Source organism: Dermacentor andersoni, chromosome 9, assembly GCF_023375885.2.
Source record: "Dermacentor andersoni chromosome 9, qqDerAnde1_hic_scaffold, whole genome shotgun sequence".
Taxonomy (NCBI): Eukaryota; Metazoa; Arthropoda; class Arachnida; order Ixodida; family Ixodidae; genus Dermacentor; species Dermacentor andersoni.
In genome coordinates, this window is record NC_092822.1 from 33,888,743 (window position 1) to 33,954,279 (window position 65,537).

General features: G+C 46.9%; 1 protein-coding gene across 1 annotated transcript; it reads right to left on the reverse strand.

Annotated features, from left to right (window-relative positions):
* Positions 1–15,713: 15,713 nt before the first annotated feature.
* LOC126527523 (uncharacterized) lies at positions 15,714–46,091 on the reverse strand. Its single transcript, XM_055068791.2, has 9 exons — positions 45,849–46,091; positions 43,848–44,038; positions 34,802–35,051; positions 31,289–31,462; positions 29,013–29,356; positions 26,801–26,992; positions 18,128–18,341; positions 17,121–17,396; positions 15,714–15,963 (listed from the first exon to the last, which is right to left on the reverse strand). Exons 1-9 carry the CDS (start codon positions 46,089–46,091, stop codon positions 15,730–15,732), a joined length of 2,118 nt encoding a protein of 705 aa, XP_054924766.2. The 3' UTR covers positions 15,714–15,729.
* Positions 46,092–65,537: the final 19,446 nt, after the last annotated feature.

A 65,537-nucleotide genomic window follows, 5' to 3' on the forward strand; every position in this document is an offset into this window, starting at 1 on the left:
GACGCCCATCTCAATTTTCCGCATCGCTGCTTTTGCGAGTCCTTTTTCTCCACTCTGTGTACAGTTCCTGTCTGCTCGCTAACTTTTTTCTAGTCACGTGATACTCCTCCTTATCTTATGCCATACGTATACGCTTCCTTTGTATCTCGAATTCTCATGAGCAAAATTAAGGGGAACCAGCCTAGGCCCCCTACAGTTGTGATTTCGTTTTTTTTTTTTTACATTCATGGCAACAAAGATGTCGACTTTGTTTCCATGTCAGGTTGTTCCTCATCCAGATCAAGGATGTTCTTGAAGAAGGCTGCTTGAAGATGTTCCCCAAGCCGCAAACCAGAATTTACGTAAGTTTTCCGTCAGTAGATGTCCTATAATGTTCTGAAAAATTCTGGAGGGTTTCCTACTTACTATACAGACGCTCCTGCATACTTAGGCATTAAATTTAATGAGCATTGGCATGGTGAAAAAAATATGGAAACAGCTATGCCACTTGCAGAGGCTCCTTGTGCTTCTCTCTGTAGCGATGTTTGGCCGTTCTCCTCTGTGCGCTGCGGTAGTCTTCACGCAAACTTGTTTTTCGGCCCCCATGGTCCCGATGCTTGAGCTGCGGGAAGTACGTCTAACACCTTTGCACTTTGCATCGCCTTCTCATTTTGTTATTCGTATATAACCACTCCCACACCAGCGATAGCCTTGACTGAGCTGCAGTATCTAAAAACAGACAAACAAACAAACAAACAAACAAACAAACAAACAAACAAACAAACAAAACAAATAAAGTCAGTTTTTTTTATTTGCCCCTTGCAAGCGTGCATTGCCACCTATAGCATGTATATGGGGAAAAGACAACCTCTCAGCTCAAGGAATGTTTAAATCTCATTCGCGCAAAAGCTACAAAAACAATGAACACTAGCACACTGCTGTTGTGATTAGTGCGTTTACCGTGAGTGGTTTCATTGTGTCCGCATCGTTCTGCGCCGTTCGGCAGAAACTGAATAACAATATGCCGAAACTTAATTTTTTTTTATCGGTGCAGTATGACTGATAATTGAAGTGCGACTGTGCTTAATCTTGTGAGCATGGCCCCCCGTAAATAGGTGACCGGCTACTGCTGATCATTTTTCTGGTTGAACTTGGTAAAAATGTGACAGGAAGAATTTGAAGCGTTAGAGCAATTACTCGAAAATGGCACAGCAGACTCTGATAAGTGAATGCCGACATGATACGTCAGGGACGAAAGTGGAGTCAGAATAAGAAACAGGCTTGTGTTATGGGTAATGAAAATTATTAACCAAGAAAGCAAAGGAAACCAAAGTGTATCTCTAAAGGCACATTGGACCAGCATAGTGTACACAGTCGTTTTTTCCTTCTAGAGTTGGGAATGAAAGGATATATGTGGAAATGCGCCACATGAATTCCGAACACACAAAGAACACAGTTCGAAATTTCATACTTAGCAAAACTAAAATATTCAAATATTTGTCTAAATAGCGCTTAATCATTTTCAAAATTATAGAGGTAACACAGGAAGCTGATTTTCTGACATCATTAAAGGGTCGCATAGAGGCTTTTTGCAGCACTTCTAGACATAAAACGCGTTTCTCGAGGAAAGCTTTCAGAGAAGTGTTTTGCGCCAGCATACTGTAACAAAGCTGAAGTGCGCGTTCTTGGAGGAACATTACGCCTTCTCTCAAGCCGCAGCGTTCCCCCTCAACTTCTACAGCGTACGGCCATCGGTCCATCAACGCCTAATTTACTTTTTTTTCTTCAATGCCAGTGCCATCGCTCGAAACACTATGATCACTCGCTCCGCAATGGGAGCCGTTGGTGCCCCTTAGTTCAGTGAGTTGCCGCGATGCGACGCTACCCGAATGGCACCAGATGACACGACTCAATTAGGCACGACTTATTTAGCTGCGCCTGCTTGCGTAGCGCGGGCGTCTGAGCGCTCACCGCTGCCGTTCCCGATGAGAAGTGGTAGACGCTCCGCCCCTTCGTCTCTCGGGCGTCAGGTTATCACGCGTCTCTCAGTCTTCTTCCGACTTCCGCTTTAAAGCGCCACCCCGATGGTACTCTCGCCCCCCCTCCGACCGTAAAGCAGGCGCGAACGCTAACCGACGGGGGAGAGTAGGAAAGGACGGTAGGAGAGGGTGGTGAACCGTCGGATCGGCCACGTCTGGCTGGCACTGAAAAAAGAAAATAGAGGAGGCGCTGGCTCCGTCGTGCCTTCAACAGAATGAGTTCCCGCGTCTCCTTCCTGCGCAGTTTTTCGCGCAGCCAACTCTCGCGACACATGTCGCACGTCGGATGAAAACGCGATGACACAACGCGCAATGTTCGTTGGATTGTGCTACACTAAGCGAACAACGGGCGAGCGCAGAGTTGAATTCGCGGCGTTTCTGCGTGTGTATATCCAATGTACAAACTATAAAGTAGCTCTTGGCGATTTTATCATAGACAAGCATACCTACGTAAAGAGCGGCTGCTCGAGCCCTTTCGCAGTCGACCAAGCAAGAGTCTCACCGCAAGCCAAGCGGCGTAGCTACGCGCGCTTCCAGTTCACCTCAAAGGTAGACAGCGTATCATTCATCCACCGGGTTGCGTCCACGAATCCCGTTTCCACAGAGACGGTGACGCTGCACTGGTCCCGTGCATCACTGGATACGCCCACCACACCCCGCTTTTCAACGCGTCGCTTCGCTTTAGCGGTAAGTTGTTTCCTTTTCCCTGTAGAAGTAATTTTGCTGTTTCTTGCGTTCAGAACATTGTTAGCAAGACGTTTTGTTACGCTGGCTGAGCGCATTTTGCACGCGTGGCATAGGATGCGAGCCGTGGCGGCTGTTTGTCGTGGAGCCACCCTTTTGTATTTTGCACCCGTCTTTTCTGGAAGAGCTTCTGCATTACTTGCAACGCGTAGTTTTCCAAAAATAACTCTCAACTCCTTGAGTTTAAAGCCTCGAAGTTGTTATATCTTACTCACCCCTGTCATCACACGAAAGTTTTATTTGGCGCGCCTCTAGCGTTGTAGTGTCCATTGGGGATCGCATGGTGCCGGTTTTACTTGCACCAGCAGGCTAGAGCGCGCTAGCTCAGGTCGACCTCCCTGCCCTCTTTCTCTCTCTCTCTCTTATTGACGGGTTGCTTATCATAGCTCAAACATTCTTGTTTTCGCCTGCGTCTTCGGTCTGTGTCTGTCTGTGTCTGTGCCTTTATCAAGTGTGTGACCTAGCATTCTTTCTATGCCATTCCCTACGTGAATAGGAAAAATAAACTTTTTTGTATGGAACCACTGCTCCTTATTGTGTGCAAGTGAAAGAGGAAAACGGCTCAGCAACGGCAAAAAAAAAAAAAATACAATGCAGAACAGCTCTGGTCTTATCGTTTCTTTAATCTACATTAGCCAATTCAGCCTTGCTTAGCTTCTTCCAGAGTTTTGGCGAGTTTTCCACTAAATATGTGTGCCATGTGCGAGTTTATTGCGTCTGCATCTACGGCATGCTTACAAAATGAAATATTAAAGCTCATGCGCTTTTCTAAAGTCGACGTAGTTAAATGTTTTACCAGCCAAAGAGAAACCAGAGTCGAAAGCATTGCCATCGAAACCGAAATCAAAATAAAGCTAAACCGCGCGTCTAAAATGTCTGAATAGAAGATTAACGGTCTGACCGGCCGCTAGGGGCGCTGGCGGCAGTGCAGTAGCTCGGCCGCTGGGCCCTACGGGAATGTGCGCTCTTTACCTATACGTTTCTCTATCATGTTATTTCTGTTTGACGATACCCTGATAACCTGTAAACAGCCAATATGTACGTTTATGGTGCTCTCTATATTACGCTCCGAACTTTTCTTTTGTAGCATGCAACAGGAACTATAAGCTATTTCACGAACCTGTGAATATGGTGAAATTGGCAATTTATAAGGTTTTTTATACTATGGAATCTGAAAAAAAAAATATACGAAAACGAAACGTAAACTGACATTGGTAATCGAGCTCCCTCCTGAGTGAAAATCAGACATGGTATGTACCGCTAATGTCTTATTTTCTCTATTGTCCTTGTAACTGCCCAAAGAATTACACAATGTTAAGATGTATCAGCCTTCTTGTGGCTGACACGTGATTTTGCTCGTCGTTCTAACACCAAACGCATTCTCCATGAAATTTTCTGGTACAGAAGGAGCATTATTATCGGCATGACGCTACACAAAAGCCGAGCTTTTTTTTCATGCCCTTTATTTTAGGCACGCATAAATACTTATGGCGGCACTCTGGCGAACGTTCTGTCATGTTATACGGCATATTCAGTCTACGTTTCCGCGCGTTTTTTTTTTTTATTTTCAGGTTCTCGGCTTCCTACGATATCTTCTCTTGCCGTTGTAGGCAAATCGTATACCAAACCAAAAAAATTGGCTCCCTGACAAATGCGCAACCTTCGGTTCCTGCTAAAAGGGCCCTTCATTTCAAAGCTGCGCGTAATCACCATGTTGACCAAGAAGGCTGGTGTTGACATTGACGTGGAGCGCTCGCGTCTTCAAAATTATGCTGTAGCTGCAGCTTACTCCTTACAGTGTTGCAGTGTTGCACAGCGTGGGTACCATTCACGATCCTGTCGCCAAAGAAGGCATCGCTGTGCTCCCGTGGCTGCGCCTATTTCCATTGAGTAAGCCTCGGTTGCTTGGCTGCCGTCACCAAGGCTGTAGCAGACAATCCGCAATCTCAGGCGGAAGTGGGCTGTTGGTTTGAAGAAACGTCTGCATTCATTGCATTTGTGTATTTATCTTTAAGGGTACGCAAATCACTATGCATACGTATGCTAATTAATAAGCCTAACGAAGCGGCATGTTTCGAGCATTCTCAGATGACGTTGCTTGGGCGGCCGATCGGATAGCTCGCCGGAGTGACGTCACTCACCGACGCTACGTAGCTTGGGAAGAGCGTATGAAAACGCAGGAGTGCGGCGCTGCTGATGTCTATAGCGATGTGATTTTAAAAAAAACCTTATAATATATTGCACTTGACACGTGAAGTGCCTAAATCTGTTCCATAATGATCAGCTGTACCTACCTTACCGACGCAGCATATGGTAATACAGAATCGTCCGAATTTTTTCAGGGCCCCTTAATGTATGACAATAAGTAAAACAGGAATACATGGAAATAACAGCCACTAGCAGGGTGCTTTTTAATGAAAGTATAGTGCAAATAATGACGACATGGACAAATAGGACAATTTTGTCCAATTCAATTGGCGCAACCACTTTTAAATAAAGAGACTATGTAACCATTGTTATTTAAATATAGGTAGTACTGACCACTACAGTTAACGCAACACTAGGACTTGTTATGTTTCCATGTGAACCATGGCTTATTCTGAGTACGGGTCATTTATAGGCCCTTTCACTGTTTACAAACATGGGCCCTGGACGGCTTCCGGTTTTGATCACTGACGTAGTCCTCGAAATCTAGCGAGCAAGAAAAGCATTAGCCGCTATATCGAGTAGCAGGAGTGCGTTGAAATCTAAGTCCGCACATTTTCAACACTTTTCCTCTGTACATAACGACAATTTTACAAGGTCGCCGTAAGTTATACGAGAAACTTTATGTATTATTCTTAAAGCGCAATGCGCACGTCTTTTATCCCAAAACTTAAAAAAAATAGACATTCCGCACACCGGAAGAACTTAAAAACACGCCTTTGATGAAGCCCGTGACCGGAAGTTTCTTGGGGCATCTCTCCCGCTGCTGTTATCGCGCGAGTGAAACCGCGCAGACCCTTTTTTTATGTTTACAAACATATTTCTCAATGTACTTCCGATTATGCAATCTGGAGGTTCTGGAACAATACGAGTTACGATAACTTAAAGCTGTGTAGAACTCTACAGCTGGCACTAGCATTGCTGCAGAGTTAAAGAATGTTCGTAGAGTGAATTTTACTGCTAATTACAGTAAGAAAGCTGTCATGCATTAGCTCGACACACGGAACACATGTTTATGTTGGAACACATCAATAGATTGTGCCTATATTGTATTATAGGACAAAAGACTTAGATTTGCTTGGATAACTTAAGTGTCAAAAATACCTGACCGGAAGTTTAGAACGCTCTGCTGCCTCAGTGCGGACAAAAACAGCGTAATGTAGAACCAGTTTTCTACTGCTAACGGAGCCAGACATGCGCTGCAATGCTGCGTGTTTTCTACCTTAATTGTTCTCGGCAGTTTTCCTGGGTACTTCAGTCAATGTTTCCTTCAGACTTCGCTAGAACGTTCTGAAATGTTAATGTGCAGAAACCAGTAATAGAGAGCACTGTTCGCAGCGCGTGCCTTTTATGTCATCGTATTCAGCAAAATCAACACAGTCAGATAGAACTGAATTCTCGGCTTCCAGTTCTACAATGCTATTCCGGTAGTGCTGCGATTATAGAGACCGATGTTCGTCGATCCAGAAAATCCCTATTTTATCGCGATAGCGATATTACGGATCCTCGATGCGCATGCATACCCGCGTTGCCGCTGGCGGTGCGTTGGCGTTACGTGCAACGAAATTGCGGACGAAACTGCTCGATTTGCGCGCGATGAAGACCTGTTTTTGTCAATTCTGCCTCCAAGGATAGACTCCGCAAAATACTTCGTGCATTTGGAAGCCAGTGCTCACCACGTGACCTCAATGTGCTACGCTTCAGACATACCAAACTTCATTCCTGGAACCCTACGTTCCGTATTCCACTACCATCAGCACTGTCTCAAAGAGGCTTGACCATGTTAGATAACTATAGCAGTGCTTGGCGTTTGGCGATTCCGGTCGGCATAGTAGCGGCGGACACCGCAGCCCGAGACCACTGCGGTGAAGAGGACCCTACTGGTCACGTTCTGCGCCCAATGCCTGTGGTTTTGTGTGTGGATACGATCGCTAAACGCTACTTTCAACAAGGTGTATTGCGGAATAGATAATTATTCAATATTATAAGTGACTTATCACGGCATTAATAGAACACGGAAAACCTTAGTGCGTTTTTTCGCGATCCACCGGTCTCTGCGAACGCCTATACAGTGCTTCCTGTTTTCTTAGATCACTTGTTGCTTTGTTATATTCCAGCAGCAATTATACGAATGGTCGAAGCACATTCATCACCGTGGACGTCGCCGCCGTAGTGCTGTCCTGCTTGTAGCTGCGCAATTGCTGATCGCGCGGGTGGAGGTTTAGCGCACGTTTAGGGGCTCTAAGGGGACGGGGAGTGCGCTTCGCTGCAAAAACGACTTAGAAAAGTAAACGTACCGACAGCGCTCCTCGCAGTCGGCTCGCTAACTGGGCCACAGAACCGGTTTCTGCCTTCCGCTGCTGGCAACCGCATTGTGCTCCCGTACAATGGAAGCGTAGTAACTAGCGGACTTTTCGACGGGGGCGAAATGCCAAAACACCCGTGTACTTAGATTTAGGTGCACGTTAAAGAACCCCAGGTGGTCGAAATTTCCGGAGTCCTCCACTACGGCGTGCCTCATAATCAGAAAGTGGTTTTGGCACGTAAAACCCCATAATTTTTTTTAACTAGCGGACAGCTTATTCTGGCGAGAGAAAGAGAGAGGTAGGAAAGGAAAGGGAGAAGGGAGGACGAGAAGGGAGGAAGAGAAGAGAGGAAGGAAAGGCAAGGGAGGTTCGCTACTTGCTTCTGTTTTCCCGCCTCAGGTTCACCGCACTTTGTCGAGTTTGATAGCGTACACGTGGGGATGCGGTTTGTGGAGTGGCACTGAAAGTAAATCCAAGCGGGAAGGTGCGTCACGTCGCCAACTATTCCGGCTAGCCAGCGCAAATGCAAGAGCTTGCACTTAGGCTAATTCCGGTAGCGTTTGCTAGCGGAATTAGCCTTGTTCAAAGCCCGAATTGCCTACGTGACAATGTAAGGAGAGCCGATTCTCGTCTCTCCTTACTTTCCGCGCTTTTTAGCACAGAACAAACGACCAATGCAGCTGAAATAGTCCTGCCCACTTGGATATAATATAAGAATGAAGGCATCCCCCGCCGCTGTGACATCGTTACTAGAGGGTACGAACTTACCCTTATGCATAATTACCGTTCACAAAACGCGATGTTACTGGGCTCATAAACGCGAGCATCCGGGTTGGTGGCACCATCTTGTGTCACTCAGCTTAACCACGAGGACACCTATAGCTATTATTGCTGTAACTATCCATGTTATTGATCTGCTGGCCTGTACCGACGCAATCTGTAAGATGCAGTCCCTATCGTTTCCCATGACTTCAATGAGAACACCCATGTAATGGAAACCTTTCAAGCGTTTTTGGAGAAAAGTGTTCGAAACTGTCGATACGCGCTTCTACATTTACTGTAACTCGCTCTTTTCGTAGAGAGATTGGTATACGGACGCCGAAGGACAAAAGCGCGAGGAAGGAATAGGATGGAATGAACAGATGACTATCGGTGAACGTATAGGCATTCGCGCTGTATTAGGAACGCTGGGCATATTCAGCTACTGCTGTCAGCACACCGAAAAAAAGAATTACGGCAGAACTCATCTCACGATGGCTATCGATGGTAGTGCGATATCATTCGAGCAATGTAGTGACACTATTTCTGATGTTACATTTCTTTAGCACCTTTAGTGGTCACTTTGAATCTTCCGTTGCTTCGGCTATGTGCGACATACTCCGGTATCGTACCACTTTGATATGGCACTCGCTTGCCAAGGTTGCTGATGCCATGAAATCGGGCGCTGCCGTTACACGAAAGCGGTAATGATTATTTGCTTCGAAGATTGTTTACTGCTGAGGCCGAGTGTGTAGTTAGATAAAAGGCTTACTCTGTGTGTCAATTACTTGGAGGTGTTCATATAATTCGCAGGGCGGCGACGCATTCTCGAAGTTACAATGGAAAACATTTTATAGGAAAGCTGTCCGAGGACGGTGTTTGCTTTAGATAACATAAAGGCACAAGTCGTAACACTTCGGCTCCACTGACAGTGCACCTTCCCAGTCCGTTACCCTCGAAATGGTGAACACATTGTACTATTATTTATCAATTCTGAAATAAAGGTGGGCGAAACTGCGCAGCGCACTGCAATGAACCGGTTCCCTTGAACGGTTCGCCGGCTCGCGACCCCCCCCTCTCTCTCTGCCTCGGGTACCTTTCGTTTTTTTCTTCTTGAGCGCACGCGCGTTACCGAAGATCATGTCATCATGCTTCCGGATAAAAAAGAAAAAAAAACGAAGTGTTATTACAAAAGAACACACCATTGACATCGTTTTATTGACGTGTTAGCGGTGCAGGCTCAGAAAATGCTCAGAAGTTACAGACATGAGTGACGTTTTCATGAGTACACTAATTAGCACAAACGAAGACCGGGACGTAAACTGTATGTTCACCTGTTGTCTTTTAAGACACGGAAAACTTCGTCTATGAAGTGTTCTCACGCCAACGCGCATTGCGCAGTCAGTTGCGCAGTCAGTTGGGAGAGTCGTGAGACGTGGTTCGAACAGCCGAAGGCAACCAACGGCGCCATCCTTTGCGAATTCAGGCTTCTTTACTTCTCCCTTCGTTTGCACCAGGTGCCACACTATAGGAGGCACACTAAACCAAAGTAACTGCCACGCACACCGCATGCAGCAAGCGTACAGTGAACTAGAATACTTTCAAGTGGCCCGACCGCCTCCCCTGGAGAGGGCCTGAAGCGGCAGAAAGATGCGGCGGCGCTGTAGTGGACCGCACTTGAAAGTACGTGCGCTTTGGGGCTGTCGCGCTGCCAGGCTAGCAAGGGTCAAATATTTCGCTTCCGGTTTCCGCTCTCTGCAGCATCGGTATGAATGTGGAAAGATTCATATAGTGTCGCTTGCGTGCGTTGTAGTTGTGGAATAGTCTGTCCGGAGACATAGCCGCAATACTTCACATCTCGTGATGGTGTTCGTTGCAGTTTGCCATGGCTTACTATTGCACTGTTTTTTTTTCATGAACGTGCAAAACGTAAAAGGAGTATTTGCAAACGCTTATCGTGATTTCCGCGAGCGGCTGAGCTGGATAGCAGGCTGCAATATATACACTACGTATGATACATCTCTTCCCTCTGACGGTGCACTTCCCACAAATTACGCGCCTTAATTAAGCTTGTCTCGTCGCTTTCAGGATGCTTTAATGACGACATAAAAATTATTTTCTGTCTATGCTCAACGAGAAATCGCCTACCCCGAGATAGGAATGCATAAAAAAGGAAGTTTGCCACAGATAAAATGCAATGACAATTAACGTTGATTGCTTCCTTAATATGCTTTGTCGCGACATTAGAAGCTTGTTTTTGACGACTCATATTAGCTCCTGTCTCTGTATCAAACTTTAGAAATCGCTGCGGCATTTACACTGAGTGATACCAATGTTCTAATTTTTTTCTTTTTGCGCCGGATTTGGAATGTCGCGCGCTGGAATATGCTGCGTTGTATTGAATGGATGTATTAGGTTTCTTGGTGACATTTGATTATTTTTTATTACCATTCAATACATTCGTTTTTAACTTTTGCATCCCAAGGAATTTGGAATGGATTTACCACTGCTATCTTGTTATGCACGGACGGCTGGCAGAGTTACGAAGAATAAACAGCCAAGTTGTCGTGTAGCACACCAGTTCACATTTATTTACACAATATGATCGCTTTTCAGTTAACTACTGTTGAACGGCTTGGTATCATTAGACAGTTTTAGTTACACGTACGTAGAAGCTTTGCGTACGTAGAGCTTCTACGTGTCAGCAGTGCGCATGCGTACAGCGTAGCGGGCGCGCGCGCGTCTCACGGACGTACGTGAGATTCAATTCTTTGCGTGCGTTTCTTGCGCACGTGGACAGCTTCACGCGGGAGTTCCGCGAGATCACGAACAAGCTATAGCGGGCCGCGCGCGCGCTGACGGCTTGCATCGAAACGCGGCGACAGGATTGAATTGGCTACCGCCGTGTTCACATTTCCCGATAGATGTAGCTACGGGGTCCCTCTTGGCGTGCGTAGCGTACGTGTAGCTAAAAGCGTTTCAGATGGCGTGCACGTAAGGCACGTAGGCTTTTCACGTTTACGTACGTGAAGCCTCTACGTACGTGTAGCTAAAACTGTCTATTATACCCCACATCTTAGCGCGATGCTGTTTGCGTTTGTCCGCTAGGCATGCCGGCATTGCGCGGTGGGGACGAGTTCGTTTGCGCTCCGACGCTGGCCGCCCGCGCGGTGAGGCAGTGGGCACGGACGCCCCATTTGGTGATCGCTGTCTGAAGGTACGCTGGACGGAATTTCTCGCGCCTGCGGCCCTGTTGCTGAGTCAGTAGGGGCCGTAGTAGGCGACCGACCTGCTCTCCTGGTGCGGTATCTTCGCTCTTCGCAGGCATTTCGTATGCTGTTGTCCGCAACATTTCAGGGGCATTTTTGAGTTGTCCGGTTTGAGTGAAACAAACGCAAAGCGCCTTATCAGTCGAGGTCGAACGCCACTGCCTGATGTCACGCCGTGAGGATTATATTTGCTCTGCGTTTCGCCCACGTTAGGTAAGGTTAGCTTAGGCATAGGTTACTTTAGGTTACGTTGGCGTAAAAGGCGTTCGGGTGGCGGAGGCGTGCTCTCACAGCGGTTACGCCGTGCGGATCTTTGTTTTTGCGTATGTGCCATGTCATGCTAGGTTAAGGTTACGTTAGGTTAGGTTAGCGTAAAAGGCGTGGCGCGGCGTGTCCTCACAGCGGTTACGCCGTGAGGATTGTCTTTTCGTCTCGGCCCCGTTTGCTTAAGTTAACGTCAGGTTAGGTTAGCCTAAGAGGCATTAGGGTAGCACGACGTATTGTCATAGCGGGTGCAAGGACGTTGGGCGTCACCGGATGCCTTTCAGCTTATTTTGCATTTCAGCTCTACTTGCGTTCAAACGCGGTTGCTAAGGCGCTCAGGCGTCTAGATTTTCAATATATGCGGCCCGGCCTCTTCTAGGGTCCCTACGATTCCCATGGAAGCATCTGTCGTGTTGTTTCCTAGGTACATCACCCTAAGGCGCTCGAAAGCTATGGTCCGGCACGACTGACTTAGCACGAGGGCCGCAGGTGCGAGACAGTCGGTCCGACACAGTGGTCGCCAAATGGGCCGTCAGTGCTCGCTGCTTCACCTATTTCACCGCGCCGGTAGCCAGCGTCCGAGAGTAAACAAACTCGACTCCTTTCCGCAATACCGGCAGGCCTAGGAACAAACGCCTGCAAGACGCGCTAAAAAAAGCTTCTCCGTAGTACCGAGGCAGTCATATATTCAAGGAGCAAAAGACCCCACTTTTTCTCTCTCGCGCCCGCTCTTTCTCGCGCCTGCGCACAATCGTCGGCTGATCCTTCAAATGAGCGTCTCGTCTGAGCGCCTTGTCTCTTCTCAGAGCCGGATCTTCTGCTAGGTGCAACTTCTGCGCCCTCTTTTAGCGGTTCGAGAAAGCAACTGCCCTCCCCCACTACCTCGCAAGAGTAGCAACCACTCCCTCGCCTTCACCTGCTGAAGGCAAGGTAGTGGTTGTGACTCTTGAGAGGAGGAGTGGGAGAGTAGTTGCTTTCTCGCACCGCTGACAGAGGGCACGAAAGTTGCACTCATCACAAGCCCCGGCTCTGACTGAACGGTTCGGCACGGCTGACTGAACGAGAAAGAACCTAAAGCCCCTTAAACTTCGTAATATAGTACCACGCTTTGAAGAATGCCACCTCCTTCTCGCGCGCTCTGGCCGAGGCCGCCGCCGCGTCGCTATTGGCCTAATAGCATCACGTGGTTCCTCGTGCCTTGCTTCAGCGCCATTTTTGCTCGAGAAGCTTCTACGGAGTGGCGAGGAGCGCATGTTGGCGCCGTCGCTACGCTCGAGCAATGTAGGTGGTGCCACGGTCGAGGAGGGAGCGTGAGAGAGAGGTGAAACGAGGAGGAGTGAAGGCGGAGGAGAATCGCTACTTTACGAAGTTTAAGGGGTTTTAACACAACCGGCTTCCGCTCTCCAAAGGAACCACCGCTCACATTTACTGAACCGCGGCTAACTTCTGCGCCGTGGTTCAAAAGGTACTGCTCGCTCCTGAGCGACTCTTCTCTTTTCTGAAGTAGTAGTTAAAGCTTATCTCATCCGCGCATAGCCGCAGGGCTGCCTGTTATCTTTTTTTTTCTTGTGAGCATAGCAAACAGTATTAAATGCATAAGCATTTCTATGCCTACCCAAGATACCAGTTTATCTGTCACGTAAGACGAATCCCCATAAAAAAATATGGCGGATACCGCGCAATGTGGAAATCGGTGTTGAGCTAAGTTTTGTATGCTAAACTGCCTTGCGTGCGCCACCGCTGTTTGTCTGCGTAGCCCACAGAACACAGAGGGAGACGTGCTTGCTAGAGGCGTTATTATGCGGCGTTCATATTTTTCTCAATGTTGGGCATTATGATTGCCCCACTTGACACATCGCATCGTGGTAGAAGTGGTAAACTTTGACTTATAGGGCTGTACTTAATTCCATTATTATAAACTTGTGTAACTAGACTGTACAGTATACATACATTCGCGGTACGCACCACGTTTCGATGCGTAGCGAAGGCGCTCCTGTTCCGCGCGACGCTTTTTTCGGCCCTGGGTGTCCTGAACACTGAGTGCACACTTGGGAGCCATTTTGCTGGCGCGCGTTTACGTGCTCCTACGGCATACGCGACCAGATGCCAGCTCCAGGCACTCTCCGCAGGCTATGGACGTTTGTAATGTTTGCACTATCACAGCCCAGCACGCGACCTCCACCACCCAGCAGCCGCTGTTTTGTCGCATAGGAAAGCAAGCACAGCGCGAGCCATACGCACAATCTACGCATTCCAACCCGCTAATGCGCGGGCCGGGATGCCCGGAGGCGAGTGCCATCTGGCGTTGTTTAAAGAAATCCAGCGGCACGCATGGCAAGACCATCACAGCAGCGCCCAGAAAGTCGGGAAGAGAGGCGAAAAAAGCTTCGCTTTAAAAATCTCATATTTGGAACAACCATATTGTCTGTGTGCAGTTGCCAAGAGAGGCTGACAGTGTGGACAACGCTGGTGGCGCCATCTCACGTTTACGTCGACTAAAGCTAAGAGTATATTTCTATGTTCTCTCTGATGATGATGAGTTGATGCACACGCATTCTGCCTATCAGCAAGTGCAAAGACGTTGATAGGAAAATGGCAGCACATGATGCATTCGTTTTAGAGCGCAGCTCTTTGGCGTCCGTTCCTGGGTTTCGTGTCGTCGTCGGCGTTGTCGTCGGCCTCGTAACCAGCTCCGCCCCCCTTTCATCCCCCCAGCGCTAGCAGCGACCGACTGATACCGCTGGATGCCGCTGACGCCGCTAGAGAGTCAAGATAACGTGACTGCATAGAACACCGTCGCCGCCATGCAGAAAGAGGAGGAAAGGGTCCCCCCCCCCCTGTTCTTGTGTGGCGGATAGGGTGCTCTTCAGTTGCCGACGCGCCGGTTATTTCACGTAGGCCCCGGCACGTCGACGAATACGTGACCACCTTCCCACGGCTAGACCTGGTTCTTAGCGCTGCGGAAGCGAGGGTATCATATTGTTTGTGTCGGCATCGGCGGCGTTGTCCCTGAAACCAACTCCGCAGCTGGGGTTGACTCACTATCGGCGTCAGCGGCATCAGTCAGTCGCTGCTATCTCTTCCCTCCTCCCTTTATCGTGTTGTCCGCTTGCTGCGCGCGCTTCTGCCCCCATCGTTTGCCGCTGGGTGTACACGCCGCCCCCCTCCCCCCTCTTCCTGCGAGTCTCCGGTTGTCAAAGCGCCGGCTCGAACTTAATTCCTTTCTTCGCTCCTCCTCCAATGCAACCCCTGTGCGGTGGCAATCAGAGAGCCAGATCGGTGGCGGCGGATGTGTATATGTGCACCGCCCGAGCCGAAATTGCCGCTGCCGTTCGCCCTGTGCGGTGGCAATCAGAGAGCCAGATCGGTGGCGGCGGATCTGTATATGTGCACCGCCCGAGCCGAAATTGCCGCTGCCGTTCGCCACTGCGAAATTATCTTGCTGGTAGTAGCTGCCTACTTCGCCCCTACCGCACTCACGAAAGACGTCGTGCACTTCCTGCAACTCGCATTAACCGTCCATCGATCCACACCGATGTTAGTAGTGGGGGACTTTAATGTTGACATAAAGACAAACAGCAATTTCCTAACACTTATGCGGGAGAACATCCCGTTCCTCTCGCTCGTAACGCGTCCCACGGCTGTAACAACCTCGCGAGGCACTTGTATAGATCTCGTCTTTGAGAATCAAGCATTGGTGTACCAAGTCGAACATATATCAGTCTATTTCTCCGACCACAAAGCTTCCTTCATGACTGTCAAGAACTGTTAGTGGAGTCTTTGTTAAAGGAATACGTGTGAAAAATAAAAAAAAAATTCTGTGATAGCGCATACATGTGTTGCTCGATTTCTTTGCCTCAATCTATCGAGAAGGTGAAACAGCTTATTTGCTGCGCTCAAATTTCGCATTAGGAAGTAACGTAATCGTCGGTAATTTTTTTTTTTCCTTTTCCACTTCTGTTAGGAGGAGGACATCTTGCTGAAGAGAGCGACAAACGATGGCGGGAACAGGGCTGCTGCTTCCGTCAACCATTCCTGTGTTCTGTTATTTCGTCAACTGTAATGCGATTACCGACAGACTCAAGCTGTTTTCCTTTTACCACTCCGAGCTGATAACCCTGTACGAAGAAACCACCACTGAGCCGACATGCCACCTTCCTTTCTTTACTCGCCCTTTCTCGTTCGGTTCGAGTAGAGGCAGTGCTTCGGAGGGTTCATGCGAGACCCGCGCCAACAGCCGAAGGCTCTTGCGAAGTTCGGCGAGCTCTTCGCGATGAGGTTGCAGCGGTAGGGGGCGCTCGAGTCCCCCTTGGCGCACATTCCCGCGCAGGCCGACACGAAGAAGAGCATGTCCTCGCTGAGGAACTCCAGCCCGGGAAGTACAAGCGGCTGGCCCACCTGCACGGGAGAAAGCAACATTAAGTAAAAACTTTCTAGGTACTATTTCTAGGTAGCATTTGTTTCACTACGGAATTACATAGAGAACAGAGCGGTTAACAAGAAAATTTGTGGTGGTAGCCTAAGGGGCTATACGTATAAACCAATTCGTCAAATATGTGTCACTTGCGTGGAAGGCGACAGCCTCCCCCAGCCATCACTGGGTGAGAGAGGTGGTGAAAGTGGAGGACGACGGTCCTTGCCGAGCATTCCATCACGGCACCCAAACTTTCAGACACCCGAAAGTTCTTGCCTGACAGCGCCGGTGTCTTGAAAAGCTATAATACCTATTGTATGACTACGAACGCAAGTTGCAACTTGATTAAGTGAGGCTACGTGCCCTTTACAATGGCGCCTCTCTATCGCCGGTCAGAGTTTGGTTACTACCGACCGTGAAAAGGAGCGCAAAAACCAAAGGTATTTCTCCCTAACAAAACGCAAAGACAACAGACCCAACTCACTTCATCTCATCTACGCGAAGGGAGGCTTTCTGCAAACGGTTCAATTAAAGTTGATGCAAATAGACACCGAGTGGATGCTTGCACATTATGTGCAAATAGAACATTCAAACGTAGTCAGTATATATATATATATATACACATCAGTGGTGAGAACATTGCGCCGCTATGCTGGAAGACACGAAGTTCGATCCCAGTATCGGTCACTTATGCTTATATGTTCATAGCATTATAGGTCGACAACTTCCCCCGCTTTGGCGGTTATCGAATAGAAGATTCGAGATGTGCTCAGCACACCCGATTGCGCCACAAAATTCCAAAGCAGATACAGGTTGCGGAAATGTCCCTTTGAAAAATGAGTGCACAAGGTCGCCTGTGATGAATACCCGCGATGCATGTCGAGACATCACTATGTCTGTATGCTATCGTATACTTAGAAAGTGAGCGATGCCGATTTCTGTCCTATACAGCCAAACCTCGTTATAACAAAACGGGATATAACGAAATAATGGGTAAATATAAAACAACTTTCCCCAAAATCCTCATAGACATTCATGCTGTAGCGCATGATAAACTGTATATAACGAAGTCGTTATGGCTCCCTCCTCAACTTCGTTATAGCGAGGTTCTCTAAATTTTTTTTTTTCTGTGCCTGCCTACCTCAAGGTGTCGGTCGACGAACGCCGCCACCACTTCGGTGGCCAGAACCAGGCGAGCCCAGTCGCTGTTGTCCTCGTCTTCCGTCGCGATCGCGACTCGAGGCTCAAGCGTCTGCAGGCACTCCAGCCACGAGTTGTCCAGCGACGCTCCGCGGAGAAGAGCTGCGACCAGCTCGAGCGCGAACCCGCCGTAGTTGAGCGACGGGGGCGCGTCGGTGCCGAAACGCGGAGGGAGGAGCCAGGTCAGAGGAACGCGCGCCTTGCCCGTCGCGGTCACCTGCGGGAACGCGGCGTGCGAAACAGGAGACGTGCGTGCTGTCGGCCACCAACCTGTGTGGAATCGTGGCTTGCGTGCCGACAACGCGTGATGCGGTGTGAAAAATATCCTCGTCCACCAGTGAACAACTACTGCTACTGCTCCTACTGCTACTACTACAGTAGCAACCTGCTATAGTGCTACAGAAAGTACTACTGCTACTACTACTATTACTACTACTACATTAACCACTACTACTACAGTAGCAACCTGCACTGTAAGTAATACTCATAACTAGAACGTCAACAACTACAGCTACTGCAAGTACTTCTACTACGAGAACTACTGCTACATAGCAACCTGCGCTGCTATTATTACAACTAATACTAATATAACCAGACCTTCTACAATAACTACAGCTTCTACAAGTACTACTACTACGAGAACTACTACTGCTACAGTAGCAACCTGGCCCTGCTATTACAAATAATACTGATATAACTAGAACTTCTACAACAACAGCTACTACAAGTACTATTACTACGAGAACTATTACTGCACTAGCAACCTGTACAACAATTACTACAACTGATACTAACATAACTATAATTTCTACAACACCAACTGTTGCTACTACAATAACTTATTATGCGGTGGCTGAGGACGTATAAGCGGCCAGGTTTATTGACGGGGCCCTGCCTGGCCATGGTTTAAGAACGAAGGGAGTTACGCGAAAGGCATGCTAAACTTGCCTCCACTTGTGGGCTCCTCAGGGGCGGAGAAGGGTAAAAGGAGCCGGAGTCCCCGTAAACCACGCTGAGGAGTTCCTTGCTGCGGATTTGAGAGAGCGCGGCCAAGTAGTCATCCAGGAAGGATCGCTGTCCGTAGTCCTCGTTCACTCGCAGATCGCCGTAAAAGGCGTCCAAGTCTCGCGTCGTGGGGAGGGGCATCGTGAATATGGCCGCCCTGGGTGCATACGTGGACAGCGATGAGCGGCTATTGTAAGTTCTGAAGCCCAGTGTTACTATGTTAGCATAGAATACGAGAGTCGGAAAGAAAAATATGCTAAAGAGTAGGCTGCGGACTTCCAGTTGGTTTATTGTTTTTGAAACGACCGCTTTCATACAATTTACGTTTGAGTGCTCAACAAAAACAGGTAACGAGAAACTAAAAAAAAAAAAAACGGAAATCCCTATGAAAAAGAAATCTATGCCAAAAAAATAAAAAAAAAGTAAATTTACGTTATTTGCTCATGCTGTGTTAATTTCCACGTTCTGTATTCCTTTCGTTAGGTTTCGATCATATCGCATTCAGTGCTCCCTTTTCTACATTTTTATTCGTTGTATTTTTCTGTAGCGTTAATTGTTTCTTAATGGTACGAAACCATCTGTTTCGACAAGAATAAGCCAGTTGTAATTCGGTGGCGTGTTTTACCACCTTTCCTTCTCTTGCGTTTGAGTTCTAAATTCCCGACTACTAGTTTGATTCGCTAAGAGGGTTACCATGCAGAACGGGACTACTATCCGTCAAATTTACTAGCTTTGGGACAGCCTAGTTACGAGGCCTTATTGGGTGATCTAATACACCATGACATTTTGGCCGGCTCATTTATCAATGCAGTAGTACCGCCAGAAATACTTTGCGTCGCGTGAACAGGTCTCTTGCACTGTTAGAGTACTACGCCCATGCTCGGTAATATTTCTGAAATGTATTAAAATGCCGTTTCTTCAATACATAAAAAAAATGTTGAAGGAAGCTTAAGATTCGCCTTGAAAAGAGTGGTATGCGATATCATTCAAAGATCCCTGACTGCTACTCAAGCTTTCCGGCAACTTCAGCTTACGTAATCGTAACGTTTACCGGAAAACGCTGCGGGTGATCGCTATGCGCGAAGGGGAGCTTTCTGGTAGAAAGGAGGAATCGTGCGTGGGTTGGTTCAGGAGGTAGTGCACAGGCGCGCAATAAAATTACATCATTTTCTGGTGTCTGTTACTGTTTCGCACTTTAGATATTTAGGCCTGAGGAAATTTAACATCAGATACATGCACGGTCGGTGTTTTAATTCATGACAGTTGTTTGGGCGCTGTCATTCTCAAAATTCCGCGGAATGACTATGTCAAGAATGTAAGGAGGTATAAGCAACTTTAGTGATAGAAGGGTGTGGCAATATAGACCATACATACCACATGTCATTATAGCAAGGCATGGCATATACATATACCTATATCTATACGGCAATTTCCATTCACGGGATGCCGGCGTCGATGACGACGCTGGATTTTCTGCGTCACGGGGTGCTTAACGCTGTCGCGTTAAAATGCTGACACCCTTTGGGGCGTACCTTTGTTTGCACAACGATATTCGTCGTGTACCTTGTGCGCTTTTCCTTTCTTTAAGGCTGCGTACCAGGTAGACTATAATTTACACCCTTCAAACTGAATAAAGGATGTAAATGGGTCTGCAACTCACACACTTACACCTAGAAAGGGTGTAAAGATGCGAGTTATATACACGCATGTGCACCCTCATTCACCATTTAAGGGCGTAAATTATTTCACAGTGTACTTCCGAATCACGAATGGCATGCCTGCTATCGGCGCTCCGCATCAATCCTTGCGGGAAAGTAGCAAGCGCAGTTTTTTCAAGAAACGAAAGGCAAGCGATGCTGTGGTGATTATTTTGTGGGGAAAATGTGTGCCCCAAAGGGTGTACATTTATTTTAGAGTTTGTAGAAACCCGCGCGAAGTTAAAAATCTTGCCTCATTCAGTTGGCTACTAGTCTCACGAGTAATCTGCACTTATTGTTTACGCCTTCTGGAGCATAACTTTCTGTACCCTTGCAATATAGTCTGGCATGAGTTAAGTTTAACATACTACGCTCCATACACCTTCCTGTCAGGAACAGTGCGTCATGACGAAGGCGCTCAGCAATCGAGGCAAACGCTAAATACGCAAATACTCTCAAAGTAACACATTACCTTCCTAGCATTTTTATGCCTGCATTTTTTTTACCGTTGAACCACAAACGCACGTGTTTTTTATCGCGCAAACACCAACTACCTCGTTGAGAAGATCGCCGCGGTTTGATTCCCCTATTATTGCGCGTGTTCAGAAAAGGGGTTTGACCAAGGCGGGGCGCGAAATTTAAAATAAATGTGAAAAAGAAGTGGAGGCAATTAAAACAGTTGTCGCGTTGTGCAGCATGGGTGAGCGAGAGCGCACGCGTGCGCGGCAGTTTCTTTTACACCAAGAATTCAGAAAAGGAGGTGGGAAAATTTATAGCCTTTAATTAACTCTGTGCATGTGCGCGTGCGTGCGTGTGTGCGTGCGTGCGTGCGTGCGTGCGTGTGCGCGCGCGTGTGCGTGTGTGTTACCTCACAGTTTTGGGTTTCGGCAGTGCCATTACTCAACGGATGTTTGTGAGCAGTCCGGCTGCTTCACAGGTAATGCAAACAAATTACAAAGCATTACTAAGAGCATATGTTTGTTCCCGAAAGGATTTAAAGCGGTGAGGCGGGATGGTTGGTGACTGGATCTGGTATTCGTGTTTGCAGCGCGGAATTGAAAAAAAAAGAAAGAAAAAAAAAGACTTACAGAGGAGGCAACAAGTAGACAGCCAGGACGAAAAAAACATACTGGACTGTTGTATACCCTTTGCTGGGGCATATCTCATCATCCATCTTGCTTGTGTTTCTTTCCTTGAAAACTCAGCGCGCGCAACGTTCCCGCCAAGAATGCCGTAGGTGATAAGCGTAAGTGCACAGCGCAAATGTTAAACGTGGACGAGACGAGTGACACGGACAAGCGCTGGACTGCGCTAGTCATTTTCACTAGTCTCGTTCACGTTTAACCTTTGTGCTGTGCACATACGCTTATGAATCACCAACTTGCCCGATGCGCAATCCTGCCACTAAGTCGCGCTGATAACGTGCATGTCGTTTGTGAGCGTTAACGAATAGCACACGAGGCAGATGTTTTTTCTTTGGAGACAAGACAAGTCCGAAAAGGTACAAGAGTGCGCAACTTCACAATGCACCTTGCCGTGAAAACGCTGTCCCTTAGAGCAAAGGTCTAGCGTTTCGACGTCTGGATACGATCAGTTTAAAACATTCATAGTGTCTTCGTTTCTTTCCAGCAAGCGCAGTGGTAAGTGCCATTAAGCTTATTTTCTTCCCTCTTCGTAACACCTTTCGTCAGCGTCGTTAAGGTTAGACTTGACCTTGATTACGTTAGGTTAGCCCTTGTGGGTTTGAACGCGTGGGTTAGCACTCGTGGCATCCTTCTGACCCGCTATGGCTGCTTGGTGGCAATGGCGTTGCGTTGGTAAGCACGAGGTCGCAGGATCGACTCCTACATGCGGTGGCTGCATTTAGATAGGGGGACGAAATTCGGAAACGCCCGTGTACCGTACTTCGGGTCCACCTGAAAGAATGTCAGGTGGTAGAAATTAATTCCGAGTCTCCCACTACGGCGTGCCTCATTATAAGATCGTGGTGAGTGTGGCACGGAGAACCCCTGAATTTGCGTTTTTCATTCTTCTTGTGCATCTGGGATGTAGGACCCATAGCTTCAGAGATGGATTATACGCCCCGGATGCACGCCCCAGATGACCCTGAAGCGACGTGGCGCAATGTTGTCGCGACGACGCTCCACCTTTTCTGCCATTTGAATCCGCAGTTTCGTCGTTACATAGCCCTATTGCTACCCAGAAAAAAAGAAACAAACTAAGGTTTATTCTTTATTTTTTTTAGACGTGCAGAAGAGGGTGAAAGCAGGCTCGAGTTATTGACCATTTCGCCTTCGGTCCGACAAACCGCGACATTGTGAGTATAGGCTTAGCGAAGTGAACGTCACTTTCATCTATCCGAAGTTAGCAGCATTGTGCCTTCAGTCATGGAACTTCCCACAAAAATATCGCTAGAGGGAAACACTGCCGCTAGTTTCTATTGGGGCTGCAAGTAAGTACTTTGGCTCAGCCTACATAGGCACGATGGTTAGCGCAACTACTTGCCTAAACTTCGTCCCTATGGCTTCCAACTGCTTTGCGACTTGGCCAACCAATTGTTTTCAGCAAAATGTAGCGTTATGAACTCTACTACACACAGTAATTATGCACTTACACGGAGCATTATTGCCCACTGCACTTAAAAAATGAAATAGATTGCTTCGAAATGTGGGCCAGCATAAAGGCAGGTAAAGCGTAGCATCAACAAAGCCACAAGAATGTCTGAAGCCATGAGCACGAATGTCGGACAAATCAGTGTGCTAACCAGAATACCCGGATTAGTTGAACGATCTCAGCGCGAGAGTTTCCTGTAGTAATTTTGGAGGAAACTATGCCTACAACAAAACGCCCTCGATGAAACCATCAGACCTTGAACTGATTCGCTGCATTTGCATGGCATGGTGTCCCTGGCGCTGCCGTTGACACAATCGATTGAAACATCAGTGCTTTACAGGACCGGTGCGCATGCGTGAATAATTACTGACAACCGTCAAAAAATGGCCCGCTGGGTTCAGAAGTACCTCAAGCGTATATATTTTAATTGCAGCCGTTGCCATGCGAACTATTCGAAGCGTAAGGTTTCCTGTTGGCGTCACAGCATTTGAAGTGGCACTCCGAAGTAACTGTCTGTCATCTACTTGACATATATTCCTTTGATGTGTTTAAATATCTTTCAACAAACACGCCCGTGTTTCACTTAGGCGTGCCATTGGGCTCCTACTTTGCGGCAACTTTCATACACCTACCAAAAAAGGGCGATGAAATCAGCATGCTTACTTATAGCATAAATGATGTGCACTGCATGCAGGACGAGGGCTATTACTTGCGAGTGCCACCACTCTGTCGCACGACTCATCAAACGGGGCGTCTTAACTATAATACACCAAGATTTAAAAACCACGCAAATGCCGCGTAGCTGGACAGAATCAAGGTAATGTTTGCCATCGCTTGGGGATGCCCAGATTATTTTTTTTATCTCCTACTTACACAACTATACTTAATAAATTAATCAATACATTTGTAGAATAATAATTAGTTGAAATTTGGAGAGCAGCATGAAAAACTCCCAGCACAGCTTTCTGTTGTTCTATACGTGCTACGTAAGTTTTTCCGAACATGAAAGAAGCCCGCGAATACACACAAAGTGCCTCGAAATGGAATGCAAGCAATAATCTATCTCCAAGCAACGGCAAACAGCATTGCCTTGGTTCTCTCCAGCTAAGCGGCTTTTGTAAATTTTAAATCTTGACTCATGATAGATGGGGCAACCTGTATAATAGATTGCATAGCCCGCCTAGCTCCTGCTTTTCCTACTAATCTCTTCTTCAAAACCGCCTAACCCCAATCTGCTGTCTAGTCAACACCACTCTATCCGTGTTTAGTTAGCATGAATCGCCTGAACTTAGTTACGACGCGAAAATGTTTGTCGTTTGCTTTCTTTTCCTTCTTTTTGCGTTTATAGGCTAACTTTAGCTGGTCGGTGCCTACTTATGGGAAGAAAACGTTATTGAAGGGGAGAGAACAAGACGACAGACATAATCTCGGAGTAGCAACCATAATGCTTATCAGTATAGTTAAAGGGCTGCTTAGTAAGGTGACGAGCGCGCGAACTCGCTGTCTTGTAGCCATTCATGCAGCGATGTGCGCGTGTGTAAAAACTTTCCAGACTTCGACAGCTGCACTATAGTGAAAGGCTATCGCGATCAAAGAATCGGGAACACGCGAGATATTTATCGAATGATTCGCTATTCACCCACCCGCCGTGGTTGCTCTGGCTATGGTGTTCGGCTGATCAGCCCAAGGTCGCGGGATCGAATCCCGGCCATGGCGGCCGCGTTTCGTTGGGGGCGAAATGCGAAAACACCCGTGTGTTTAGATTTAGGTGCACGTTAAAGAACGCCAGGTGGTCGCAATTTCCGGAGTCCTTCACTACGGTGTGCCTCATAATCAGAAAGTAGTTTTGGCGCGTAAAACCCCATCATTTAACTATATTCACGTGTAACATAAGAGCAGGCATTTGGGCTAGTTGTTGCACATACACGATGGAATCAGACAGAGCAGCTTTTTCGCACAGCCCGTATGGCACAGGGAGACACATCAGCGTGCGTGTGCGTGCGTGTGTATGTGTGTGTGTGTGTGTGTGTGCGCGCTTGTGTGCGTGCGTGGGTGCGCGTGCGTGCGTGCTTGTGTGTGTGTGTGCGTGTGCGTGTGTGTGTGCGCATGTGTGCGCTCGCTCGCTTGTGTGTCTTCCTGTCCTACAGTCTGAGCAAAAAGTTGCGCCGTTTCACTTCCATCGTCCGCGAGTACGGTGATGCCTGCGTGAGTGTGCCTTCTGTATCTTTCGCGCGGAAAAGAGTTGGCATGCGTTGACTGTGAATTGTGAACGTGTCGTGCTCTTGTCCACTTGGTGATGACCGCATACGAGTAGCGAAAGTAGCCTTTCATTATACGAATAACCATCGCATGCTTGCTAGGCGGCGCTCATGTGAGTCCTCTTCTCAAGCTGGTCAAAAGCCATGCCCCCCGCCCCCTCCCGTAGTTACGTCTTGCTACAGGACTTCCTCGAGTGCGCCACAAATAACTGCGTCATCTTTCAGGCGCCCAGTTATCCTGCTTCACACGTCAGACGCCGCGCAGCACTTTACGAGTGCTGCAATAAAATGCAACGTAATTGTTGCTTGCCGCGCTTTCAATGAATTGAAGACTCCATAGCCTAATTACTGAGGGGACAACTCGAAATTTCAAAGAAAACGAAAAAAAACCGCCTCACAGGTCTCCTGTCAGTTCATGAAGGTGTACCTTTCTGATTCAATTTAGCCACAATTTCCCGCCTTGTGTATTTGGTTTGGTGGCCCAATGAATTGGCATAATGCGAGGGATTCTTAAGTGTGTGTCCGTTTCATTCACGAGGCGCAGGTCTGATCAGTAGCATTCTTTTTGTACATTGTGATCGACACACATAATATGGCCCGAGGATTCGAAGGTTACCGCGTGAATCACGCTTTGCACTTCTCTATGTTACCATGAGTGCATTATTATTTTTCCCCTAGCGTTTCCTACACTAACTATTAGACGAAACTCTGGCGCTGTGATCGTTCAGCTACCATGGGAATGATGGTTAGCACACGAATTTGTCTGACGTCCGTGCTTGTGAATTCAGACATTCTCATGGTTTTGTATATTGCGCTTTACCTTCCTTCATTGGTCTAATGAATATCAAAGCAATTTATACTTTTCTAAATGCAGAAGGTACTGAGGCTCTGCGAAGACGCAAGATCGCTACGAACTGCAGCAGTACGGCCAATCGAGGTCACCAAATCAAAACGTGCCAAGCGTCTCAACGCGCTGGCTCGCCAGCAAGAAATTCGTAAGGGTGCCCTATGTTGTTTCTGAACGCGTGTGACTGTGGCATGATGGTTTCAATATAGGGCTCCTCTGCTAGAGTTGTGTACGAAACCTTCACATCGAACAATTTTAGTTACGTTTATTTAGTTATTCATAACGCATGCCTTCGTTGACAACGATCAGTTTGCAAAGTCACGATGCCACCTAAAGACAAAGTTTAGACTAATGCATGCGCTAACCATAATTCCTGTGCCGGCTGAACGACCCTACTCGCAGCTCCCGTTGAGAGTAGCGCCACAGTTCCCTATACTAATTGTGGCGCGAAACTCTACGATTTTTTTACGCTCCGTTGGTCACAGTTTTTCACCAGATTACCGTTATCAAGTTATCGCTCGTTGGAAGATGCCCCTCCACGTATCCGAAATTTCTTGAATGTTGTCACTTATTCTATAGCGAAAGGGTCTTGTTAGAGCAACCAGCGCTGACCAGCAGGCGCTGCAGCAGTTTGAGCGTGCAGCTGAAACGTGCTGACATCATTCGATAGGGAGGTACGATACGGCAGTTTTGTCTCGTAACAGACGCGGATCTTTATCAATGTTCACTTCAGCTCTATAAACGTCGAGCCAAGCTCAGGACATACGCACCCATGTCCGTTAGAGAAGCGCATGCGCTCAAACGTTCAAGCACGTTGGCTCCCACTCAAAGTATCTGGGCAGATATACCGCAAGATGAAACGTGAAATTACTGACGTGAAATTGCAGCACAAGCTGCTGAAAACTGCTTCCTCCGTTCACTAGGTTGTCTGTTACGGCGTTGTGGTAGCCACGCTAAGTTTCCGCGCTGGTTGGGAGCAGCGCGAGGGCTTGATCCGTGAGTTAAAATTGTTGGCTATCGAGGAATGTGCTCGCCGCCGTCGTTGTGATTCGAGTGTAGCTTGTCTGCCAGGGCCCACGCTCTCCCGGTTAAGAACATGTGAAATATTAAACCTCAGTTAAGAGTCGCGTCCGTAACTCGGACTTCCGGGGGCGTTTCTTGCAGTTCGCCGGCATTGCGAAGTGACAATACGCTCACTCACTGGGCCCGGACAGCGACTCCCTGCTTCTTCATGAAGCTGACCAGGGCCTCGGCGACGTCTCGGAAGGTGAGCTCCGCCTCCTGCCAGCCTTTGTATGAGTCCAACGCCTCCATGCCAGGCATGACACTCGGGTAAGGCATGAGACGGTACACGGCCTCGAAGCAGGTGGCCTCGCCTGTGCTGTGTGAAAACCTGGGGAGAGAAGACACGGAAATGCGAAGAATAGGTGAGAGTCGCGTCTTTTTGATACCTTGCCGAAAGTGTACGCTGAAACGTTAAATCAGATTACGACTGATTAAGTATTACTTCAAAGCATCTGCTACTTTCGCGGCAACAGCTAGTTGCTTAATGAAAAGCGGAAATGGAGGTCGAAGTTATGGAGGTCGAAGTTTAATTTCCGAATTTCACGACCAAGACACCAGTAGTAGTGTGTGACGCCATTGATTTCAAGGTTGTTTACTTGTTATATTTAAGCCATTGTGGTTCATTAAAATTTTCTTGGACTTCGCCAAATTCAGCCTTCAGTTCTTTAGACCAGTGGTCATGCGTTGAGGCTCTGAGCTCGAGGTCGCCGGTTCGACCGCGACAGGGGAAGCCGCATTCCGATAGCTGAGGAAACAAACACTGTTGCACTTGCCTTTATATTAATGTGCGCGCTAAAGAACTCCAGGTTTCCAAAATTAACCAGGACGCCTTCAGTACGGCATGCCTCCTATTCACACATCCTGATTAGCATAGGTAAAACCCCATATTTAAATTTTCAAACGTACTGAAATTTCTTTACTTCACAGCAAACTTCTTCGTGACTTGACATGACTTCACAACGGGTACTTAGTACGATGTCATGCGTTTCACCCCAGCCCACATCGCCAGCACTCTTGCAGCTATTAAACGTCAATATGCTTGCGCATCGAGCCTCGCGGGCATGTTAAAGGACCGCTCACTAGGCTTGGCCCGTTTAAACAAACAAGTGCAGCCTGCACATGACGCGATGGCGATCAAGCTGGCACGCGGAAACAGCTGAAATTCGAAACCAAACACCCCAGCGCCTTCCTCTCAAGGGAACCGAGCTCCCACCCAGAGTGTCAGTCTCATGCACAAGTGCCTCCTCGTCGCAGGTTTTTCGTCACTCACCATTGACCAATTATCCAATCGGGAAGCCGCAACGCCACCAAAAAAAGGAGAGAAAAGAAAACTCGGTGTCCTTCCACTCCGTGAAGAAGGATGACCAGCGAAGCTGTGTATGTGGGCCCCTTAATGGCGAACAGCACCACCGCCGCGGGTCGGCCCGGTATTGCACTATCTTCGGGATAGGCCCAGGCAATGACGATTTATTCTAGAATGGCTGCGTCAATCACGGCTCGTACTCGATTGCATGAACGCAGGTGACGTCTGACGTGGACGCCGGAGGAAGAAGGCTCGAGTTTTGTGCCGACACACGGACACAATCCTGGGGGGAACTAGCCCTTAACAGCTTCACTGTAGAAAAAAAAGGGGGTGGGGGGAGGCAGGGTACACGACGTCCCTCGGCTCCGGTATGAAAGGCCGGAAATGAACAGCACTTTGGGAATGCTCTGTCGCAGCAGAGGGAAGGAGAGTCTCCGTAGGCAGCGACACCTGCCTCTCGGCAATGGTAGCAGGATTGGTGATTTCTTCCATCTCCTCCAATAATAAACAGATTTGAAAAACACTCGCTAAAAACGCTCCTTAGACGGCGCTTTACAGCGTCCATTCTGATACCAAAATTTCCAGTGGGGCCAGATCAGGGGCCGCCCGATGTATACCTAGTTTGTCAGAATCAATATACAGCCAAACAATGCCGAGTCTCGTATCCCGCGAGTCTTCAGGAGGTTAGAAGTAGCGGGACTCGAAACAGCGATCCCGCGTGCAGCAACAGAGCCACTGTGCCAACGCCATGTGCAGTGAGCATTTGCTGTTTTCTTGCGAAATGGGGAAACAACCAGAATAATAGGCTATAGAAATATCCTCCCCTAGCGGTTTCGCGCACCACAACTCCTTACCCCCTTGTTTGACTTTTGAGTTCTTTTGTAACGGCTGGCCTACAGCGGCCCCTAATTTTGTGTCCGCCATTTCTCAGAATTTTTCCGATGTCGGGTTCACGAGAATCGGGCAAACAAGGCGGTGCTCGATTTTTGGTTAGTCGCGATCATATAAAAACCGTCGCCTTTTTTACAGTGTCGGGGTCACTCACTTCTGGTCTGCCAGCGGAAGCAGCTGGCGCACCAGCTCCCAGGTGACGTAGCCGGTTGCGCCGGAGGGTGGCAGGTCGTACAGAAGAAAGTCTTGGTAGCCAAGCACGGTCGGATGGCCCACGGCCACCTCGCTGAAGTTGTTGATTGCCAGCGACGGCGGCCACAGTGGGGCGCTGCCGCTCGGCAGCAGAGGAACGATAGCGTGATACTCGCTGGGGTCATCGTCGGGGATGAGCGCGGTCATCTCAAGCACGATTTCTTCCGTGCCCGCGATGCGGCGCGCGATTCGGTCTACCGTGCGAGCTTGGCGCGCAGTCTCGTTGGTGTCGGCGCTGATGTTAGCCTGCAATAATGACGGACCGGTGCGGCTGAACGCGTAAGGCCTTGTCACGTCTTCTGATATCCGCGTTGGCAGCATTGACGGTTTGGGCCGGCTAGACAAAATCACTTTCTGTTCCTTGAGTGGAAGGTATTTATCGACCAGTTGGCCCATACCAAAAGAATGGAACTAACATTAAGGGATAGTAAGACGGTGGTGCGGGTTTGAGAGCGTATTGGTGCAGCTGCTGTACTAGTTGAGATTACAAGAACGATAGTGTAGTTTGGCGGATCTTGTATTGCAGAGTGCAGCTGTGTAACTGGTGGTGTGTCAGGAAAACAAAACGGATGTCAGGGGAAGTACAAATGCTGTCGACGATGGCAGATGATTAAATGGTGTGATAAGGAGAGGAAATTTGCAGGCGTACGGTGGAGTCACTAAACTTACGAGAGGCATTAACCTGGAGATAGCTGTGGGAGGCCTTGGTCGTACAGCGGCCATAAAATGGCTGACTAAATAATATCGGCTGAAGCTAATGATGGTTGTGGTGGGGATGATGAATATAGCTCATGAATGAACGAACGAATTAATGACTACACTTCAAGAAAAAAGCACGCGACAAGCAAGTGCACATTAAACTCAGATCCACAATGCGCCCTTACGGCAATAGAATGCAACATTAAAAGCTACGCGGCGTCAGCTGCGTGTTCACATAACTGCGGCAGCGGTAGGGCAAAACCTGTATGCAACAAATGGCGGTCGAACATATGAAAACGAGACGCATCCTGCCAGCCATCATTTGAGCCGAACATGACCCGAACGAGATATTGATTGCACGATTGGTAATGGGGTCTTGTACAAAAATTACCGGAGGAAACTGTAGCGCTTGAGTGCAGCAAGCGCCCAAGTTTGGTGGTTGAAAAACATGGGAAAGATTGGGAGTGCATGTATAGGCCTAAAATTTGTCCTTCTGGCTTCCTACCTACGGCGTTGTGAATTTGTAAATTGAACCACTATCAATAAAATATTGCTTTATAAAGGAACAATTCACAATGACCATGCCTGCGTGCTGAAACTTTTTCCTTCATGCGTCTAGAATAATGATTTTCTTTCAAATTTAGAAAGACCATCCTTAACCCTCTATCTGACAAGAGAGACTTGGCCTAGAATATTTTTATTACTTTATTTCTTTTTATATTCCTCAAATACACACTAGCTGAAATATTGAAGAGTGTCTAAAAACTAAGCTCGGTACAGTAGGTCAAAAATGTTGACCAGCTAGTTGGAGGTCAATATTGTCAAAAACTGGTGTTTGGAAGCTGCTTTGGCAAGGTCAATTCATGTTTTTGAGATGTACCTCTACGGGGATAAAATAAATAGCAGCTTTCTTAAACAAAAGAAAAAAGAATAGCGTTGGCGACAATATGACCCCCACCTGCGTTAAGAAGTGAATGACGAAGTCTTCCAGTTTTCCCTTCAAAACATGTGCTGGTGCCCACGATTGACATTTTTGTGAATGCCACTGTTGAGCAGACACTTACAGAGGTGTAAATTGAGAGGCACACACTAATATATAGAGTTGTCTTGTTTCTGCAGGTGTTTTTGTTAGGTTAAGAGTATTGTTGAGCTGCCAGTTAAATGGTTAGGAGGCAACGCCACAAGAACGTCTGAATCGAGAGGCTTATAGCGCGTTAGAAAGACAAGGACGAAAGTGAGACGTGACACACACAGCCGCTACTGAATCGAGAAGGTTGAAGAATAGACATATCCATGTATTAATCATCATCTACTACTGTAGCTGAGTGGTCGCAGCGCCAGAGTTCCTTCTTGTAATTGTTTTGATTAACTCTATGGTGTCCCGTGCTCCGCTGTTTAGCTGGTGGTCAGATTCTTCAACCCCAAGCTAGCCGGAAGCGAGTGACAAGAACCGCCACCACTGCGTTACCCCGCACTCACCTGCACCAGAATTATGTTGACGTATCTCTTTACGAACTTCAGGTATGCCTGACCGCGGCGCATGCGACTCCTCTCGCGGCGCCACGGTTCAAGGTCACTGCGACGGTCCATGGACAGCAGCGGTTGGCCATCTCGTCGCCGCCATGTCGGATGACGACGCAAGTCGAACAGCGTCTGCATGAAGCCAAAGAAGGAGTGCGTTGCCAGAGGCGCCGTGACAATAAGCCTAAAGCCTAGAAGGTGAATAAGAAGGTGAATAAGAAGGTAAATAGAAGGTGAATAAGAAGGTGACAATAAGCCTAGAAGGTGAATGTCCGTAAGCAAAATGAACGCGCCAAAATATGTGGGCAGGGTTCCTCTGGGTCTTCTTTGTTCATTTTTTTGGCATATGTTCATAATTATCGGCGCTGAACGATCCTTCTCTGCGTCTTGGTCTTATGGATATGGTTTTATGGTTTTATGGCACATGGATAATCGTCAATACAACAGTGTCACTGTGTGCCTGCGCCTGGACTTGCTTTGTTGGCATCGCTGGATGAATATTGTAAATAATGTAAAAATTGTAAAGCTTAAGCGCATGCTACCCGGAGGAGAGGCATGAAGGCCCGGTTTAGCTTATCTTTGATGATGGCTCGTTTACAGATTGGCATTATTGAACGCTGGTTACGAAAAACGCCGTGGCGCGGGGTTCCAGGTTTACTTCGGCCGCTTGGGCGTTCTATACCGTGCACCTAAGTCTAAGCCCACTATAGTATTTTTGCATTTAGCCCCGAATAAGAGACAAAGTCGGCAATATCGTTACTAATATGGATGAGATAGTTCAAGTGGCTGAGGAGTTCTATAGAGATTTATACAGTACCAGTGGCACCCACGACGATAGTGGAAGAGAGAATAGCCTAGAGGAATTCGAAATCCCACAGGTAACGCCAGAAGAAGTAAAGAAAGCCTTAGGAGCTATGCAAAGGGGGAAGGCAGCTGGGGAGGATCAGGTAACAGCAGATTTGCTGAAGGATGGTGGTCAGATTGTTCTAGAGAAACTGGCCACCCTGTATACGCAATGCCTCATAACCTCGAGCGTACCGGAATCTTGGAAGAACGCTAACATAATCCTAATCCATAAGAAAGGGGACGCCAAAGACTTGAAAAATTATAGACCGATCAGCTTACTGTCCGTTGCCTACAAAGTATTTACTAAGGTAATCGCAAATAGAATCAGGAACACCTTAGACTTCTGTCAACCAAAGGACCAGGCAGGATTCCGTAAAGGCTACTCAACAATAGACCATATTCACACTATCAATCAAGGGATAGAGAAATGTGCAGAATATAACCAACCCTTATATATAGCTTTCATTGATTACGAGAAAGCGTTTGATTCAGTCGAAACCTCAGCAGTCATGGAGGCATTACGGAATCAGGGTGTAGATGAGCCATATGTAAAAATACTGGAAGATATCTATAGCGGCTCCACAGCCACCGTAGTCCTCCACAAAGAAAGCAACAAAATCCCTATAAAGAAAGGCGTCAGACAGGGAGATACGATATCTCCAATGCTATTCACAGCATGTTTACAGGAGGTATTCAGAGGCCTGGAGTGGGAAGAATTGGGGATAAAAGTTGATGGAGAATACCTTAGCAACTTGCGATTCGCTGATGATATTGCCTTGCTTAGTAACTCAGGAGACCAATTGCAATGCATGCTCACTGACCTGGAGAGGCAAAGCAGAAGGGTGGGTCTGAAAATTAATCTGCAGAAAACTAAAGTACTGTTTAACAGTCTCGGAAGAGAACAGCAGTTTACGATAGGTAGCGAAACACTGGAAGTGGTAAGGGAATACATCTACTTAGGGCAGGTAGTGACCACGGATCCGGATCATGAGACTGAAATAACCAGAAGAATAAGAATGGGTTGGGGTGCGTTTGGCAGGCATTCTCAAATCATGAACAGTAGGTTGCCACTATCCCTCAAAAGGAAAGTGTACAACAGCTGTGTGTTACCAGTACTCACATATGGGGCAGAAACCTGGAGGCTTACGAAAAGGGTTCTGCTGAAATTGAGGACGACGCAACGAGCTATGGAATGAAGAATGATGGGTGTAACGCTAAGGGATAAGAAAAGAGCAGATTGGTTGAGGCAACAAACGCGGGTAAATGACATCTTAGTTGAAATCAAGAAAAAGAAATGGGCATGGGCCGGACATGTAATGAGGAGGGAAGATAACCGATGGTCACTAAGAGCTACGGACTGGATTCCAAGGGAAGGGAAGCGTAGCAGGGGGCGGCAGAAAGTTAGGTGGGCAGATGACATTAAGACGTTTGCAGGGACAACATGGCCACAATTAGTACATGACCGGGGTAGTTGGAGAAGTATGGGAGAGGCCTTTGCCCTGCAGTGGGCGTAACTAGGCTGATGATGATGATGATGATGATGATGATGATGATGATGATGATGAATTATATGCATCCGCCTCGACCGCGAACGGGACCCTCGTCCTTGTGCTCAAAAGGGGCTGACTGATAATGTTTTACTTCCTGAAGAGCACAGCGGCCCTGATGTATTAGCAGAGGGCTTCAGAATAACTCCTCACACGCCTATACTTTAACGGCCATTAAAATCTTGGCACACCAGCGTCCCTGTACACCTCGCGTTCGACGATATAGCCGTGAGCTATAACTACAGCCGCTGAGCTGTAAATTCAGGGTGCCGCGACGACTACAGCAGAGGTAAATGACATAAGAGGACACTCAAACCTCTGAAGGCGTTGTTAGACAATCGCGTAGACCGGTTATACAGGACAGGCTTCAGAAGCGTAGCTTTCGCTGCCTTGAACGCGAACGAATACGCTTGCTCGTAAAGGTGAACGTGGGTGGCATCGTTATTCGATGATGAGACGGCAGCGGTGCCTAACCTTGTCGTTTGCATGTGCGATCAAGCACTTGGAGAAATATGCCGTGCGCGGCGAATTTGGCTCGGTGGGTGCGTGGTGCGCGGTAGACTGGTTTGTGTCGGACGTGTCCGCGGTGTTGCAGCAGTTCAAGTTTACGTTGAGCGAGGTGTTGCGGTGTAAACATGTCGGGCATTGCCGCGTGCGTTATACTTCCAAATGGTGACTGAGGAAGAACAGCCTCTTTCGAAAGTAGCAATGAAAGCTTCACATCAGCCGATTCTCACAGAGCCTGGGGACCGCGTACTTTCTTACCACCTTAAGAAAAAAATTTCGTCCTATTTAACGGCTTCGAAATTTGACGGTCCAGGTCATGTGGATGCGCAGCACTTTACGGTAGTTCGATATTATGAGAGATGAGAATTTAATTATCCTTTCCCGCTTACAGCTTTACACATATCCAAGCTGCATGTCTTCGTTGCTGCGACAAGTACGTGAAAAACGCCTTGTTCACAGCGCCAGGAAGTAGCGATGAGAAATAGACAGTGTTATGTGACTTACACAGAGAACTCGCGAAGTATCTGTATTCGTTTCTCTGTGCAAGTGACAAAGGTTCCTGTGGACTCGCCTTGAGGTCATAATATAGGTCGAGCTTGATGGCAAGCTCGACCGGGTTCTCGACGTGGTCATCGAAAGTGCCGAGGCCTAGGTCTTGTAGGAAGGCGACCAGGGCATCGGCGCGGTGCTCCATCGAAGCCGCCAGACACCTTCTGTAGAGCACGGCAGCCTTGGCCGAGCTCGACGTCACCTGGCCATGGCTCAATGGACCCTGCTGGTTACTGCTGGTAAGGGGCTGCTGGCTTGGTGGCACGCTCGGTCTACGTCACATGTAGGTAAGAATAACCCCAATTTGATGCATAAAATTCTTGTCGACTGCAACTAGCGTAACGTTCCGAATCATCGCCTTAAATGCAGACACTCCAGAAACTCTAAACGTACAGGCGCCAACAAAAGGGGTATACTCCAGGCAATGGGAGCCGGAGCAACGGCAAACTGCATCGTAACGCCATCTACAGGCAGCATCTGGGATCGAGACCGCCAATGGGTGCCCTTTATCTGCAGGCATGTCGCTTGACTCGTGTCAATGTAGATGGCGTCGCGATGCAGTATGCCGCTGCTCCGGCTCCCGCTGCGTGGAGTATATCACTTTTGTCGGCGCCTGTACATGTCCATGAATTTTTGACATTGCCTTTCCGGCTATCTATCGAAGTTCACCGCTGTGCACTAGCGTGAATGAACAAATTTATTTCAGATAATCTCTTTTTTCCCCATTCTTCAAAGAATTATTATATTTCAGAAGGCTGTTTGAATTTCAAAACCTTTAGGGCAGCAGTATCCCATCGAAATGGGGCTGCCGCGTCGGGGATTTGATCCCGCGACCTACCCGACGTGGTGACGTAATGGCTATGGCATTGCACTACTAACCCCAAGTGGTGGAACTTAATCCGGAGTCCCTCACTACGGCGCGCCTCATAGTCAAATCCTGGTTTAGCACGTAAAACCTCAGAATATATCATCATCATCAGCCTAGTTACGCCCACTGCAGGGCAAAGGCCTCTCCCATACTTCTCCAACTACCCCGGTCATGTACTAATTGTGGCCATGTTGTCCCTGCAAACGTCTTAATGTCATCTGCCCACCTAACTCTCTGCCGCCCCCTGCTACGCTTCCCTTCTCTTGGAATCCAGTCCGTAGCTCTTAGTGACCATCGGTTATCTTCCCTCCTCATTACATGTCCGGCCCATGCCCATTTCTTTTTCTTGATTTCAACTAAGATGTCGTTTACCCGCGTTTGTTGCCTCACCCAATCTGCTCTTTTCTTATCCCTTAACGTTACACCCATCATTCTTCTTTCCATAGCTCGTTGCGTCGTTCTCAATTTCAGCAGAACCCTTTTCGTAAGCCTCCAGGTTTCTGCCCCATATGTGAGTACTGGTAACACACAGCTGTTGTACACTTTCCTTTTGAGGGATAGTGGCAACCTACTGTTCATGATTTGAGAATGCCTGCCAAACGCACCCCAACCCATTCTTATTCTTCTGGTTATTTCAGTCTCATGATCCGGATCCGTGGTCACTACCTGCCCTAAGTAGATGTATTCCCTTACCACTTCCAGTGTTTCGCTACCTATCGTAAACTGCTGTTCTCTTCCGAGACTGTTAAACAGTACTTTAGTTTTCTGCAGATTAATTTTCAGACCCACCCTTCTGCTTTGCCTCTCCAGGTCAGTGAGCATGCATTGCAATTGGTCTCCTGAGTTACTAAGCAAGGCAATATCATCAGCGAATCGCAAGTTGCTAAGGTATTCTCCATCGACTTTTATCCCCAATTCTTCCCACTCCAGGCCTCTGAATACCTCCTGTAAACATGCTGTGAATAGCATTGGAGATATCGTATCTTCCTGTCTGACGCCTTTCTTTATAGGGATTTTGTTGCTTTCTTTGTGGAGGACTACGGTGGCTGTGGAGCCGCTATAGATATCTTCCAGTATTTTTACATATGGCTCATCTACACCCTGATTCCGTAATGCCTCCATGACTGCTGAGGTTTCGACTGAATCAAACGCTTTCTCGTAATCAATGAAAGCTATATATAAGGGTTGGTTATATTCTGCACATTTCTCTATCACTTGATTGATAGTGTGAATATGGTCTATTGTTGAGTAGCCTTTACGGAATCCTGCCTGGTCCTTTGGCTGACAGAAGTCTAAGGTGTTCCTGATTCTATGTGCGATTACCTTAGTAAATACTTTGTAGGCAACGGACAGTAAGCTGATCGGTCTTTAATTTTTCAAGTCTTTGGCGTCCCCTTTCTTATGGATTAGGATTATGTTAGCGTTCTTCCAAGATTCCGGTACGCTCGAGGTTATGAGGCATTGCGTATACAGGGTGGCCAGTTTCTCTAGAACAATCTGACCACCATCCTTCAACAAATCTGCTGTTACCTGATCCTCCCCAGCTGCCTTCCCCCTTTGCATAGCTCCTAAGGCTTTCTTTACTTCTTCTGGCGTTACCTGTGGGATTTCGAATTCCTCTAGGCTATTCTCTCTTCCACTATCGTCGTGGGTGCCACTGGTACTGTATAAATCTCTATAGAACTCCTCAGCCACTTGAACTATCTCGTCCATATTAGTAACGATATTGCCGGCTTTGTCTATTAACGCACACATCTGATTCTTGCCTATTCCTAGTTTCTTCTTCACTGTTTTTAGGCTTCCTCCGTTCCTGAGAGCCTGTTCAATTCTATCCATATTATAGTTCCTGATGTCCGCTGTCTTACGCTTGTTGATTAACTTAAAGTTCTGCCAGTTCTATTCTAGCTGTAGGATTAGAGGCTTTCATACATTGGCGTTTCTCGATCAGATCTTTCGTCTCCTGCGATAGCTTACTGGTTTCCTGTCTAACGGCGTTACCACCGACTTCTATTGCGCACTCCTTAATGATGCCCATGAGATTGTCGTTCATTGCTTCAACACTAAGGTCCTCTTCCTGAGTTAAAGCCGAATACCTGTTCTGTAGTTTGATCCGGAATTCCTCTAGTTTCCCTCTTACCGCTAACTCATTGATTGGCTTCTTGTGTACCAGTTTCTTTCGTTCCCTCCTCAAGTCTAGGCTAATTCGAGTTCTTACCATCCTGTGGTCACTGCAGCGTACCTTGCCGAGCACGTCTACATCTTGAATGATGCCAGGGTTCGCGCAGAGTATGAAGTCGATTTCATTTCTAGTCTCACCATTCGGGCTCCTCCACGTCCACTTTCGGCTAACCCGCTTGCGGAAAAAGGTATTCATTATACGTATATTATTCTGTTCTGCAAACTCTACTAATAATTCTCCTCTGCTATTCCTAGAGCCTATGCCATATTCCCCCACTGACTTGTCTCCAGCCTGCTTCTTGCCTACCCTGGCATTGAAGTCGCCCATCAGTATAGTGTATTTTGTTTTGACTTTACCCATCGCCGATTCTACGTCTTCATAAAAGCTTTCGACTTCCTGGTCATCATGACTAGATGTAGGAGCGTAGACCTGAACAACCTTCATTTTGTACCTCTTATTAAGTTTCACAACAAGACATGCCACCCTCTCGTTAATGCTATAGAATTCCTGTATGTTACCAGCTATTTCCTTATTAATCAGGAATCCGACTCCTAGTTCTCGTCTCTCCGCTAAGCCCCGGTAGCACAGTACATGCCCGCTTTTTAGCACTGTATATGCTTCTTTTGTCCTCCTAACCTCACTGAGCCCTGTTATATCCCATTTACTACCCTCTAATTCCTCCAATAACACTGCTAGACTCGCCTCACTAGATAGCGTTCTAACGTTAAACGTTGCCAGGTTCAGATTCCAATGGCGGCCTGTCCGGAGCCAGGTATTCTTAGCACCCTCTGCAGCGTCACAGATCTGACCGCCGCCGTGGTCAGTTGCTTCGCGGCTGCTGGGGACTGAGGGCCGGGGTTTGATTGTTGTATTCATATAGGAGGTTGTGGCCAAGTACTGCACCAGGGTGGCCAATCCTGCTCTGGTGAGAGAGTGCGTTACCGGTTCTGGTCACCGGGATCAGGCCGCACTCCAGGCCTGTTTGTGCAATTTTCTCAACACACGTTTTTTTTTTTTTGTATTTTCCGGTGGAGAATAGCGCGGCACCGGGATTTGAATCACGGTCCTCTTGCACTGGAGACGGATACTCTACCGTCCCCGTAGGAGTTAAATTAAAAATTAATTTATGGGGTTTTACGTGACAAAACCACTTTCTGATTATGCACGCCGCAGTGGAGGACTCCGAAAATTTCGACCACCTGGGGTTCTTTAACGTGCACCTAATTCTAAGTACACGGGTGTTTTCGCATTTCGCCCCCATCGAAATGCGGCCGCCGTGGTCGGGGTCCGATCCCGCGACCTCGTGCTCAGCAGTCTAACACCATAACCACTGAGCAACCACGGCGGGTCCCGCAGGAGTTGTACGCCTCATTTAACCTACAGTGGTGCCCTATTTGATCAGTCAAGGTGGACCAATCTGAGCTCGGTTATACCGCATGGATGGCACTCGGCTAGAGAACCTGGTATTTATGACCTGCACATGTGAGTGTGAGGCCATAAATATTTGAAGATCTATATAAATATATATATATATTTTTTTTAGGAGGGTTCCCGTACAGTGATAAAATAAAGGAAAAGACATTAAAAGAAAGAAAGAAAAAAAAGAAAAAAAAAAGAAAGAAAAAGGGGCAGAAAAAAAAAGGAACATAACAGGTGATTTGAACTCGTGACCCTTCGATGTTGCCCAGAAAGATAGCTCAGTCGGTTGGTTCGTCAGGCCCCAGGCTACTTTCAAGCGCCACAGCTCCTGCTCCGAGCCTCACACTTACGTGGAAAGAGACTCATGTTGTCCGCGATAGTCGGTTGGAAGGCATACTTTCTAGGAAAAATGGCCGCTCAAGGAGAAGAGCCAAGTCGAGCGGCTTTAGAGGCTAGGAAAACTGCCTTAAAATATTTAGACTTGAGGGAAAGCTTCGTTAACAAACTATAACACGGCAATCAGCACTCGAATACGACGAGAGAAATTACTGAGACGTGGAAAATTCCCTTGAAAAAAAAATCTGGTTTGCTAGGCAAATGCTTGTATGTATTGAACCTCTTAAAAGATGAGGGGTGAAATATGCGCTCACCGAGAGGGCATCTTCGGCACGAGACATCCCCAAGGCACCTTACAGAGATGTGGAGAGCTTCGCGGCCGGAACGAAGCTTCCCTTCTCCGCCGGCCAAGAGGGGGAAACGCGCTTTCCGATCGCTCAAGGTTGCGCGGACAAAGCCTAACTCTAGCGTCTAGGAAAAGCTTAACCAGGTGCGATGGCGGCACGCATAGCGTGGGAAGCTAGCCGCCAGAATAACTATACCAAGGACTGCTGCTGATGAGGGCGAAATACCTTCGTGTAATTATAATAACCCTAATAGGACTACTTTCGAAAAAAAAAGGAAACGGCCCAGAGGGCTATACTACGAGAGCTATGACTGATAGTTTTCTCTCTCTCTCTATATATATATATATATATATATTCATCTCATCCATGGGATCGCATGCGCGCGCTGTTTCTTTGTCTCTGCGTGTAGTACAGTGAAGAGAGCCAGTTTAAGGGCGGAGAAGAAGAAAGAAGAGAAAAGCAAAAACTGCAGCGCCGTGGTTTTAAAGCGCACCCGTGGTAGAGAAACGGAATGCGATATAAGCGTGCGTAGCCATGATACGCACACGACAAACTGCCTTAAAATATTTAGACTTGAGGGAAAGCTTCGTTAGCAAACGATAGCACGGCAATCAGCACTCGAATATAATTATAACCCTAATACTAATTGTAAATATTCATCTCATCTATGGGATCTAATGCGCGCGCTGTTGCTTTGTCTCTGCGTGTAGTAGTTGAGAGAGCCAGTTTAAGGGCGGAGTAGTTGGAAGGCATACTTTCTAGGAAAAATGGCCGCTCAAGGAGAAGAGCCAACTCGAGCGGCTTTAGAGGCTAGGAAAACTGCCTTAAAATATTTAGACTTGAGGGAAAGCTTCGTTAACAAACTATAACACGGCAATCAGCACTCGAATACGACGAGAGAAATTACTGAGACGTGGAAAATTCCCTTGAAAAAAAAATCTGGTTTGCTAGGCAAATGCTTGTATGTATTGAACCTCTTAAAAGATGAGGGGTGAAATATGCGCTCACCGAGAGGGCATCTTCGGCACGAGACATCCCCAAGGCACCTTACAGAGATGTGGAGAGCTTCGCGGCCGGAACGAAGCTTCCCTTCTCCGCCGGCCAAGAGGGGGAAACGCGCTTTCCGATCGCTCAAGGTTGCGCGGACAAAGCCTAACTCTAGCGTCTAGGAAAAGCTTAACCAGGTGCGATGGCGGCACGCATAGCGTGGGAAGCTAGCCGCCAGAATAACTATACCAAGGACTGCTGCTGATGAGGGCGAAATACCTTCGTGTAATTATAATAACCCTAATAGGACTACTTTCGAAAAAAAAAGGAAACGGCCCAGAGGGCTATACTACGAGAGCTATGACTGATAGTTTTCTCTCTCTCTATATATATATATATATATATTCATCTCATCCATGGGATCGCATGCGCGCGCTGTTTCTTTGTCTCTGCGTGTAGTACAGTGAAGAGAGCCAGTTTAAGGGCGGAGAAGAAGAAAGAAGAGAAAAGCAAAAACTGCAGCGCCGTGGTTTTAAAGCGCACCCGTGGTAGAGAAACGGAATGCGATATAAGCGTGCGTAGCCATGATACGCACACGACAAACTGCCTTAAAATATTTAGACTTGAGGGAAAGCTTCGTTAGCAAACGATAGCACGGCAATCAGCACTCGAATATAATTATAACCCTAATACTAATTGTAAATATTCATCTCATCTATGGGATCTAATGCGCGCGCTGTTGCTTTGTCTCTGCGTGTAGTAGTTGAGAGAGCCAGTTTAAGGGCGGAGAAGAAGAAAGAAGAGAAAAGCAAAAATTGCAGCGCCGTGGTTTTAAAGCGCACCCGTGGTAGAGAAACGGAATGCGATATAAGCGTGCGTAGCCATGATACGCACACGACAAACTGCCTTAAAATATTTAGACTTGAGGGAAAGCTTCGTTAGCAAACGATAGCACGGCAATCAGCACTCGAATATAATTATAACCCTAATACTAATTGTAAATATTCATCTCATCTATGGGATCTAATGCGCGCGCTGTTGCTTTGTCTCTGCGTGTAGTAGTTGAGAGAGCCAGTTTAAGGGCGGAGTAGTTGGAAGGCATACTTTCTAGGAAAAATGGCCGCTCAAGGAGAAGAGCCAACTCGAGCGGCTTTAGAGGCTAGGAAAACTGCCTTAAAATATTTAGACTTGAGGGAAAGCTTCGTTAACATACTATAACACGGCAATCAGCACTCGAATACGACGAGAGAAATTACTGAGACGTGGAAAATTCCCTTGAAAAAAAAAATCTGGTTTGCTAGGCAAATGCTTGTATGTATTGAACCTCTTAAAAGATGAGGGGTGAAATATGCGCTCACCGAGAGGGCATCTTCGGCACGAGACATCCCCAAGGCACCTTACAGAGATGTGGAGAGCTTCGCGGCCGGAACGAAGCTTCCCTTCTCCGCCGGCCAAGAGGGGGAAACGCGCTTTCCGATCGCTCAAGGTTGCGCGGACAAAGCCTAACTCTAGCGTCTAGGAAAAGCTTAACCAGGTGCGATGGCGGCACGCATAGCGTGGGAAGCTAGCCGCCAGAATAACTATACCAAGGACTGCTGCTGATGAGGGCGAAATACCTTCGTGTAATTATAATAACCCTAATAGGACTACTTTCGAAAAAAAAAGGAAACGGCCCAGAGGGCTATACTACGAGAGCTATGACTGATAGTTTTCTCTCTCTATATATATATATATATATATATTCATCTCATCCATGGGATCGCATGCGCGCGCTGTTTCTTTGTCTCTGCGTGTAGTACAGTGAAGAGAGCCAGTTTAAGGGCGGAAAAGAAGAAAGAAGAGAAAAGCAAAAACTGCAGCGCCGTGGTTTTAAAGCGCACCCGTGGTAGAGAAACGGAATGCGATATAAGCGTGCGTAGCCATGATACGCACACGACAAACTGCCTTAAAATATTTAGACTTGAGGGAAAGCTTCGTTAGCAAACGATAGCACGGCAATCAGCACTCGAATATAATTATAACCCTAATACTAATTGTAAATATTCATCTCATCTATGGGATCTAATGCGCGCGCTGTTACTTTGTCTCTGCGTGTAGTAGTTGAGAGAGCCAGTTTAAGGGCGGAGAAGAAGAAAGAAGAGAAAAGCAAAAATTGCAGCGCCGTGGTTTTAAAGCGCACCCGTGGTAGAGAAACGGAATGCGATATAAGCGTGCGTAGCCATGATACGCACACGACAAACTGCCTTAAAATATTTAGACTTGAGGGAAAGCTTCGTTAGCAAACGATAGCACGGCAATCAGCACTCGAAAATAATTATAACCCTAATACTAATTGTAAATATTCATCTCATCTATGGGATCTAATGCGCGCGCTGTTGCTTTGTCTCTGCGTGTAGTAGTTGAGAGAGCCAGTTTAAGGGCGGAGTAGTTGGAAGGCATACTTTCTAGGAAAAATGGCCGCTCAAGGAGAAGAGCCAACTCGAGCGGCTTTAGAGGCTAGGAAAACTGCCTTAAAATATTTAGACTTGAGGGAAAGCTTCGTTAACAAACTATAACACGGCAATCAGCACTCGAATACGACGAGAGAAATTACTGAGACGTGGAAAATTCCCTTGAAAAAAAAATCTGGTTTGCTAGGCAAATGCTTGTATGTATTGAACCTCTTAAAAGATGAGGGGTGAAATATGCGCTCACCGAGAGGGCATCTTCGGCACGAGACATCCCCAAGGCACCTTACAGAGATGTCCAGAATATATATATTGTTTTAAATTCCGCTACCTCGTGCTTTGCAGCGTCACACCATGGCCGCTGAGCCACCACGCCGGGTGGGCGGAACAAATGAAGGTCAGTGACCGAGCAAGTAAGTAAACGTGAAAGGTCCGGAGGGAATGTGAGTGCTTCCACTAGCGATCTAGGTGATGTTTTCTCTCACCGCTCGCCAGCAATAGCGTTGGCCGTGCTGTCCGCGCGCTGAGCGATGCGCCTCAGCCCAGAGCGCGCGTGCCACGTCACCAGCGCCATCTGCCTGTCGTGCGCGCTGGTGAATGAGGGCCCCTGCAACCACCCTGAGCACACGTACGCGTACAGGTTGTCGCACGGGCTGCCGCGGCGGCCCAGCGTTTCCTGCAAAAGGGGGGGGGGGGGGGGGAGGCGATGTGCTCAAATGAACAAGGGCCTCCGGGATCGTAGATGCGTAAAGCGCGCCATCTCGAAGGTCATCAAAATGGCTGGCGTTCACGTGCCCACGTTTAACTACACGCGTTGTGGCGACAACGTCTCTGATAACGCAAGAAATCGGCGACCATGATGACTCGGTGGCTGCGGCGCGCTGCTCCTGACCACTATAGGTATCGGGTTTGGCACCTGAGTGGCATAACGTAACATAGACACACAGATAACGCGCTGTCTAACGATGCCTTTGCTACATGACATTGTTTAGTCAAGCGAAATTACAAAAATTAATGTAGCCTATGTGACAGCGTCAATACCTTACACTTGCCCCAAGGCCTAGTCACCTTTACATCTACGACAGGAGGACAAAGCAGTAAAACATTAAAAAAGCATCTACATATAGCTTGCAATAGGGACAGGGCCAGCTATCGTTGTAGCAAATTGGTAGAACACAGAACACATCGCGTTGAGGTTTCGGATTTGGCTTCCACTGGTCATATTTCCCATTTTCACTTTCTCACCCAGTCTTATGGGTGCAAATAAAATAAAGATAAAAATGGCTAGAAAATAATGGTAACGATAATATGACAGTGAGTAAAGGTTGCTGAAAAATTAAAGATAGTGCTTCTGTTCTCGATCATTTCTCTGCATTCACTGTGGGTTCTGTGGCGTTCGTCGCTTCAGGTGTTGTAGTGCCAAACAGCTCTTAGCCATGAGCAAGGACGTTTAACCCAATTCCGCTTTCCAATCTAGTTTGAATCGTTTGATTCGCAGCGAGGGTAATACAAAAATAATGCAACCACTAACGAAATACGCCAATTCCCGACGAAGAAACGAAGCAGTGTTGTACTTCATAACTGCCGTGGATTAAATGCCTCGGTAGAACATCGACTGCCGGAAATCACGCATTGAGAAAAAAAAAAAAACCTCATCACCAGCGCAATCACAGTATACAGCCGTTACAACAACTCAGTTTGGCAAACGTGTTCGTCAGCAACATATGCAAGGTGTAGCTCAACCAGGGGCACACAAGACGAGGGCCGTGTCCCCTGTCCACTTTCGGCGTGAGCGTATCGGTCGCGCTGCCACGTGCGTAGTGGGGCCATGTCGTCAACCGCAGCCAACAAGGCAAGCCTTAGCCTGGAACCGAAGCTCTGAGAAGAAACTTGTTTTCGCTTTCTTATACGTATACCAAAGGCATGTCTGCGCAGTTATACTTGGCTGCAACTTTACATGTCATTTGTTCACCCCGCATTGGTCAGTGTGGCGTATTTCCCAAGAGCTCTTCGCAGTTAACGATGGTCAATGGGCGAGAGACCCAGTGGAATCACTGTTTCTGGTATACTAGTATAGGTTACACTTTCGAAGGCAGGGACAACAGTAAGGCTTGTTCTTCGGACCTTCTCCAAATATACTGCGTGTTTTTTTTCATTTTGAAACAAATGAACCCGTAGCTGAAATTCTTAATCTGTAGCTATAAACATGGATAAGGTGACTCAGAAAGTCGGGTCTGCGTTTTGATAAATGGGCCTATTTGTAGTCAAAGGCGCCTTTGACAAAGATAGGGCCACTTATCGAAACGTGGGCCGGCGTTTCTGAGGCACCTCAGCCCTGTTTTTAACTTTTATACCACAGCGCGCTACTCCATGTGTCGGCCCCCGCCTTGATTTTTGATCTGCAGCTAACGAATTCTGCACAGACCTTTCAGAACGGTAGCAATCTTTGTTACAACAACCAGGATACGGCGCCTGCGTGCACTCGCCTTCAGCAGCGTTGCGGTCAGGCGGCAGGAGGTAGTGTTGCACAGGTGCGCGGCCCGGCGCGGGAAGCGCCCGGCTGCACCGGCGCCCCCTCGTAGCCGCAGCGGGAACCCGTGGTGGCTGCGGGTCAACACCAGCAGCACGGTGGTCATGACGACCACCAACGCGAGCAGGACGAGTCCGACTCGCATGAACAGCGCCTGCTGCGCGGGACTCAGCCGGGGCTCCGTCAGCCGGAAGTCCATGGCTGCGAATAGAGGCGAGCATGTTACCGTACATACAAGCCCACTTGATGCGACTGAGGCAGCCGCTACTACGCCGTTGGATGTAAGGTGGAAACGGGAAAACGAAACGCTTTGGAGTTTAACGGTAGCGGTTTCTTACACTATCATCATCATCAGCTTGGCTACGCCTATTGCACGGCAAAGGCCTCTCCCATACTTCTCCAACTACGCCGGTCATGTTCTAATTGTGGCCTTGTCCCTGCAAACTTCTTAATCTCATCCGCCCGCTTTTCTGCCGCCCCCTGCTAGGTTTCCCTTCTCTTGGAATCCAGTCCGTAACCCTTAATGGCCATCGGTTATCTTCGCTTCTCGTTACATGTCCTGCTCATGCCCATTTTCTTTTCTTGATTTCAAATAAGAAGTGATGAACTGGCGTTTGTACCCTCACCCAATCTGCTCTCTTCTCATCCCTTAACGTTACACCCATCATTTTTCTTTCCATAGCTCGTTCTGTCGTCCTCAATTTAAGTAGAACCCTTTTCGTAAGCATCCAGATTTCTGCCTTACACCATACGAGAGTGTAAAGAAAAGCAGCGTAGCATGGGACTGGGGCACGTCGGTCTGCCGCACACAGTCGCTGCTCCATGTTTTTCACCAGGAGCCGTTTCCGGGAAGCGTATAATACCCGTGCGCGATCAATTGACTCGTGGTTGGGAAAGCTTCGCGAGGGCGGTGGCATCGTCCGTTGGGGTGCGTGGAAGTCGCGAAGGTGACAAAGAAGAAATTTTGCGCAAATTGTCACTCCTATAGCTCCGTAACGCGCCGACTAATTGTGCGACACATTATTTTTGCCCGAAGCTGTAAAACCGTGAGCAAATGAACGCGCACGAAAGAAATGCCTGGCGACGACTGCCCCCCCGTTTTGTGAGAGACACGGCAGCGGCTGTCCCAATGCCCTCTGAGCATACGGGTGGTATACGTTCGCATTCTGTTGAGCTAGAGCACAGGAAAAAGGTCCGCCCTAATAGACTTACGTGGATGTTAAGGAAAATAACGCGGGTCAAAATTATTCCGCATCCATAAACGCAGCAGTACTAATCAGACATTGAGAAGTAAAGTGCCATCAATCACGTAAAACAACTCGTATGATGCACACAGGTTGAATTCACGTTAGTCCTATAATAGTCATATATTGACGTGCAGAGAAACCGGCATAAGGTTTGTAGCAAAATATGAGAGAACATGTCAGTACGGTCAAGCCTGACTACCTGCGTTTCTCATTCTTAGGTTAGGTTAGGTGCCGCCATAAGCTTCAATTTTCCCGAGCGATCCAATTCTCCAGCGCGGTGTGGGTGGCCGCTATGCGTGAACGTGTAGTTTCACACTGCACTACGATTCTTGTAACTCAAGTTGACCATTTTCAAGCGGAGGACATGTTTCGTGTACTTTTTTCAAAACAATGTGACTAATGTCAGCCTGGTTTCAGCAAAGAGAAATTACAATACCCATTGATTGCCTACAGTCTTACCTTATTCATTATGCTATAAGCAAACGGGCGACGCTATATATACGGGACATGCGAAAACACTCGTGTACCGATTGTTCGGTGCACGCGCTAGAGAAACCCGGGTCGTCGAATTTAACCCTGAGCCGCCCTCAACATGGTCGTCCCTGACGACCTACTCTGCAGTTTCGGGACATTAAAAACCTCACCATTTACCATGCTAACGTGGGTCTGCTGTGCAGTTAGGCCAATCTCCAAGAATAAGCTCGTACGCTTAAGCGAATTACGACGGTGCGTGCCAGCTAAATCATCCTTCCGCTGGAGAAGGACGGCAACCTAACAGCACAATGCAGCCATAAGCCAACAAACGTCTCCAGGAAAAAGAGACCCGACTGCTCCGACAGCGTCTTCTCGTAAGAGTGCCGTTTCTGGGGCGAGATGGAATTGCGTACAGTGGTATGGGTTGCGCTTTCGAGGACGCGGAAACAGTAATGCAAGCATATACCCGTTTTGTACACGCTCCAGTTTGTTCTTTATCTGTGTGCCTTTACCGTGACATTGTCTTCGAAAGCGCAACCCACATCAGCATCTACTCGCACGCATCGCAGAAGCGATTACCTTTAGCCGGCTGAATAGACATTCTTCTGTCTCGGTCAGCGTTTGGGGCCGTTCCTAAACGAGTGTTTCATGCAGAAAAAGGAAGGCAGGAAGGAGGAAAGAAAAAAAATACGGCTGTGAAAATGTCACGGAGCTCCGCCGTGCTGACTTACCGGGTCGCAGGTTTCTTCTTCTGGCGTGGTCACGAGTGAGCGCGCGATTGCACGGGGTTCGCGATGCGATTAAGACTTCTTCTTCTCTTTCAACTTTCATATTGCCCGCGTGCTACATGTCTTTTTTTTTTTCAGTTCAGTTGCCAAGCATGAGACTATTGTTCTGCGACTGCCTGTATTTCCTGCGGCGAGCTGCCGGTATGGTGATGGCTTGCTGCCCTCACCAAAGAAAATGACGCGTGCATTAGGGCATATGTAAGTAGATGGCATCTGTAACGCTTGGAAGTTATAAGCAGTGCTATGCATTCCACTATTTCGTTATTTGTTATGCTGTTCTAATGTGCTACTGATTCTGCCGTGCCACTAGAGAGAGATAGAGAGAGAGAGAACGTTTCGGATGAACGCTCGCTTCGCTCACGTCCGTTTGGACCAAGGGGCGAAATGGTAAAGCAGTGAACATCATGACACTAGCGCGCCCAGGCACATACCGAACAGATGAACAAGCAGACTTCTTTCGACTTCTGACGACGTAGCTGAGTGCCTAGACAGGTAAGCACTCGGCTACGCACGGTTACGGCTGCCTGGCTTCGAGAGCCCACACAACTGTCTACGTGTGTCCTAGGGTCTGCCAAGGCATCGGTGGCACACAACGTAAAAATCGCTCCATCAGAGGGCGCTATCTATTTGTCAGCATTTTTGCGTATACAATAATGCTAGAGTGAAAAACCTGTGTAGCATACCTGATGAACACGCGCACGCTAAGTGACTGCTTGCAATCGCCCTATATTAAAGAGGATGCCACTAAATCATCATGGTCATCAGTAGGTTGTTTACATTTGTGTGGCCCTCATAAACAGATAGATCATGGTTTTGGCACGTAACGCCAACAATTTGGTTTTTCTTAACCCTGGTTAGAGTTATACTCAAGCATCGAGTTCCCCTAGAGTATTCTTGTAGTGCTTCTAGCTAGGGTATACATAACTCAGTTTTTGGTTGTTACGCATGTCACAATGCCCTTGGCGTGGTGGGAGTAGTGATCAGTGTCTGCGTTAGAGATGCGTGATGAACCGTACCGCACTAAAGGGCTCCCGAAACTGTCTCTTCAAAGACATGGCCTAGCAAAATGACATTGTCTGCCCTTTTTACACCTCATTGTCAACCTCAGAGAGCTCTCGTCTAAGAAAATTTTGTCTGCTTACAGCTTTACTTCTATTGTATCTGCTTCAAAACCCACTGCCACGTGCTTCAGTGTGTCAGTAAATTCGAGAATAGTATATCGAAGCCTCCCGTACACGGTCGTATTTGGCCCTTTATTAATTGTATTTCCTATGCGACCCCATGTAAGCATCACTCGTAAGCTTGCGGCGAAAGGCAACACATTTATTTTACAGGACACCAATAGAAGACACTTCATAACCTCCGTAAGTCCAACGGAGGCCATGCAGTACGTATCTGAATCCAATAGAGTATGGACTCCTCGCAGTATGCATCTGAGTCGTAGTTAGAGGTTAATTTCTGGGCCACCTTTATTAGCCACGGCCTAGATAGGCTGCTTCATGGCTACTCCTAAACGATACTGTTCCTTTAGCTTCATCATTGTTTTGTGACGTATTCCACTGCAGTAAACTAGGTGAAATACACGGTTCGTTCGTAAATCGCGCATTTACGAGACCTGCGAGGTGGGTGCAGAAATGTGCAGTTCTATTTCTTGTGCGCATGTGTGTGTGCCTGCGAAAATTCCGGTGGTTTTCTCCTGAGGCGCAGATATATTATTGCATGGGTATGTAGAACGCTAACTATTGCTTGATAGGATGTTGCGTTGAACGACAACTTCGTTATTGGCGGGTTTACCTAAATAAAGCAATTGTAAATGGAGTTAGATAACCAAGACTATGCAGTTAGGCAGACTACCAGGAATAGTGTGACTTGCGACCTAAGAATTACCAATGACATAGCAATGCTTTTAATTTATATACACTGCATACAGCTTATTAGGCCGGGCATACGCGTCTGTTAGGAGTTTCACAAATCCCCCTTAATTGACCCTACGTGCATTTTGTCCTACAGCAAAACTGTGACTCGACACCGATAATTTGGCGTGCTTCCCGGTCGGAATCAAGCGTTACGCAAGCAGTTTGAGCAGAAGATTATCCGCTTCGTTAGGCATTAATTCCCCGGATTATGCTGGCCTGCGTCGCCACTGTGTTGGCGGTGCGTTTGACTTCTATTCGCAGCTTCTCCCTTACAGGTGCTCTCGGAAGAATTCGCGCACGACATAAAACAGGAATTCTAGCTCATGCGTCTGCGAGCTAACATCACAAAGAACACCCTTCGGGGATAAATGATCCTAATCCATACATAAATATAGCTGTTTCCGAAAGTAGCTCCCTCCCCTCCCCCCCTTTGTGCCACCCTCGCCGTTACATAAAGATAAAGCGTCTGCATAAGTGTTGTCAGGAAATTCATTGTTCGGCCTCATTAGACCCAATAATAATCTGTTTTCTGGTCAAAGTTTGCCCTCAAAAGCAGTTAACTTTGTTAACTCGCACAGAGAATAACAGTATAAACACACGAATCTTCATATAGTTGGCTTAACTAATAGCTGGTCAACTTGGCTTAAAAGTCTATAGCTGTTAAGGTTTACTCCATCCGTATAAGCGTTTTCGTCTGCCATGTTTCTGTTCGTGAAATATGACCTACCGCAAGCGTGAATTTTAGGCCTATTTTGCTTCTTGTATCCATTATTATTTGTATTATTGATAGTTTTTTTGTTCCTGACACGCCTGATACCGTACTCTACGCAGATGACACGAGTGCTTCTTTACTGTTCTATTTTCATTCGCCCTCATAGCTTGGGCAATTAAACACGCGGCAGTAGTATTTAACAGAACGATTAAATACGAACCAGATAAGTTTAAACGTGAACAATACCAAGTTTGATACATGTCGTGCTATCAATAAACCAGTCGTCTTGCTCACATTTTAGTCTCTGGTTTCATGCTCCTTTTTTGCAACGCAACTTTGCAGGAGTGCAATTCTATTAAAGTCTACGATAGAATACACTCGTAGTACTTTTACTAGGCAACATAGCGAAGTCCATGGTTACGCTTATAGTAGATATCGCGCCTTGTTACCTAAACAACTCTGAAAGTGTCACCCGCCGTGCTAATGTGATGGCTTTGGCGTTGAGCCGCTAAGTCCGGGCGCGCGGGTTCGAAATCCGGCCACGGCGGCCATGTTTGAATGGGGCGAAAATGCAAGAACGCCTGTATACCGTGCGTTGGGGACACGTTAAACAACCTCGAGTGTTCAAAATTATTCCGGATTGCCCAACTATAGGCATTCCTCGGAATATATCATGGTTTTGGCCCGTAAGGGCCCGGAGTTGTTATTTTTAGCTTCGAAGTGCCTCTTCGTTTTTCTTTGATTCAGTCTCGACTGCGGCATTGCTTTATTGTGAAGCTCGGTTTAGTGGAGGCAAGGAATACACGTTTGGTCAGCTTGAGAACGAAGAGACGGCTGGCTTTATTCAAAAGTAAAAGCGGGTTTGCAGAGTGGCTGTGGTGGCGGCCCAGTCGGACGAGTAGCGGTCAGCGACCCCCACGGTGAGGCAAACAGGATTTCCGAGGAGCGAAGACAACGAAGTGACGGAAGGTCGGTGCACGTTCTTTGGGGAATTACATCCCAAACAAATCAGGATAAGCTACCTCCTGTGCAATAAAAAAAAACAGAGCCATTCGTTTCATTCATGACTTGGGATACCATGAACACGTTCCGTGCTGATTTTCGATGGACCTTATATCTGAATGCTGCACAACCTCATCCAGGTGGGGCTGCTACGCTTAGCAAAAAGCACCGCCTTCGCGATAACTTATTTACTGCGGTGGGCAGCGTGACAACGCTGGATGACGCTTTTCGTGATAACCCTGGTCGTTTCCGCGCTCCATAGGCGCACTTGTCTAAATTGCCGGTCACGGTTACCTTTCTCGCGTTGCTGGAGGCGTTCGCGCTGCATTTTGATCGCCAGCGCCTGGACTGATTCGGAAAGGGCAAGGTGTGGACTACACTGGGGTTTGCAGGAACTTTCTCACCCGGAACAAATGTCTTGCTGCGCGAGCGTCTGCCATGCCTTCAGTTTGCGCTGTGGAAAGATATGTGGCCAAAGAGATGATAGAAATCGTCAAGCGTCCTTCACCGCGTCAGCAATAAAATTCTCACAACATTGAGATCCAGGTAGGCGCATAATTCAGTACAAGACACATACCTACGCAATTACCAATCTGTGAACACAACATTGGCAGAAAACGTATAGTGCGTTCTTTGACGCCGTTGCACTCCTAAGAAAAGGTAATCGCCAAAGCTCGAGCTTCCGATCTTGCTTCATTGCATTGATGAAACGCGCTTAGTGGTAATATGTAGCGAACATTAAATATAAGAGTATGACAATTTACACTTGCTTCGGCGACAGTTATGTGTCAGGTTCAGACCAGTATTGCAAAGATATATGAAATGTATTAGACAAAACTAAGCGCTAGATAAGAAACTGCTCTCAAATTGTTCATATTGTTACGTAAGAAAACGCAGATGAAAAGCTATATACAACTATATTTACTACGTAATACGCCGCGCTAGGCCAAGAGGCAACAGCCCGCGCTAGCTTCCAATCGTCGTCGTCTTCTGACTGCTCGCTTCTTCATCATTGGAAATATTATTCCGTAGCAATATTGCTGCTATATATTGCATACACTCAAAACGCGGGTAGAAATCATGGAATGTGCATATTATTTTGTCACTTGCACTGGCAGCTGTACACGCTATTGGTTTTTTGAGAAAAAACTGAAGGTCATTGCGCATGTAACCGTGACTGAGTGCTTATCCGTAAGCTTCTTTCTGTATTGCGATTCATCGAGAAAGTGGCCGCGGTTGATCGGACGGGGTGGCAGTGCATGTACAAAGCTTGTAAACCTTTCTCGCTGCTCATGTGAGGGCTTTTCGATTCACCACGTGACACCCGCCTCAGAAGATGTGCGAAAAGAAATTTCAACTCCGCCGACAGTTTCGCGCCTGTTTATCCCTTGCAAACTGCTCGGAAATCTATAGTTTCACGATCGGGTTGATCGCCCGCGTTTTCGAGGCCGTTCTGTCAACGAACGACAGAGCATTACGGCGTACGCGGCTTGCGGGATCACGAGGTCACAGTTGGCGTCACGAACGATCAACTAACAGTAACACACGTGCCAACACAAACGCGAAACCGCCCCGCCCCCCGCCCCCCTCGACAAGGCAGGACGCGACCGTTTATGCCAAACTCTGTCCACAAGGAAGTACATGGCACTGGTGTCGCAAGCGACAAAAAAAAAAAATCGATTGTCTACTCTACACCCACCGTCTATCCGAACTTAGATTTAGAGGCTGAGGGCACCGATGAAGTGCGCGTACGCACGCACGCACGCAAAGGCCCACACACGCACACACACGTTTCTATTAGCCAACAACGACAGCAGCCCCAATGCCATGCTTCACTGCAAATGGAACCTGGCGCGATGGCGATAACGACGGCGTGTATAGCGTCATAACGCGGTACAAGAACACCAACAAACACAAGGGTACAAACACGTTGCCTTTCTTGTTTTTTCGACAAAGATTGACTCCGCAAAATAGGCGACACACGCTGTGTGACGAAGATAGGCACGCGTTGAGAATCGAGTTTATGAAGCCACGCAAAACGTTTCCCTTCTTTTTCTTTCTCTCTCGCTACACGAGCCCCTCAGGGCGTCGCTGTCACGTTTGCTTTGCCTGCACTTCTGAATGTTTTGAAACCGACTGAGAAGAAATCCAATTTCAATCTGTCGTCTGGCATCTGTGCGTGAAATATGAGACGTGCGAAGTGCCAGCGGGCAATGCGCACATTAAAGGCACGCGCCAGCTTCAGAGCGTATGTTTTTTTTATGCATCTACGTGGTCTCGTTCTGTGTCTATGCTTCTCGCTCTCTTTGTTTGGGTGTCTATGTAAGTGTGGGTACCTACCTGCGTGGGTGCGTCCTCTCTCTCTTTCTCTGTATGTGTGTGGGCCATCACGTGCTTTGAGAAGGGGGTGATCACATTTCTGAGAGCCTGTTGCTGTCATAGTAGAGGAGTTATTTGGAGCACGCGGAGGCGTCTCACGTGAATACTTAAGTGCCGAGTTGGAATACGTTCACTGTCTACCATCGCAACAGAGGCACACGGAAAGTTGTTGTGTCGTTTTTCGTCCTTGTCCCTACCTAGCTCTGCTACGCACTGAACGTTTTTCTTTGTGTGTGTGTGTGTGCGTGTGTGCGTTGACACTTTCTTCATTAGGTTGACGCTCCTGGCAATCCAGGAGTGCAGATTTTTTGGCTAGTTGGTTCGTTGCTTCAATTGAAGTCATAGCGCTGGATTGACACGGACGAGAGAGACGACAGGACGCGCGATGTCGTCTGTCGTCTTCCTTGTCCGTGTCAATCCAGCGCTAAGACTGCGATTGATCCTGACAAACGTTGAATTCGACATTCTAACAACAATCATTAACATTACACACTGTACGCTTTTTCTGTCTTTAGATTTAGTTGGATTGGTAGATGTGTTTAAGAAAGGCTTGATTTCAACAAAGCAGGCTTGACCTTAATCATGGCCTCTGAGATTGGACTGCACGTGCTGCTACACTCATCTCGCAGCCCGTACTTTAATTTACTCTTATAAACGGTGTACGGAAAAGGTAGTAAAGGAAATGCGCAAGTGTCACATTTTCAACTGCGACAATAGTATTCCTTTTTTTCTTTCCAGTAAAAATTATCCCTTACGTTATAACATCCCTGTCACGGGCTAAATTTTCTATCCTTGCTGATATTACCCTCGCCGGGCAGCCCGACATCTGTCATAGTTGTGACGCCATTCCTGCCAATTCGGTTTATTCGGTACTATCTTTTCGTACCATATTCAATCACGACACGAAAAAATAAAAAGAAAGGTATTTCGTAAAATGTGAAGCTGAGCGCTTCGCTTATATAATCCACATTTCATTTGTCGTTTTTGTCATCTTTTCTCGTATCTTGGATATTTTGTGCTCCTATCTGAAAATTCTGTTCTCTTACATTAGTTTGTTTCTTTGAGCATTAATTCGTTCGACCTTTCCTGTTTTCTTTTTCTCCTTTCATTTAAAAGAACGTAATATAGATCAGGCTGGAAATGTAGCCTTTGTTTTCGTTCTGCATCACTTGCTTCATTTAAAATGTCGAATCTCCAGAGTTCAGCTTCAAATTTCACGAATCACTTCTTCTATTGTGTGTTGCCTCCGATCGTTCTTCCCAGAGTTCATTTTTTCCGTGCTGTCGAAGCCAATGAATACAGCGAGGTTCGATACGCGAAGCGAGTATACATATGAGCTTTTTCGAACTTCTAGTGACGTCACTGATTGTCCGTCGGCCTTGCGTAAGACAATGATCGATCCAAACTTGAACGAAGCAGGCAGATGAAGAAACTCGCAATTTTTTTTTTCATTACACATGAACTCTACTGGACAACGACAGATAAAATTAAGAAGACAGTGAGAGAAAGTTTGCAGATCTTCAATTTTCTTTTCAGTCTACTTTAAAAAGACACTAAAGAGGAAGATAACTCTGTATTAATAAAATATATCCTTCTAAACTTACAAGAAAATACCACTCTTATGGTGAGAGAAGTCACGGTAAGTGAGAGGGGACGTAAGGCTGAAATGAGATTGGCGAAGCTGCTTTTAGGTTTGCGCATTAGCTTGGCGCTACGCGCTAGATTTTCACGGTATCGGCTAGGGTCATTAAAAATTTTTTTAGCGGTAACAATGAAATACATTGCATTCTAATGGAACCAAAGCATCAAAATAACAAGTTCTAAAAGCTTTTATTGTGTGTGTCAGAAGGGCCAAATTTTGTAATATAGCTGCTGAAGAGTGTTCGCAAAACATACCAACAATGAGCACCAGCAGTTGTTCTGGTCAGAAAAACTGCAGGCTTCGTCGTTTCCTGCTTGCCGCATGCGCTGGTCACATTCATGCTTCTATGAAAATTGGTATGCACCATGTAACCGTGTAAAAGGACAAAGAAGGAAACACACAGGACAGGCGCGGATGTCCTGTATATTTCCTTCTTTGTCCTTTGTTGTTTGCGCGGTTACATGATGCATTCCAATATCGACCACCAGCTAGGCCGCCTCTCTCTGTTAAATATGTTACTCTCTATGAAAATGTTTCCTTTTTTTTAAAGCAAGCACATTTTTGTCTTGTCCGAGAACGCACGCTGATATTTTCAAAGTGGTTTTGCTGTTAGATGTCCTGTAGGCAATACACCCCGGCACTCAACAAAATCGTTGAGTTGTCAGCCAAGAGTTGATGCATTATTTTCGTGACATGAACTGTACACTCCGCCTTCGGTGGGCCTAATGAAATCCGGGCAAAGCTTATTGAGTCGATGTCCCACCTACATGAAGTAGAGAGTGTAAAAAATACATTTCGAATTAGGCCCCATGTGCGTTAATGAAAACATGTATTTGGCAGCTCCCCCACATTGCCATACAAAGCTAGGTTTGTCATTTTCTAGTAAAACTTGCCCTGAACGAAAATTCAATTCTGCGGTATATCGATAGGGCGGCGAGATGCAGCGCAAGTCTTCCATTGTTACCGAAGCATTCAGACCTTGATTGAAATGGTCATAATGCAGCTGACAAAAAAAAAATGTGAATTTCAAATTGTACATGAACCAGTCACAGGCACAAAGCATGTACACGGGCTGAGTCTCTGTATAGGCTAAGCAAGTTCATGCTTTTTCTGCGAGAGCAAAAAAAAAGAATAGCTAAAGTATCGTATTGGCCCCCGTTACTTGAGAAGGTGCGTAGTACGACAATGGTGTAAATCACCGCAATAAGGCAAAATCGAGTGCATCAAACAAAGCCAAATTTTCGAAATGCTTATGCCCAAAAAGGTTGTAGCCGGTTCTCTAGGTACGGCAGAAATGTGACCCCTTTCGGTTCGCTTTCAGCCGTTATCTAGGAGAACACTGTAGTTTATCTGCAAGCAAAACAGAAGCACACCGAGGCGCTTCAGCGTTCAAATGTTCAATGCAATGTTTCTGTATCTGAGAACAAGGAAATTTTGTTTACTCGTTTCCATCATTCGTACAGTAACGATACGGTTACCTTTAAATGGGAGCTCAATCGACAAAACTGTTACCTGTATACAGCATTTCGCTTAGTTTAGGAAGAAGCGTTTCCTATTTCGTTTAGTATGTGTATTCTCAGCATACAAGATAAATAAACCAATACAAACTTCATACTATGCCGATTTGTTTGTATCTTGCCAGGTAAAGGGTTAATGAACCAATACTGCGGTATGTCATCAATTTTGCCGCAGGGAAGGTATTCGCGTTACATTGTAGCGCCTCCAGTTCATTACGGTGCACCTAAGTCAAAGTACACGACCGGTTTCGTATTTCGCTCCCGTCGAAATACAGCTGTCATGGCTGTGAAAGAGTCAGAGTGCTCTGTCCCATCGCCTTCTGTCCTTCCTCTGTGAATTGATCGGGAAATATGGCTTTTTTTCTGGAGCGATAAGTGTCATCGGTTTTCATATTCAAGAAGCGTCGCATTATCATTTGAGAAGGCAAGGAGCACATCGCTTTAGATGTCTCTAGAAAATTTACAAGAGTGCTTAAATTGGAATTTTTTATCAAACTGAGATCGTGTTTACGTGCTCCAGAGTTGCTGATGACGTGTCCCAAAAACGGTGATCTACGCGTCGAATAGCTGACTGTTGACCCAGTTGGTTTTCTATAATTGAAGTAGTAACTTAGCGCGATAAAATCCACCGAGACAGAAAAGGTGGACAAAGACAAGTGGAGAACAGCTAGTCTTTGTGCAGCTTTCTTGTCTCTGTGGTTTTTATTGCGCTAAGTTACTATACCAAGAACCGCGGCTCGTCGTAAGCGAAGTGGCATTTTACAGCTTCAGAGTGAGCCCTGCTAAACCACTTTATGCATGGTTCTTGAAAGTGGGGACCTTCCAGTGCATATATAAACTTCTGGTTATGTTTCGTCCAATCTTTCGAAAATAACGTGAGTCTGGCAAAAGAAAAAAAAAAGAAAAGTGGAGTTTCTGACGTGCAGGCTCATCTCATTTTCGAAGCTTTTGGTCCGCCCTGGCTGGTGTTTTGACTCAGACAACGAAGGATGGTAGCACAAGGCTATGAAACGTAGCTTCCTGGTAAGTTAAACATAAAGTACCACTGCTGAACGGTATGGCTTTCATGTGTTCACGACTGTACTACTATTGGTGTATCAACAGCTATTCTATCTGAATGCACGTCATAGCTAAAATTATCCCGGAAGGTATGTCACAGAAAGAAAATCTAAAAAGAAATAACACAACTAGAGCTGCTAGTTTGCTCTCCAGAAGCAACGAAGTCGACAGGTAATTGAATGTTATTTAAACAAATTTCCATGGGGTTCGTTAAATTCACAGGGGTCATGGTAGTTGTACCGTTAAAGAAAAGAAAATTGCTAACATAGTGAAGGAATTGAAAATTGACGCAAGATCAAGAATGAAAAAAGAAAACAGATACTTGCAGTGAAGACGCATGACACGAAGACAGTGATCGACTAACGTGAATGACAGTGACGCGCAGATAACCGTGAAGCCACAATGAGACCTAAAGAAACAATGCGATGCCAATCGACAGCTTCGCGAAATAATGAACCACCAATTCGCTACCTTTCTTCGCTCAGAAAAGGATTAGGGCAGGTGAACCATTACACGGGGATACTTGTTCTTGTTCCCACAGTAAAACGGCGCAGCCCACTTTGGAAATGGGCCATGAATAGGGCAATGAAAAAACTTATGAATTTTTTTTGAATAAATTAAGGTGAAATGAAATGAGTATCTTGCAATTGGACTTAAGGCGTCTACTGCTACATATATGAATAACCAATCATATATTACACAAAGAAGGATTATGTGAGCATAACAAGTATTAAGAAGAATTCGAGCATGCAATTCTTTTTGTTTCACGCAGGAAGATGCAGAAGGCTTTACTAGTAGTTCCTGCGGCTGTAACCCAGTACGGTGGCCCCAAAGGAGAGAGTTACCGGAAGAGCCAAATTCGAGCCAAGCTTTTGGAAAGGTTCTTCAAAAAAATCTTTTACGTTGAATAATGAAACGGCGGCACGTCAAAAAGAAGTATTGCGGGGAAACGTTCGCAGGTAATGTCTTGTTTTTTTTCTTTTTCTTTCTTTCTTGTTTTCCGCATCCACTGAACACACATTATATCCTATGTAGAGCTGATTGATGTTGTTTACGTATCGCTTCGGGCGAAAGGCCGTGAACACAATCTTTCGAGAAGTTTTTCTGCCAAATTTGGCGATCAGAAATAGCGTCCCCAGATCTCTTCACCGAGCAAAATGTGGAGGCGCGAGCTTAGTGCAACTGTTCAGTCTTTCTTTCCTTCTTTTTTTTTCTCGTGTGCTAGAAATACCACGACTGACCGAGAAATAAGGCACTGCAAGAACGGAATCTATTTTCCCAGGTGAAATGAGCCCCGCATAAAAAAAAAAGAAAAATTATTTTCTTCGACACCTGACGAAAATCGCTCCTCAGTTCCACTTACAGACGCTTTCGTTTTTATTTACGAAAGCACTTTCATAGCGAGGCCCACGGTTCGCTGGATCGCGGTATTACGTCATAGCCACGGGATGTAAACGCCTTGAGAAAACGTGTGCCAGATGTCGCAAATACAGGATAGTCTGTTTACCACAGTCGTCTGTTTTAGACAAGCTCTTGTTCGTGAGTATGGCATGTGGTCGATACATCTGGGCACGAATTATGTAGATTGCATGTGTTTTTGGGAGCAGCATGTCATCACCACTCGGCGTAGTAATCTCGGCGTAAAACAGGGTTGTTTATAAGTTGCCATCAAGTGGGTGCGAGTGCGGAATGGGCTCTTGCCGTGGAAAGTACTTCTCGGGTGTTGGCGATGATCGACGTTTCGCGATAATAAGAAATGTAAGAAGACAATAAGTGTTAGGGGTGCCTCGGTGCGCATTTGATAGGCTCTTGGTGATATAGTCTGGCATCAACGTAAGACAGAGGAGCCGTTTTGCGTGGACGCAAAGCATATTCCTGAACTGTATCCTTCCAGAAAGCATTTACTGCTTCAGCATTGCCATTCCCCTCTCCCTCGAAAAAAAGTATGGAGATTCTCACGCGTTGTTCTTTTTGCTTGAGTCAGGGGTACAAATGTCAAGACTATACGCAAGCTAATTGCTAAAACTGGAAGTGCTGTTCGTTTAGTTCGGAGGGTATCAAATCGGCATCATGGACTCGAGGATAATCTCATTCGACTAATGCGTGCCTTCGTTCTGTGCCACTTCGCATACGTGGCAGCCATGCATCGATGGAAACGGGCAGAGCTGGCTAAATTGAATGTACAGCTCAGGAAGATTACTAAGCGGGCTCTCGGTTTACCCGTATACACTTGTACAGAGCGCTTAATGCAGCTTGGCATGCATGACACTCTTGAAGAGATTGCAGAGGCCCAGGAGCACGCACAGCTAACTCGCCGCACAACAATGAAGGCAGGGAGATTCATCTTGCAGTAAGTCGGATATCACCTTTATAGGGTAGCGGAGGAATTCTCTGACGTTTCTTCGTCGATTCGTGAGAACATTACGGTCAAGCCAATACCTAGGAACATGCACCCCGATCATAATCGCGGTAGAAGGAGGGCAAGGGTGGCCAACCTCCTTAGGCAAATACACAGTGATCAGCGACAGGTCAGCTTTGTGGATGCCGCTTCTTGTAAGGGACGTCGAGCGTTCACCATCGTTAAAATGTCAATGGTCGGCAAGGAATCACAAATGCTGCCACGGTTCGGGCGAGGGTCTCTGAAATAGCTGAACAAATAATGGCTATTGCACTAGCCCTGCTGGATAGCTCACGGGATGTCATCTATAGTGATTCAAGATCTGCAGTCAGAGCATTTGACAAAGCCACCGTTTCCAAAGAGGCCCTCAGACTTCTTGGGGGCAAGGCAATCACGCACCACTTCATTTATTGGTTTCCCGCACATCGGGGTCAGATAAAGGGTGCTCCTCCAACCTTAACGAGTCGGCTCACGGGGCTGCGCGTGAACTTGCCCACCGCGCTACCCTCGACCAATTGGAAGCCGACTACCCAGAGAACAGTGATACGCCCTCCATCTACAACGAGATTACTAAACACTAAGCCGTAGAACCTACATTGTTCCTCATCCGCGCCTCAACAGAGTTCAAGCATTAACGCACCGTCTACTACAAACGAATACCTATCCCAATCCGTCGCTCTTACATAAAATCTATCCGGATACTTACACCAATGCTACCTGCCACGATTGTGGAGAAGTAGCCATGTTAGAATGTGTGCCCGGTCACGCTCTATCATCGATAACAGCTCGGCCAGATGGGAGGCGGTTCTCCGCAGCCCTCTTCTGGGCTGTCCAGTAGGCCCACGATGCGGCCAAGAGGTTCGGCCGTCCCTTTCCCACGTGGTAGCAGCGCGCTTCGTGAAAGCTCACGATGTGCAGGACTGCATTAAAGTTTCGCCATACCATACCATTTATTATTTTCATTAAGCATGAATCCAGAGAATAGAAAAACAATTTCATTGCGATATCAATGCGGAAAGTACTTCTTGCACTACATTGTCTTGGAAATATAGTAAAACGAAATCTGTGTATATCAAGTGCTTCCACTTTCTAAACTAATTTTCCTCTTTTTTTGCCATTGTTCTCATTCTGTAAAAGTATTAAGTAAAAGTGCTTAGCACTAATAATTTATGTACCAATCTAATTACAATATTTTACACCCCTTTTAGTGCGCATTACGCGACCCCTTTCACGCATCCTTCCTTGTTCTGGCGCCCAAACTGCCTGTTTATGTGTTCTAGTCTACTGGTTATCGTGCAAATAAGCTAACTTGTCCCGTTCTGTGTTGAATAGTGGCTAAACAAGATTTCTTTAACTCCTGCTGCATAGACGCCACATACGTAGCTATATCCTAATAAAGAAAACGAATGGCTTGAAAGATGGTCTTCTTTATTTTCAATATCAAGTGGGAGCGAACTAAAATCACGCCATCGCTGACACGGGCTCAACAAGCTAACGGTGAATGACTGATAAAAAAATAGCGTGGTAGCAACGCTGAAAAAAATAAAAGATGATTGGTCGGAAGGTTGTTTCTCAGTGAACTTGCCCAACCCACTCGGGTGGGGGTGGGGGTGGGGATGGGCGCGAGGAATCGGCCATGAATCCGGTGGTGCAAAGGCCTAAAATGCAATGCTAATGTTGAGGAATGTATATTCAACTAAAACTGATAACATGAACTTGCGAAACGCAATATCACATTATACACGCACATACCAAATATGTGCTATCTGCATTCTACAGAAAATAAAATGCTCCTTTCATTGGACTTGCGCCTTTTTTTTTCTTTCGGTTTTCTTTCGGGGGATCGGCTCTCATCATTTTAAAAGTTTGACCTAGGAACGCGACCTCAGAGTTCTTCCAATGCAAAGCCGCGACCTGGAAAACCTATTTGCACGCAAATATTGAAAGATCCTCTTCCGAGATTCCACTTCACAGCAAAATATTGTTTTTCTTTCACGACGCGGTGTAGGGTGATACGGGCTTGAGGCATTTTGATTTACTTGATTTTATTTTGCACATAGGATGTCACGGTAAGGCACTAGCTGTGATACAAGTTTACCTTCTCGTTTCTGGAACCTCATTTCCTCGAACCTTTTCCATCGTCGTCGTGGGCACCTTGCGGAAATTCTTGCGCAGCGAGAGACAACACACCGGCGACGCCATTTCAGAAAAGCTTCCTGATGAGCATCAAACGCGACGCAAGTTATACAAATCTAAAAAAAGGCACGTAATAAATCTCGAACGTTAACGGCTATCTCAAGAGTTTGCCATTCCGGTTGGACTGTTATCATTGTTGATAAAATATCAACTCATTTTCTGAATTATAGTCGCAACAGCAAACAAACAGGCAACAAATTTACCTAAAGGCTTCGGCAAAAATTCAGCCTAAGAACTCGGAAGTTGACGGAACGCAAACTCCGCCTAAACCATGAACTACAAACACCAGCGGTATACGTTGTGAAGTGCCTCTGCTCTCTAAGTTTACTGTTCACGGGTATGCGTTTTAAACAGGGAGCTAATTAAGACCATACACAATTTCTTCTTTAATTGAAAAAACTGTGAGCGTATCGGACGTGGCGTTTTTGTGGAGAAATTCCTCGCTGAGGCAGACATACTTTTCCGCTAATAACATGGGTATGAGACGAATAGTAAAAAAAATGTAAATCAACTTTTGTAAGAGTCTGGAAGCAGTTGTTTGTGGGGGAGACTTCGACGTAGCCACATTTTAATGCTCTCTCTACATTTTTTCTCAGTTACTCAAGATGTCGCCTAATTCGATGTATTCATCGTCGAATTTCATGCTTTATTGCTCAATTGAGCAATTTTTTGTGCTCAATACGACCAACAGCGAAATCGTGCGCGGCGCCACCGCTATACGTCAAACGGAACCAACCCGTGACGAAGTGTGAGACGAAGTGTGAGACGAAGTGTGAGACGAAGTGTGAGACGAAGTGTGAGACGAAGTTTAATTGATGGCAGGTTCCAGCAAATGCTAGTGCCGCACGTCGCGGGAGATGCTTGACAAGCGAAACGTGCCGCACCAGTATCAGCCGTAGCTGACCGCGACTTTAAATTTCAAACTTCGTCGCGATTTTCCACAGTAGGCGTTTCCGCCTCCTATATTGATTAGCCGGGCCGCCTTTATCGCACTTACGGCGCGCTCGGTTTTTTTTTCAATATTGTCTGGATTGAGCGTTGCTTTTCGATGATGAATTTCTTGAAACATAGACGCGATTCTCAACAAAAAAAAAGAAGAAACGTAGCTGCCTCAGGAAGCCCATGATTACACGCAAAGTGCCTCGAGCGGCCAGTAGCGCGGCAATTTTTCGTGCATTCGTCATCGTCATCTTCATCAGCCTGGTTATGCCCACTGCAGGGCAAAGGCCTCTCCCATACTTCTCCTACTACCCCGGTCATGTACTAATTGTGGCCTTGTTGTCCCTGCAAACTTCTTAATCTCATCCGCCCACCTAATTTTTTGCCGCCCTCTGCTACGCTTTCCTTCCCTTGGAACCATAGTGGGCTTCTTCTATGCTCGGAAAAACTTTTACGTAGCACGTATCAAGCAACTGAAATCTGTATAGAGAGTTTTTCATGTCGCTCTACAATATTCCCTATTTACACTTTTCGTCTAATTATATTATTTCAGATGTTCAATAATTAAATCCGACTAATTATCTAATTACGCGGGATGCAAAAAATAGTTTGTCTCTCCAAGCGACGGCAAACTTTACCTTTCTTCTTTCCAGCCACGTTGCATATGCGTGTTTTTAAACACTGACTAAGGTTAGCTGGGACAACTTGTATATCAAGCGGTATATCATTACTCTTATCAGTTTGTCGAAAACCACGTCCTGCTGTCAAAGATGCAGGCCTCGCTTACGGTCTTGTTGAGTGAGCATGACATTGCGTTTCATTTTCGATCTCCATACTGCAGGGCGATTTCTATGGAATAAAAACAGGAACAGTTCAACACCAGGACAAGCGAGTAAACAGGACATTGTGCTGACTAGTCAGCGCCCTGTCCTGTTTGCTCGCTCCTCCCGGTGTCGCACTGTTTCTGTTTTTATTCCAAAGATGAACCAACAAGCCCCACTGAACACACTGCTAACGATTTCTGTTGTTATTTTTTAGGATACTCACCATCTGTAACAACGGGTGTCTTTACGATACAGCTATCAGAACTCCTGCGTGCGTCCACATAGAAAAAGAAACCATTATTCCAAGTTCAGCACGTGGCTCAATAATGACTCCTTAATTTTTGGATACGAGGACGTTATCCCTGCCTTATGAAACGGTGGCAGCATTTTCAAAAGACCATTTTTCATGTGTAGGGGTGAATGTCCCAGTGCTTTTAAACTGGGTTGCGAAGCTTATGCGTATTCAGCGACTTGAATACGTCTCCGCGCACTGGAGTCGGCCGGTCTTTGTTGCCCAATGTCATTATTTCAACGCCAGAAATCAGTTAATAT

Coding starts and splice junctions, on each gene's coding strand:
- LOC126527523 (XM_055068791.2), bottom strand. CDS start 46,091: ATGGACTTCCGGCTGACGGAGCCCCGGCTGAGTCCCGCGCAGCAGGCG. Junction 26,993..29,012: donor CTTCCGCTGGCAGACCAGAA/GTGAGTGACCCC, acceptor TTCTCTCCCCAG/GTTTTCACACAGCACAGGCG. Junction 17,397..18,127: donor TGAGGAGCCCACAAGTGGAG/GCAAGTTTAGCA, acceptor GCGTTCCCGCAG/GTGACCGCGACGGGCAAGGC.